At 40.3% G+C, this 72,089-nt stretch overlaps 1 protein-coding gene across 4 annotated transcripts; it reads right to left on the reverse strand.

Annotated features, from left to right (window-relative positions):
• Positions 1 to 6,600: 6,600 nt before the first annotated feature.
• Positions 6,601 to 54,426, reverse strand: CYSLTR2 (cysteinyl leukotriene receptor 2). Of its 4 annotated transcripts, XM_033176890.1 has the most exons (5): positions 54,108 to 54,426; positions 21,048 to 21,114; positions 18,505 to 18,577; positions 15,416 to 15,516; positions 6,601 to 9,706 (listed from the first exon to the last, which is right to left on the reverse strand). In XM_033176890.1, the coding sequence occupies exon 5, from the start codon at positions 9,703 to 9,705 to the stop codon at positions 8,725 to 8,727; it is 981 nt and encodes a 326-aa protein (XP_033032781.1). In that variant the 5' UTR covers position 9,706; positions 15,416 to 15,516; positions 18,505 to 18,577; positions 21,048 to 21,114; positions 54,108 to 54,426; the 3' UTR covers positions 6,601 to 8,724. The 4 variants fall into 4 exon arrangements, with proteins under 4 accessions (XP_033032781.1, XP_033032779.1, XP_033032780.1 ...); XM_033176888.1 differs by lacking the exon at positions 15,416 to 15,516 and having other exon boundaries at positions 54,108 to 54,421; XM_033176889.1 differs by lacking the exons at positions 15,416 to 15,516; positions 21,048 to 21,114 and having other exon boundaries at positions 54,108 to 54,421.
• Positions 54,427 to 72,089: the final 17,663 nt, after the last annotated feature.

The following is a 72,089-nucleotide window of genomic DNA, read 5'->3' on the forward strand; positions in this document are numbered from 1 at the left end:
AAGATATCATCTTATCCCAGTCAGAATTGCTATTATTAAAAAAGCAAAAAATAACAAATGTTGGCAAGGATGTGGAAAAAAGAAAACTCTTATACACTGTTGGTGGGAATTTAAATTAGAACAATGTCTATGGAAAACAGTATGAAGGTTCTGCAAAGAATTAAAATAGAATTATCATTCAATCTAACAATCCCACTACTAGGTATCTACCAAAAGGAAAATAAATCAGTATATAAAAAAGATATCCACATTCATATGTTTACGACAGTGCTATTTACCATAGCAAAAATATGGAATCAACCTGTGTCTACCAATGGATGATTGGATAAAGAAGATGTGGTATATGTATACAATGGAATACTATTCAGTCATAAAAAGAATGAAATCATGTCTTTTGCAGCAACATGGATGGAACTAGATATCACTATCTTAAGTGAAACAAGGTAGACACAGGAAGTCAAATACTGCTTGTTCTCAGTCATAAGTGGGTGCTAAAAATGGACAGAAGAGAGTAGAGATAGACAATGGAGACTCAGAAGGGTGAGAGGGTGGAGTGGGATGGATTATTGGAAATTACTTAATAAGTACAGTGCATGTTATTTGGGTGATGGATAACCTAAAAGCTCTGACTTGACCACTATGCAATCTATGTATGCAACAAAATTGCACATGTACCCCATATAGTTATATAAATTAATAATAATAATAATATTGGTTTAGTGAAAACAGCCAAATCTTCTGAGTTACCAGGAAAATGCCCATATATTTCACTTTAAGGTTCTTACTTAGGTAAACACCTGATGTTCACAGACTATAAAATGATTAACAGGGGAATATCTTGTAATGATGACTAGCTTTGTCTAATATTTCAGTTTTTATAAGTAATCTAGGTAAACTCTTGAAAACTAAGTAAATTAAATAAATGTAAATGAGATAAATGCTTGTAATGACCTTTTCATGTAGTTTAAAATCTTAATGTTATGCTAAATTAAATAGTAGATACTCATTAAATGTTTGGGTCATTTCCAATTAAGAAAAACTTATAAAGAAAGGTATTTCTAAAAAATTATAAAATGTTTCTCATCTATAAAATACTGACATTAGGTTACTAAGAATAAAAATTATAATATATATAATTCTACACATAAAATGTACCCCCAAAATATAATATGTTTTTAAGAACAAAGGTTATAAGGCATAAAAATGTGCACTTTATTGAGAAAAATAGTAATTTTATCTAATTTGCAGATAATTTATGAAGCAAGATAAAAAGGAAGCAGTCACTAGGGGAGAGATATGGGAAGAAAGTTACGGATATGAAGATGTAATTTTGGTAAGGAAGGTAAAAAATAAGAGAATAATTTTGTATGAGAAAGGATCTTGTATGGTAAATTTTTGTTCTAAAACAAAATGACTGGTTATTTAAGAAAGAGAAAGGATTAGACAAAGCAGAAAGTCCAAGCATGTTATAATGGTCTGTGTAAGTCATAATAAAGTTTGTGACAAGAGAATTTATAAAAGGAATTTTGTATGTGATTAAGTTGGCTCTAATTTAAAAAATAACAGTTTTCTAAAGATTGAGCTTTAATATTAAAAATACATTAATACAAAACTAACAATTTTGACCTCATATGTTAGAACAAGGTTTTCTTAAAGTATTGATTTGCTCTTTGTAAAATTACATGAGGTTTTGATTTTTAATCCTGAAATTTGTTTCTTTTTGAAAATTCTCAAACTTGTATCTCAGAAGTTTTAACTTTTATTGTACCTCACTGCACATGATTTGCAGGTCATATATAATTGCCTCCTATTTTTGTACCCCCTTGAGAAGGTATGTCTTTTTGCTTGGCTGGAATAACCCTCTCTTTTAACTTTTTCATCAACTCCTGTAACATTTTTTTCTCCCATTCTACCTCTGCTGCTGTGGCCTGATGCTAAAATGTTTATCTTGAAGGTCTAGAAAAACAAGATTTTCCTCCAGTATAACTTGATTTTGGGCTTTTGACTTTTTTTGATATGTCTAAATTGTTCCATATAACAAGGGAACTTCCCATGCAGTTACTAAGAGCATGTATTCCCTTGCTCAAGGTACTAGTTTGCTTGTTTACATTCTTCTAAAATATAGTGGTTACTCATTACCCTGGACACACTCTTCCTGTGTCTGATTAAATTCAAGTTCTCTTTTCATCAGATTTGGACTTTCAGGTTTTCTAAATGGGCTTCCCATAAGAAGAAGCAATCACACTGCAGGAGGTTTTTCTTTACCTTTTTGGGAACTGGCCTAAAAACAAAGATTTTATATTCTATCAAGATAATTCCTACTTTGTTTTTATTAGGTTTTTGGTTACATAAGAAAACACAGCTTTAAAAGGATTAAGGTTTTTACATCCATGAAACTTTATGTATGACTTTTGAAGCCTTTTGATTATTACTCTGGTTAAAAGAATAACTTATTTTACAATGCCTCGTGATTCTGTTTTGATTAAATGTTTTAAATCTTTTGACTTCTGAGTCAGGTTCCCCAGGATGAAAATCATAAATTAAATCTTTTTTGGATGAAATGATTAGAATTATTTGGTAAATTGTATGAGAGGCATTATCAAATGATGATACTAGATTTTCTTTCAATTATAAGTGTGTTATAGATATAAATGTTCCAGCAATTATATAAATTCATAAAAGTCTGTTTTCAGTCATAAGTTTGGTTATCATGTTAAATCTTTTCTAAAGTTATATTTGTATGAATATGTTATTAATGTGATAAGCTCTAGTCCAAAATTGGTTTTTTTGTGTGAAAAAAAGACTTTAATAAAGATGGGTACAAAAAGAGAAAATAGTACAATTTAAAATTTAGGCCGGGCGCGGTGGCTCAAGCCTGTAATCCCAGCACTTTGGGAGGCCGAGACGGGCGGATCACGAGGTCAGGAGATCGAGACCATCCTGGCTAACATGGTGAAACCCCGTCTCTACTAAAAAAAAATACAAAAACTAGCCGGGTGAGGTGGCGGGCACCTGTAGTCCCAGCTACTCGGGAGGCTGAGGCAGAAGAATGGTGTAAACCCGGGAGGCGGAGCTTGCAGTGAGCTGAGATCTGGCCACTGCACTCCAGTCCGGGTGACAGAGTGAGACTCCGCCTCAAAAAAAAAAAATTCAAATGTATGTTCCAGTTTTGTTAATTGGTTATCATATTTTTTTCTGTCTGTACCTCACTTTAATGCTATTAAGTATACACTGCGATGCATAATCTGTAGTGTCCTTGTAATAGTTCTTTTGAGGTGTTGTGTTAGGTACAGGAAAAGGCAATGCCAGAAAAAAACAAGGATCATACTAATTAGAAAAATAGATGCAACCCAAAGTGTTTTCCAATAAATAGGCAAGTATGCATGTTGGGCCTGATGTTCATTTCTTACAAATGCAACTGAAAGATTAGTGACCTTCTCAGGAAAGAGGTTTTCTAGCTATGTGGGACAACTGATGTTGGTCCTGTAAATGTAACTAGACAGTTGATTTATGAACAAAAGCAGAAATTTGTGGGATTGTGGGATCATGTAGCAAATGTAAGAAGCCATGTTTGCTCATTTCTGCTTGCTAGCATAATTTCACAAAGCCCATGGCCCTGTGACAACATGCAGGTCTCTGGATGGATGCTTTGAAGACAAAACAGCTTACAGCACACAACCTCCCATGTCTCCTGCCTGAGTCACTACCTGTCCCATTAAGCTAATGCACCTGTCCCATTAAGCTAATGGGGAAATTCAGTCTTGGTTGTTACAATGGCTCTCCAATTTGAGAGTAATATGATGGTTTGTTTTTCCCTAACTTGAAGGTTATGCAAAGATTCTGAGGCCATACATGAGCCAGTTCATTAGGGAGACTCCTCTGATAGGCAACCACTGGTACACACTGGTCCACTGACCTAAGCTGCAGGTTCTCCCTGCTGTCACCCCACACTTGGGATGTAGGGGTCTTCAGGGGTTGGGGATGGAGGTTCTTGGGCTTAGAATTCAGCACATCATGCAGTTACCCCTTCTGAGGCTTTTCATACTCCTCAGATAAATTAGCATCTGTGTCCAAGCTATTTATTTAATCTCTCTGTGGATTCTTATGCCATTGCTATACTTTAAGGAAACTTATTAGAGCTTTAAAATACATATTAACATTCTAACAAGTCTTTTTCTCATTATATTTCTCTTGGTGGCTTTTATTAGCCCCAAGCAGCTGCCTTCATCTGCTTGGGGATGAGATGTCTTCAGAGTAAGGATCTTCTTCCATCAACACGTCCCTAGAGTTACCCCTGTGCCCACTCCCCACTCTCATTTTCCCCGATTGGGTCTCTATTTTCAAATTCTTTTCCAAACAGAAAAATAAATTATCTATAGAAAGCCATGTCCTCTCCTAACCCATCTTTGGCCAGTTTGACATAATCTCTACTTCAAAATAAACTGAAAGTCAGCTTAATCAAATCCAAAATAAAGAATTTAACACAGCTACAAAACATAATGGCATTTGCTTCTTAGGTCCCCATTGAGAAAGCACAGTTTCAGTCTCACAATTCCACCAAAGTTTACACGACAAAAATCCTTTCTCCCAGTTGAACAATGTATGTATTTGCTTGAGGAAATACCCACTCTCTTAAACAAAAAGAGCTGTGTCCAAAATCCCAGGACACTTTTGGCTTTTGCTATGGTAAATAAAGACTTCCATTTTGTTTCCTCTCCAAGGACATATCTCAACAAATAGGAGGCTTCATTCTGGCTGGAAAAAAGAAAAGTAAGTCATTACATCTCTACCTGTCTCTCTCACACACACACCTTAGACTAATAATTCACAACCCTTCCCTTATTGCTCATCCTAAGGACCTTGTTTGCTCTGTTACTCCCAGGTTTATTTGGGCCATTTTGCCCTTGGAAAATTGTTAAGGTTTCTCATTGATAATTGAACATCCCTATGACTTCACAATCGAAATTCAAAATTTAACTTTTGCCCTTCTTCCTAGAGCCCACATTTACCCTCACCCTCCAAAGCTGCCCGGCTGCCTGCTCAGGTATAGGCCACAACCGGCATGGATGCCTGGCTGGTTGGCAGCTCTATTTCCACCTCATTTGCAGTACATATGTGGCCACTGCAAGCCCCATTTCACCCCTTTCCCAGCTGAGATTTCAGTGGGTTTCACCCCAACTACTTTAGGTGTGTACTGTCCTTATCCTCATTCAGAGTAATCCATTCTTCATTAGTTTGTTTTAGAAACAAATAAGGAAGTAGCCTCAGGCTGCTTGCAGTCAGCTTATTTCCATGAGGGGATTCACCCACGTGGCAGAGCCAACATCTGGGGAGGAAGGCCCACAGATGCCCTGGTTGAACAGGGCCTGAAGTCCAACTTCCCTTAGTATATTTCAGTTATATGAGATAATCAAATCCCTTTATTATGTAAGCCACTTGGGGTTGGGTTTTCTGTTACTTGCAACTGAAAATATCCCAAGTAACATATCAGATCTCCTCTAATCCCAGAAAGTGACTTTCCTCACCCCAAGAGAGGACTTGTCTCCCATGGCAGGACTAGATGGGTTTCTCCCAAGAATCCAAATCCAACTCTAGTCCTTTCCTGCTTTCCTTTTTTCTGCCAATGTTCAGTTTCCATTTCTGATGGCCTTTCCTGGCTTTTTTGTTTTTAAAAAACAACTCAGAATTAGTTTGAATTTTAAAATTTAATTTTTTTTTTTTTTGAGGCGGAGTCTCGCTCTGTCGCCCAGGCTGGAGTGCAGTGGCCAGATCTCAGCTCACTGCAAGCTCCGCCTCCCGGGTTTACGCCATTCTCCTGCCTCAGCCTCCCGAGTAGCTGGGACTACAGGCGCCCGCCACGTCGCCCGGCTAGTTTTTGTATTTTTAGTAGAGACGGGGTTTCACCGTGTTAGCCAGGATGGTCTCGATCTCCTGACCTCGTGATCCGCCCGTCTCGGCCTCCCAAAGTGCTGGGATTACAGGCTTGAGCCACGATTTTAACTTAATTTGTATTTTACTTCAGAAATACATATTCACAAGTTAGGCAATTACACAGTTTTCAAAATGAGAAGTCCCCACCGTATCCTCCCACCCCCAACTTCTCCACAGAGGTACTCCCTGCCCATTCTTTCTTCTGCTTCTACCTGTATTTACCTCCTATTGCTAAATAATATGGTTGTACAGCTATTCATCATTTTCCAGCTTTAGTTATTATGCATTTTCTGTGATGGAATATGGCAACTTAGGTTTCTTATGCCTCTCCCACACATGTGCACATCTTGTCCCTTCATTTCCTGAAAAACAGGTTATATCACAGTATTTCACTCCAGCAGTGCCCCCTTATCTGTGGGAGTTGCATTCCAAGACCCCCAATAGATTCCTAAAATCACGAATAGTACCAAATCCGATTGCTGTCAATTAGAACACATTTCTGTTCATTTCTTCCACCCATAAATGTAATACCTTTTCATCTTAACTAAGCATTTATTACACACCGTGGGGTGTAATAAAGAATTTTTGCAACTTGAGGTACAACAGCAAAACTAGCACAAATTTCTTTTGCCTTCTTCACAGTTTTACAGATGGATTTGTTTTTATTGTAGATCTTAGCAACTTCAGCATGTGTTTTTTTTTTCCTTATTAAGTCAAGAACTTTCACCGTTTCTGTTAGAGGAAGCACTTTGCAGCTTCTCTTTGGTGTATCTTATTTGCCAGCGTCACTACTCTTATGCTTTGGGGACGTTATTAAGTAAAATAAGAGTGACTTTGACACAAGCACTGCTATACCACAACAGTTGGTCTGATCAACTGGATGATGACTAAGTGACTCATGGGTGGGTAGCATATACATTGTGGATCCACTGGACAAATCTCACACCATCCCACTTTGCCATGCCCAGAACATGGGTGGAGTGGGATAGCGTGAGATTTCAACATGCTATTCAAAACAGTACATGTTTTAAAACTTAAGAATTATTTCTGGAATTTTCCATTTAATATTTTCAGACTGGTTGGCTGTAACTGAACTGCAGAAAGCCAAACCACAGATAATGGGGAACTACTATATTCACATTATCCTCTATGTAAATATTATTCACAGCTGAGCCATGTAGTGTACTATGGTTATATTTCCTCTCTAATACAAAAGTTTCTTTTCCTCTAGCATTTAAAAACTGTATTGTGTTTTCAGTTGCTTATTTTTCTATGTATTTGTCACTAGTTTATCTCAATCTCTGCAAGAGAAATCTAAATCCCTCTCAATGTGCATGAATCAATTAATTTCTTTTTTTTTCTGGGAGATATCTCTCCTAGAGTCCTTTAAGAGTCCTGCTCCAACATGAATGAGTTGCTTTCTAAGCCTGCTATACACCAACATCCTCGGAATTCCCTTCACTTTCACCTGTGTTGGACTCCTTATTTCCTACTTACTGTGTTTTTCTCTATCTTGGTTTAATCTCTTATTTTGGAGGACCTGTTATACTCAAAAGGTCTCTATCTACTCTTACATTTATTTGTTGGTGCCTTTTGTGTTAGGGCCTTTCCCTCTAATGTATTGTGTTCATTGACTGTTGTTCATAACTAAAAATGAGGCTCTGACAGGTTGACCAAATGCTGTGAGTGGAAGGGCTTCATTGTCAGATGAGTAATAGGGCAGATACCCAGTTTTTGTGTTGAAGGATCCCCAACTGTTTGTGTCTGTCAGCCATTTTTTCAGATAATGCAGTTTCCCCATAGGAGGATCCTCCAGGGTCCTGTCTTGATAGGGTTTGAGTCCATCATCATTCTGGTAGCTAAATAAGGAAAGGGTACTGGGATTTGTGTTTAGTATGAAGACTGACTTAGTCCCTCCCTACCTTCAGAATGCCATATCACCTCCACCCTTTACTGTACTATGAGTCAACAACTCTAAAGAGAAACCGTTGGTTTTCTTGTGAGAGTGAGGAGGGGGAGGAAACTGGTAGGAGAGGAGAGCTTTTATTCAGACTTTCAACCAATCTTCCTGGAAATTTACAAGGATAGCAGTGGGGAGAGCACCCAGCCTACACTTCTGCACAGAGATTTTTAAAACTCTTACTAGCTGTGTAAACTTAAAAAAGCTACTTATCGCCAGTTCTCTTTTGCTCCAATCCTTCTCCCCTCTTTTCTCTCATTGTCCTTACTTGGGACTTGAAGTTGCTTTGTTATAGGACAGCCTTCCTCTTCTTTCCCTGAATCTTAGGATGTGCTTCTTGTCTGCTCTGGGGCTTCCAGTAGCATCATTAGTTGGCTATATCTCAGGGGACTGAAGAGGGCAGGGGAGCTGGGGAAGCTGGGGAAGTTGTGGCTGTTTTGAAGAATTTAGAAAGCCTGATGGGCCAGATATCTGGTTCAATATCTGGAGAAAAGTAGGATCCAATGTGCTTTGCATTTTTTCCCAGTCTGATATTTCAGCCCACAGGACTCTAGTAGGGATTTTTCCTCCTGTATCCCTCATTAAGACTCAACAACTGAAAATACACTGAATAAAATTTTTGAAGTCGTTCTTATTAACAAAAGTCATGGTCAACTAAATATTAAGAATCAACATTTGTTGGGAATGATGTAAATACAAAGTCATTTGGAGACTATGCATGAATGAAGATGGACACAATGATACAAGAACAGGTGTCATCTAAGAACTCCTTATACTTTTGTTTCCTTTCTCAATCACACACTAACAGGGAAACCATGCTTTGTCTTTGCCTTCTATGGATGGCCTTTTCGGAGTGCAGACCTTAGTCTGTCCTTAAAATTCTCCCCAGCAAAGTAATAGAGCAGAGGATTGAAGCACGTATTGGCTGCCGCCAAGGCCAGTGTGATAACCACAGCTTTATGCAGCCTGTCTTCACATATACCCACTTTCCATGTTACCAAGTGGAGGGTCCTCAGTGTGTGATAGGGCAGGAAACACAAGAAGAAGATGATCAAGGTGATGATGATGGTGGTCAGTGCCTTCCTGTGAGAAACCCGCAGCCCCGATTCTGGGACCTCCACTTTTAACAGAGCCCGAATGATCAGCAGATAACAAATGCTGAGTGTGAAAAACGGCAGCAGGAAGCCCACCACCAAGGCAATATAGTTCATGGTCTGCAGCTTAGTAATTTTGTAGAGATTGAGCTCTAAGCATGATATGACACTGCCCTTCTGCTCAGAGCCATTGTTGAGGAGCATTACTGAGGAAGCCATGGTAAGGATCCATATGATCCCACATAGGATCCAGGCACTCCTGATGCTGGTGACATGCAGAAGCCGAAAGGGGTGAACAGTTGCCAGGAAACGCACAACACTCAGCACGGTCAGGAAATAAATACTGCTGTACATGTTGACATACAAGGAATAAGACATAATCCTGCAGGTCAGGTCTCCAAATATCCAATTGGAGCCTCTAAGGTAATAGTCAGCCCTGAAGGGAAGCGTGCTTATGAACAGGAGATCTGAAATGGCCAGATTTAGCATGAAAACGTTCACAGATGTGGACTTCTTATAAGGCTGCAGGAAAACATATATGGACAAGCCATTTCCCAAGACTCCCCAGACAAATATTATCAGATATACAACTGGGAAAAATTCTCTCTTGAAGTTTTCAATTGTGCAGTTCCTGCTGTTGTTGTTATTGCTGAAGGTGCCATTTGGTTCCATTTCTGATACGGAGATGGATGCATGCAAGGACATAAATTTTCTCTCCATGCTGGGTTAAAAAGAAACAGACACAAAAAGTTACTTTGTGAATTTCCCTTTTTCCTTCTTGCTTACCGATTACATCTCTCTAGGTTTTAATGAAACAGGGAGCAATACTATCTTTTCTTTGAAAGTTGAGTTTTAAAACGCTGGTTAAGTCTTTAATATACGCTGCATTACATTTCATAATAAATTTAAATTTCCTGATTTTTGAATGTAGAATAGCCATTAATTTGTTTGGTCGAAGTTGACACTTCAAACTTAGGGAACTTGTGACCTAGGGCCCATGTTGACGTGAATACCTCCCTGTGATATTGCAGCCTAAAACTACTGAATAGCAGATTTCTCATCAGAAACTGTGGAGGACAGAAGGAAATGGCACATTTCTCAAATGCTGAAAGAAAAGACCTGCCAACCTAGCATTCTACTTCCAGCAAAAATATCCTTCAAGTACAAAGAGAAAATCAAGACTTTTTCACACAGAAAACTGAGACTTTGTTGCCAGCAGACCTATCTTAAAAGAATGACCAGGCTGGGCACGGTAGCTCACGTCTGTAATTCCAGCACTTTGGGAGGCTAAGGCTGGTGGATCACTTGAGGTCAGGAGTTCAAGACCGGTCTGGCCAACATGGTGAAACTCCATCTCTACTAAAAATACAAAAATTAGCTGGGCCTATTGGCAGGCGCCTGTAATCCCAGCTACCTGGGAGGCTGAGGCAGGAGAATCGCTTGAATCTGGGAGGCAGAAGTTGCAATGAGCTGAGATCATGCCATTGCACTCCAGCTTGGGCAACAAGAGTGAAATTCCATCTAAAAACAACAACAACAACAGCAACAAATAATGACTAAAGGAAGTTATCTAAGCAGAAAGGAATTCATAAAAGAAGGAACTTTAGAATATTAGAAAATAACAAAGAACATGGTAAGCCAAAATATGTGTAAATACAATAGGCTGTCCTTCTCTTTTAGAGTCTAAGTTACATTTAATGTTTTGAAATAAAAACATTAATGCTGCCTGATGTGGTTTTAAATGGATGTAGAGGAATTATTAAGATAATTATATTATAAATGAGGGAAGGTAAAGAGACGTAAGAGGAAATAAGTTTTCTATACTTCACTTGAATTGGTAGAATGATGATGCTAATAGACTATCATAAGATATATATATACATATATATCTTATCTTTTTATATATATACCTTCATATATATATAGAGAGAGGGAAAATACCTAGAGCATCCACTAAAATGATATACAAAGGGATACACTCAAAAACATTACAGATAAATAAAAATGGAATTCTAAAAAGCATTCAGATAACCAACAACAAGGCAGGAAAAAGAAAAGAGACAATAAAAACAGAAAACAAAAAATAAAATGGCAGACATCCCTAATTCATCAATAATTACATTTAATATAAGTAGTCTAAATATACCAATTAAAAGATAGAGGAATGGAATATATTTTTTAAATGACCCAATTATGTACTGCCTACAACAAATACTTCCAATAGCAATATTGGCTGCTTGAAAGTAAAAGGATGGAAAAATGCTTGCTATTCAAATCAAAGGAAATAAGGGATGGCTCTTTTAGTATCAAATAAAATGGACTTCAAAGCAAAGGACATTGCCAGAGACAGTGAGGGACACTATATAATAATAAGAGGGTTTAACCACTAAGAAGACATACCAATTCTAAATGGGTATGCACCGAACAACAGAGTGGCAAAACTGAAGCAAAACTGATAAAACTGAAAGGAGAGATATTTGGTGACTTCAAGGACCTCTCTCAGCAATTGATGAAGCAAATAGACAAAAACTCAACAAAGGTATAGAAAAACTAAAAACGCCATCAATGAACAGGATCAAATCGACATGCATAAAACACTTCACCCGACAAGAGCAAAATACTTAAGCTTTTAAGTGTTCACAAAACGTATACCAAGATAAACCACATCCTGGGACATAAAACAAGCCTCGATAGATTTCAAATAACTGAAATAATATAGAATGTGTTTTCTTTTTTTTTGAGGCGGTGTCTCGCTCTGTCGCCTGGACTGGAGTGCAGTGGCCGGATCTCAGCTCACTGCAAGCCTCGCCTCCCGGGTTTACGCCATTCTCCTGCCTCAGCCTCCCGAGTAGCTGGGACTACAGGCGCCCGCCACCTCGCCCGGCTCATTTTTGTATTTTTAGTAGAGACGGGGTTTCACTGTGTTAGCCAGGATGGTCTCGATCTCCTGACCTCGTGATCCGCCCGTCTCGGCCTCCCAAAGTGCTGGGATTACAGGCTTGAGCCACCGCGCCCGGCCTAGAATGTGTTTTCTAACCACAAGGGAATCAAACTAGAAATCAGCAGCAGAAAGATAACAGGAAACCCTCAAAACACTTGAAAACTAAACAACATACTTCTAAATAATCCATGGGTCAAAGAGGAAGTCTCAAGGGAAACAAAAAATATATTGAACTGAATAAAAGTGAAAATATAAATTTGTGAGATCTAGCAAATGCAGTATTAGGACAAAACTGTGTAACACTAAATGCATACATTACAAAAAGGAAAAGTCACGAAATAAGAATATAAGCTCCATCCTCAAGAAAAAAAAAAGCAAGCAAAAGGAAGGAAATAGTAAAGAGCAGAAATCAAGAAATTGAAAACAAAAAAATAGGGAAAAAATGAAATGAAAAACTGGTTATTTGAAAACAATCAATACAATTGATTACAGGTGCATGCCACCATGTCCAGCTATTTTTTCTTTTTTGTAGAGATGCTGTCTCTCCGTGTTGCACAGGCTGGTCTTGAACTCCTGAGCTCAAGTGATCCTACCACCTTGGCCTTCAAAGTGTGAGATTACAGACATGAGCCACCATGCCTGGCCAGGTAACTTTCTTAGAGTAGCAGAACAGATGAAGACAATAATGAACTAAAAATTGCATATATTAAATAAAATATTACATGTCCTGATACAATTGACAAATCTTTAGCAAGAGGTACAAAAAAAATAGAACAGACATAAATTTCCATTGTCAGGAATAAAAGAGGAGATAACACTATCGATAGATACCTGAGGCATCAAAAGAATAATGAGAAAAACTTTGAATAACCCTACAAGCATAAATTTCACAACTTAGAGGAACTAGACTAATTCCTCATAAAATGAAAAATAACTCACTCAACATTAAATAGATAATTTGAATATTCCCATAACTATTAAGGAAATTAAATTCTTAATTGAAAAACTCTCAGAATATAAACCTCCGGATCCAGATGGCTTCACTGGAGAATTCTACCAACCATTAAAATAAGAATTAACATCAATTCCATGCAGTGTCTTCCAGAAAATAGAAGAGAAAGGTGTTTCTCAATTTATTTTATTGAAGCTAAGTATTACCCTGATACCAAAATGAGGCAAAGATAATACAGAACAAAAGACTATGGATTAATATCCCCTGTGAATATAGGTGCAAAATATCCTTAGCAAAATATCATCAAATACAATTTAGCAATATATGAAAAAGAATTATACACCATGACCAAGTAATCATATCAATTAATATTTTAAAAAGTGCATAACAAAATTCAATATCCATTCACAATCAAAACTCTCAGAAATATGGGAGTAAAGAGGAACTTCCTCAACCTGATAAAGAGCATATACAAAAAACCTATAGATAACATACTTCATAGTAAAAGACTGAGTGTCTCCCCCATAAGATCTGGAGCAATGCAAGGATGTCCATTCTCACTGATCTTATTCAACATAGTGCTATAAGTTCTAACCAGCGAAATGAGGCAAAAACACAAAAAGGAAATAAAATATTATTTAGATTAGAAAGGAAGAAATAAAATACTTCCTATTTGTAGATGACATAATTACATAGAAAATCCCAAGAGACCTACAAACAGACACATACATGCTCACACACAAAGAAAACAAAAATCTCATAGAGCTAATAAGTGAATTTTGCAAAGTGGCAGAATACACAATAAACATAGAAAATTGATTATATTTTATATACTAGTAACACACATATGAGCACACTGAAGTTAACAATGCAATACTATTTATATTCATTCAAAATTAAAATGAAAGACAGATGTAAATCTCACAAGACATGTATAGAACTTGCATGCTGAAAACTACAAATTACTGGTGAAAGAAATTAAAGTTGTAAAGAAACATGCCATGTCATAGATTAGAAGGCAATGGAATAAAGATATCAATTCTCCCCAGATTTATACACAAAATTATGCAATTCCCAGTAAAATCTTTGTAAGTTTTCTTTGTAGATATAGATAGGATTATTCTAAATCTTAAATGAAAAGGCAGAGGAACTAGAATAGCTAAAACATCGTGAAAAAGAAAATTGAAGTGGGAAGAATCAATCCATCTAATTTCAAGACTTATTTTATAGCTAAAGTAATTAAGATTGTATGGTATTGGCTGAAGGACAAACACATAGATCAACAGAAAAGAATACAAACCCAGAAACAAACCCACATAACTATGCTCAACTAATTGTTTACAAAAGTGCAAAAACAATACAGTGGAGGAAAGACAGGCTTTTCAGAGGCACTGGGGCAATTGGAGAGCCATAGGCAAAAAAACAAATCTTGAACCAAATCTCACACCTTATACAAAAATTAACTAAAATGCAGCATGTACTTCATGTAGAATGTAAATTTTTAAAAATTATTATTATGCTTTAAGTTCTAGGGTACATGTGCACAACGTGCAGGTTTGTTACATATGTATACATGTGCCATGTTTGTGTGTGCACCCATTAACTCATCATTTACATTAGGTATATCTCCTAATGCTATCCCTCCCCTCTCCCCCCACCCCATGACAGGCCCTGATGTGTGATGTTCCCCATCCTGTGTCCAAGTGTTCTCATTGTTCAATTCCCACTTATGAGTGAGAACATGTGGTGTTTGGTTTTCTGTTCTTGCAATACTTTGCTGAGAATGATGGTTTCCAGCTGCATCCATGTCCCTACAAAGGACATGAACTCGTTCTTTTTGATGGCTGCATAGTATTCCATGGTGTATATGTGCCACATTGTCTTAATCTAGTCTGTCATTGATGGACATTTGGGTTGGTTCCAAGTCTTTGCTATTGTGAATAGTGTCGCAATAAACATACGTGTGCATGTGTCTTTATAGTAGCATGATTTATAATCCTTTGGATATATACCCAGTAATGGGATGGCTGGGTCAAATGGTATTTCTAGTTCTAGATCCTTGAGGAATTGCCACACTGTCTTCCACAATGGTTAAACTAGTTTACAGTCCCACCAACAGTGTAAAAGCGTTCCTATTTCTCCACATCCTCTCCAGCACCTGTTGTTTCCTGACTTTTTAATGATTGCCATTCTAACTAGTGTGAGATGGTACCTCATTGTGGTTTTGATTTGCCACCTTGCAGTTCAATCTCAGACTGTTGTGCTAGCAGTGAGTGAGGCTCAGTGGGCATGGGACCCTCTGAGCCAGGCGGGTCAGAGGGATATAATCTCCTGGTGCGCCATTTGCTAAGGCCATTGGAAAAGCGCAGTATTAGGGTGGGAGTGTCCCGATTTTCCAGGTACCGTCTGTCACGGCCTCCCTTTGCTAGAAAAGAGAATTAACTGACCCCTTGTGCTTCCCAGGTGAGGCGATGCCCCGCCCTGCTCCGTGGGCTGCACCCACTGTCTGACAAGCCCCAGTGAGATGAACCTGGTACCTCAGTTGGAAATGCAGAAATCGCCCATCTTCTTCATTGCTCACACTGGGAGCTGCAGACTGGAGCTGTTCCTATTCAGCCATCTTAGAACCTAGTTTTCCCTAGAATGTAAAATTATAAAATTTTTAGGAAAAAAAATTTTGGGATCTAGGACTGGCAAAGAGTTCTTAGACTTGACACCAAAAACATGATCCATGAAAGAAAAAGCTGATAAATTGGAGCTCATCAAGATGATAAATTTTTGCTCCACAAAATACTCTGCTAAGAGGTTGAAAATACAAGCTACAGACTGGGACAGAATATTTGCAAATCACTTATCAAAACAGGATTATTTAGAATATATAAAGAACTCTTGAAAATCAACAGTAAAACAAGCAAATAAATAAAAAACTCCAATTAGAAAATGGGCAAAAGATAGAAACAAACATTTCAGGAGATATACAGGTAGCATATAAGCACATAAAAAATTGTTCAACCTTATTGGCCATTAGGGAAATGCAAATTAAAACCACAATGAGATATTACTACATACTTATTAGAATGGCTAAATAAAAAATAGTGACTACACCAAATACAGAGAAACTGGATCACTCAGACATTGCTGGTGAGAGTGTAAAATGATATGGTCATTCTAGGAAACAATTTGGCTGTTTCCTAAAAAGCTAAACATGCAATTACCATGCATTCCAGTAATTATACTCCTGGGCATTTATCTCAGGGAAATGAAAACTTACGGTAACATAAGTCAGTGATTACTGCAGTTTTATTTGTGATAGCCCCAAACTGGAAATAACTCAGATGGCCTTCAATAGTTAAACAGTGGTACATGCATACCATGGAGTTCTACTCAGCAGCGAAAGGAGTGAACCATTAATACATTTGGTAACTTGAATAAATCTCTAGGGAGCTATGCCATATGAAAATAAAAACTAATCATACAGTGTGATCCCATTTATATAACATCCTTGAACTGACAAAATTACAGAAATGGAGAACACAGATTTGGAATTGCCAGGAATTAAGAAGGCAGTGGGGGTGGGAGGGAAGTAGAGGTAGCTAAAAAGTGAAGTTTGAGGCACCCTTATGGTGACAGAAATGTTCTACATCATAACTGTATTAATGTCAATATTTGGGCTGTGCAGGAGTTTGAGATGAGCCTAGGCAATGTAGTGAGACCCTATCTCTATGAGAGAGAGAGAGAGAAAGAAAAGAAAGAAAAGAAAGAAGAAAGAAAAAGAAAGAAAGAAGAAAGAGGAAGAAAAGAAAAAGAAAAAGAAGAAAGAAAGAAGAAAAGAGAAAGAAGAAAGAAAGAAAGAAAGAAAGAAAGAAAGAAAGAAAAAGAAAAGAAAGGAAAGAAAGGAAAGAAAATGAAAAAGATTAGCTAGCTGTGGTGGTGCATGCCTGCAGTCCCAGCTCCTCAGGAGGCTGAGATGAGAGGATCACTTGAGTCCAGGATATCAAGGCTAAGTGAACTGTGATCACACAGTTGCACTCCGACCTGGTTGATGGAGTGAGACTCACACACACACACACACACACACACACACACCACACACACACAAGCCGAGTTCTGATATATCATAGTCTTGCAAGATGTTACCATTGGAGGAAAGGATACAAGAGATTTTTCTATTTTTTTTTACATCTGCATGGGAATTTTTAATTATCTCAAAATGGAGGAAAAAAAGGTGTGGCTTGAACAGAATACCCTGCAATTTTGATTGCAAAATTCCATCTATAGACTGCTCAGTGGTGCTTGTGTTTAGGAAAACACTTAGGTTTCCACTTAGGGAAGCTCTCCTTCCTCTCCATTTCCTGACAACCTACCCACACTGTCTCTGTACACCTGGAGAGGTGATTCCTCAGGAAGATGAGAGAAGGCTTTCAAAAGCCTTGTTGCTATTAGTAATAAAGCCAACTTGTTCCATTACAGGAGTGTTTTTGGTGGTCTTGGGCTCTGAAGGACTGACAAAAATGGAGTGTCATGAGATTCTTCTGAAGTCCTTGCTGCCTTAAGCAAGTACCCTTGACTCAGTAATGATGCATACATGTGGGACCCTGTTCATGGCTAGGCTCTGATATTTTGTTGAGAACTGTCAGCAACGTGTTTATTTTGTTTTCCTAGGAATAGATCCTCAGAGTCTTTCTATTCTGTAAAACTTGTTGCAAATCTAGTCAGTCGGAAATATTGTTTTCTAGCTTCTAACATCTGTTCTATGATTTGTCTATTGTCCTGAGTGTTGTTCGTTTATACAAGGAAAAGTCCATAAGGCAAGGATAAGCCAAGTCCCCATAAGTCTGTCCTCTGGCTCCAGGGACTGAGAATTCAGGACTCATATGCTTTGGACAAACTTTGGCCTTTGGATAAACTTTGTGTCAGGTCACCATTTCAAAACTTGTAAGGACTTCCTCTGTCTTATCTTTGTGAGCTTGAGAACTACTTTTTTTCCGTTTCTCAGCCCTCATTGTAGGCAATTGACCTTTGCCCAAATTCTGGAGACTCAAGATCGGAGAATCAAAGTCAGACAAGTTCACCTCTGATGGGCTCCACTCAATCTAAAACTGCACTTCTTCCAGATACCTGTTTCTTTCAGATTTCTGCACTGTAACACAAACATGCATGTTTATCTCTACAGCGGGCACAGTTTCACCAAGGACAATCTGGAATTGCAATGGCCACGCTGAGGAACTTTTAATATAAACATGATGGTTTACTTTAGAGGCACTTTAGAAAAGTGAAGAAATCTTCAAGAGAAGATTGTTCTGTTTGACTAACAGTGATTCTTTTGTTCAAAGTTGGTGACAGCCCCTTCTTTTATTTCCATATTTTAGGAATTAATAAGTGCTGGTTAATTGATAAAATCGCCAAGGGCTTAAACCAATTTTAATGTCACTCTTTTTTTATTTCAAAATCTATTCTTTTACATATAAACCTTCCTCCCTCTCTTTTCAGAGGGAACATAATTAGCCTTTTTTTTTTGGTGTTGATTTCATATTCATCTGCAGCAAGTTCCCTTTTCTTTCTTTTTTTCCCTCTATTTCCCCTCCTCTCTTTCTCTTTTCCTCTCTCTTCAGAAATTAATCTTTACCTTATCAAATGAGCCATTCACTTTTTGTGTGCACATTCGAGGGACATCTAGTTCAGATAAATAGGCAAAATGTCTGAAAAAAAGGGAAAAAATGTTATTAAACTGCATTTCTTTCTGTGGACACTAACAGTATATTTACATAGTAGCCTTTATTATAATTATGAGAAAAGAAGAAAAGGCATTATATATAAGTTAAAAGATTACATGTTTGGCATGATTTAGAGTCTTCAAAAAATTACTTTAATACAAAAACTAGTGTCAGTCCAACATTCTGGTTTCTACAAGGCCAGAATTAAATTTTTTTTATTAAACTGAATTTTCTACACTGGTTGTATGAGTTCAACAAGATTCCACTATTTCTATAACTTGTCTAAATTTAGAATTTTAGTTTAATATATATAAAATTGTATTAAACAAAAGTGAATGATAATAATAAATGCCTTTATAATTTTTATAAAATTCTTACAATGCTACAAATCATAAGATTTCATTTGTTAACTAAAATTGCAATTTGCTGATCCTTAACAAACTTTAAGGACTTAGACAAATGGTTAATTGATAATAATCCTTTAGATGCCTAGACAATTTCTAAATAAGAAACATAAAAACGCTGGTCATTAAATACAATTATGTTTATTTCTTAAAATGACAATAGATTAACAAAATATGCAAATTCCTTTGAATGATATCATATATTTACATATTGAAATTGTTTAAATTGTATGCAATAAATGCTAGTAGACCAAAAAAAACTAAGTAAGTTATGTTTTCTCTCCTTTTTCTTTTGTGCCTAAAGAAAAGGAAGGTTGATTACTTTGGTTAAAAATGATAATTAATGTAAATGCTTAATACAGAGAAACACAAAATGTATACTGGATAATAAATATCCTGCTGATTTTCTGTTTATTAGGAAATTTGAAACGATTTATTCAGAGGGTAAATTTTATTTTGACATACATATTATTTTATCTAATAGATTTAATTTTAAAACTATGGTTAAAATGTAAACTTTTTTTTTTTTTTTTTTTGAGACGGAGTCTGGCTCTGTCGCCCAGGCTGGAGTGCGGTGGCCAGATCTCAGCTCACTGCAAGCTCCGCCTCCCAGGTTCACGCCATTCTCCTGCCTCCGCCTCCCAAGTAGCTGGGACCACAGGCGCCCACCTCGTCGCCCGGCTAGTTTTTTGTATTCTTTAGTAGAGACGGGGTTTCACCGTATTAGCCAGGATGGTCTCGATCTCCTGACCTTGTGATCTGCCCGTCTCAGCCTCCCAAAGTGCTGGGATTACAGGCTTGAGCCACCGCACCCGGCCTAAAATGTAAAATTTAAAACGTATTATCTATTTGTATATTTACATATCTGTGTATGCCTAAATGTATACATGTAAAGGTATATTAATAAATTCTCTTCTGTAGAATGTTACATGAATGATATACAAAAAGGGTAAAATTAGAATTGGAGTTTTTTTAATATACAAAAATTAAATTATGCTATGCCCATGTTAGTAAATATTTCTTTTTGTTAATAAAATATTCTGTTAACTTTCAGTGCTTTTTGACACTTTTAAATCATTTTTAAAAAGACTCCTTGCTTTAATAAAATGTTGTTTCTAATGACTATTGTTAATTGCTATGTGTTTTTACAATGTCTTCTGTAATTATTTATGGACCCTAGATAGTTATGACTTATATCTTGTCTCCCGGAACAACTATTCTTGATTCCTTCCAAAATTCAGGCCCCAAATTCAGAATAATCAGGCTATTAATAATGTCCTTTGTGCCTAAACTATCTTTGGTTTTACTGTAATGGCCATTAGGTAACACAAGATTTGTTTTGTCATTCTATGAAAGGAAAGACAATGGGAATAATCAGATTTTCAAATATCCTTTGAATTTAAATTAATTTAAAATTATTATGAGAGCTCTTTTATTTATCAAACTTACTAATAAAAAGCTGATAAAAATATTTTTATTTTTTCTAAGTTAATTATATTTAAGTAAAATATGCTAATATAAATATCTTTTAAGGATTGTACCCTTTTTTTGAGTTAAAAAAAGAATGCTGTTTAAGCACAAAGATTACTGTAATAACTGTGTAACAAAATATCTTTTCCCAAGATTCTCAATTAGCAACCCCACTTTACTTTTTTGTCATGAGAAGTCTGAAAAAACACTAGGGGCTTTGACTCAATGACATGGGACTCATCAAAAATCTATTATTTATTTCAGTCTTTCATTAGCTCCAGTAGTCACAGCATAGTTGTCTTGTCTAAGAGTTTTAGCAGCTGCAGCAAAGCTTGTGGAAGCTGGAGTGACTTAGTCAAACTAGTTCTAGGGTCTACACTAAACCTAATAATTCCCCTGTTTTATTGATAGATATAACTCAAGATTTTTCAGCTAGTCACTTAATCTCTGAGGAAATTGTTGGTTTCCCTTCAAATATCACCGTTCATCACTGTAACACTCTAAACCCAGTGACCCTCTCTCCTTCATCTGTAGAAAAAGAAGCTGATGATTGATTACCTCTGTTGAGGAACTCGCCATACCTTGCATGGACCTTCTATAGACTCCCTTGGATATCCATAATTTAACTTTGCTTGTTGTTGGTTCAGACTGAAAAAACAAACAAACGAACAAAAAGTAAAAATTGACTAGTAGGATATGCTGTCACTGACTTTGTGATAGCAAGTCTAGGTAAAGCTAGACTTAAATAAGTTCAGATGGCAAAGTAAATTGCCCTCATTCAGACCTGCAAGCTGACAAAAGAAAAAAGAATACTTATACACTGATATTGGCATTTGATTTGGGATTAGTCTTGAATTCAAAATGCACTGAAAAAGAAGAGGTCTCTAATAACAAGTTCTGAAATTGAGGCAGTAATTTATAACCTACCAACCAAAAAAAAAAAAAAGCCCAGGAGCAGATGGATTCACAGCCGAATTCTACCAGAGGTACAAAGAGGAGCTGGTACCATTCCTTCTGAACCTATTCCAAACAATAGAAAAAGAGGGACTCCTCTCTAACCCATTTTATGAGGCCAGCATCATCCTGATGCCAAAACCTGACAGAGACATAACAAAAGACAAAAAGAAATTTTCAGGTCAATTTCCCTGATGAGCATCAGTGTAAAAATCCTCAATAAAATACTGGCAAACAGAATCCAGGAGCACATCAAAAAGCTTATACACTACAATCCAGTTGGCTTCATCCCTGGGATGCAAGGCTGGTTCAGCATACACAAATCAATAAACGTAATCCACCACAGAAACAGAACCAATGACAAAAACCCCATGATTATCTCAATAGATGCAGAAAAGGCCTTTGATATAATTCAACACCCCTTTATGCTAAAAACTCTCAATAAACTAGATATTGATGAAACACAATTTCAAAATAATAAGAGCTCTTTATGACAAACCCACAGCCAATATCATACTGAATAGGCAAAAGCTGGAAGCATTCCCTTTGAAAATACACACAAGACAAGGATGCCCTCTCTCACCACTCCTATTCAGCATAGCATTGGAAGTTCTGGCCAGGGCAATCAGGCAAGAGAAAGAAATAAAGCATATTTGAATAGGAAGAGAGGAAGTCAAATTGTCTCTGTTTGCAGATGACATGATTGTATATTTACAAAACCCCATAATCTCAGCCCAAAACCTCCTTCAGCAAACAACTTCAGCAAAGTCTCAGGATACAAAATCAATGTGCAAAAATTACAAGCATTTCTATACACCAATAATAGACAAGAAGAGAGCTAAATCATGAGTGAACTCCCATTCACAATTGCTACAAAGAGAATAAAATACCTAGGAATACAACTTACAAGGGATGTGAAGGACCTCTTCAAGGAGAACTACAAACCACTGCTCAAGGAAATAAGAGAGGACACAAACAAATGGAAAAACATTCAATGTTCATGGATAGGAAGAATCAATATCATGAAAATGGCCATACTGCCTAAAGTAATTTATATATTCAATGCTATCCCCATCTAGCTACCATTGAGTTTCTTCACAGAATTAGACAAAAAACTACTTTAAATTTCATATGGAACCAAAAAAGAGGCTGTATAGCCAAGACAATCCTAAGCAAAAAGAACAAAGCTGGAGGCATCATGCTACCTGACTTCAAACTATACTACAAGGCTACAGTAACCAAAACAGTGTGGTCCTGGTACCAAAACAGATATATAGACCAATGGAACAGAACCAAGGCTGCAGAAATAACACCACACATCTGCAACCATCTGATCTTTGACAACCTGACAAAAACAAGCAATGGGGAAAGGATTCCCTATTTAATAAATGGTGCTGGGGAAACTGGCTAGGCATATACAGAAAACTGAACCTGGACTCCTTCCTTACACATTATGCAAAAATTAACTCAAGATAGATTAAAGACTTAAACATAAAATGTAAAACAGTAAAAACCCTAGAAGAAAACCTAGGCAATACCATTCAGGACACAGGCATGGACAACAACTTCATGACTGAAACACAAAAGCAATGGCAACAAGAGCCAAAATGACACATGGGATCTAATTAAACTAAAGAGCTTCTGCGCAGCAAAAGAAACTACCATCAGCGTGAACAGGCAACCTACAGAATGGGAGAAAATTTTTGCAATTTATCCATTAGACAAAGGGCTAATATCCAGAATCTACAAGGAACTTAAACAAATTTATGAGAATAAGCAAACAACCCCATCAAAAGTGGGCAAAGGATATGAACAGACACTTCTCAAAAGAAAACATTTATGTGGCCAACAAACATATGAAGAAAAGCTCATCATCACTGGTCATTAGAAAAATGTAAATCAAAACCACAGTAAGGTACCATCTCAAGCCAGTTAGAATGGCAATCATTAAAAAGTCAGGAAACAACAGATGCTGAAGAGGACGTGGAGAAATAGGAATGCTTTTACACTGTTGGTAGGAATGTAAATTAGTTCAGCCATTGTGGAAGGCAGTGTGGTGATTCCTCAAGTATTTAGAACCAGAAATACCTTTTGACCCAGCAATCCCATCACTGGGTATATACCCAAGGGATTATAAATCATTGCACTATAAAGACACATTCACAAGTATGTTTATTGCAGCACTACTCAAAATAGCAAAGACTTGGACCCAACCCAAATGTCCATCAATGATAGACTGGATAAAGAAAATGTGACACATATACACCATGGAATACTATGCAGCCATAAGAAAGGATGAGTTCATGTACTTTGCAGGGACATGGATGAAGCTGGAAACCATCATTCTCAGCAAACTGACACAGGAACAGAAAAGTAAATACCATAAGTTCTCACTTACAAGTGGGAGTTGAACAATGAGAACACATGGACACAGGGAGGGGAGTATCACATACCAGGGCCTATTGGCAGGTCGGCAGCTAGAGGACAGATAGCATTACAAGAAATATCTAATGTAGATGACGGTTTGTTGGGTGCAGCAAACCACCATGGCCCTTGCATACCTATGTAACAAACCTGCACATTCTGCACATGTATCCCATAACTTAAAGTATAACAAAAAAAAAAAAAGAAGAAGAAGAAGAGGTCTTCTGACACTACAAGGACACCTATAAAATAGACGAAGTCTCAGATACTTGGGAAGCTGAGGCAGGAGGATTGCATGAACTCAGGCAGTTGAGGCTACAGTGAGCCATGATTGCACCACTGCACTCCAGAAAAATACATCTGCTGAGGTCCTTACAAGCCTATCAACAAACTCTAATCCTCGAGGAGTGAGAACAAAGATTGGGCCTATCCTGGCTAAAAACAGTTACTTCAGAGACACTCTAGCCTGCTTAGCAGGACTTGTTTGACTTCACTGAAGGAATTTTCCCATCTCTAGTGACACTCCCCCGACCACGACCAAATAAAGAAAACGGCAAATTCCTGTTGTAATTAACGATTTTTAAATTGCCAATATTAATACATTTTCTGCTTCACCAGGACAGTCCTTCTTATGTGGACATAAGGCTTACGGTCACCTGCCACACACTAACTTTCCTGTGTATTCAGGAAAATTGTTAGAGAATTTCAGTTGTTTAAAACTACCACCCCTCCAGTGGATGTTGTTTCCCTAAAAAGAATGCAAAGAAATCTCCCAAAAACTCAAGCACAGTCTACTTGAGATAACTCTTCAGACAGAGGGCTGCATTCTTGTGTTGCATACTATGTGTTTTGGTCAGGGTTCTTCAGACAGACAGAACCAATAGGATACTATAGAATTATAGATGATAGACAGATGATAGATAATTGATAGATATCGATAGATAATAGATGATTGACAGATAGATGACAGATTATAAATAACTGATAGATGATAGATGAAGATATTGGATAGATGATGGGTAATTGATAGATGATAATCGATAGATAATAGATGATTGATAGATGATTGACAGATGATAATTGGTAGATAAATAATAAGTAGATAGATAGATAGATAGATGAGAGGAGATTTATTAGGGGAATTGACTCACACAATTATGGAGGCTGAGAAGTCCCACAACAGGCAATCTGCAAGCTAGAGACCCTGGAATGCTAACAGCGTGCCTCAGTTGGCCTCAGAACCAGGTGTAATTCTCAGGCTGAGTTTGAAGGCCTGAGAACCCGGGGACCCACTGGTGAAAGTCCTGGAGTCCTAAGGCCAGAGAGCCTGGAGTTCTAATGTCCAAGGGCAGAAGGAGAAGAATGTCCCAGCTCCAGGAGAAAGAGAGCAAATCCCTTTCTCTTATTTTTTGCTCTATTCTGGCCCCAAGCCAATTAGACAGTGCCCACCGATTGAGAGCAGAGGTTCCCCACACAGTCCACTGATTTACACAATAATCTCCTCTGGAAACACCCTCACAGACATATGCAGAAGTCATGCGTTACAAGTTTCAGGTATTCCTTAATCCAGTCAAGTTGACACTTAAAAATGACACTATACAAGCAACAACAACTACAGCTGGAAAGTATCACCTAAAACTTGTCTCTGAGCCTGAAAAAAAGTCATAAATTATACTCCTTCTTCTCTGGAAGCCTAGGTTTAAATTTAAATTTGTAAGGCAGAGTTGTCATGGATTATCACGTAGCCTTAAATCTCTTCTTAGCTAGCTAAAGAGAAATTTGTGCTAACCACTTCTTGCTGCACATGTATAAATACAATGGAGCAGCCCATGACTGTGGGAGGAAAGCCTATTGGACATCTAGAAAAGAACACACAAATTTGGGGGGACATATTTTCATTGCTTGGGTACGATAATTTGGGTCCCTGTTTTCAGAGTCTGTTAGAAGAACTAAAAACCACATTTGCTTCTGCAAAGTCCTACTTCCTGGAATATTATCCTCAAATTACCTAACACGAGCACAAATCTTATAGTATATATAATTCCTGACTAACAACCTTTCCTGAGACACTGCAGTTTCCAATGGTGTGCATTTTCTCTAGATACAAGAAGTCCATGAACCCAATTTTGTTAACGACAGCCATGTCCCTCATGGCCTTTGACTAGAAGACCTTGACCCTGAGAATCCATATAATGATCTAAAGAACAAAGGAGGTATGATAAAGCAGTAGTTAATTTAACGTATCCCAAAAGGTGATTTGCCAACATATTTCTGATGCAGCAAAGAATATTTTTCAATTCTTCTTTAGACATCTATGTGAAGATAATACTCAAAAAACATGGTTGGCATACAAATGAGGTCAAAAAAAAAAAAAGAAAAGAGTTATTAATCCTTCAAGTTAGCACTTCCCACAGTATCTTCCACTAAACACGAATCCATGAGATGCTCTGTAAAGAAAAGACTTTCTTGGTCAAATTAGCCTGAGAAACATGGCAAACTCTAATATGCCCCTCTTGGAGATTCACAGTACATTTTGAAGTTTCTATGAGGTCCTACAGAAAACAAACAAACAAAAAAAGTCTGATTTACACAGAATTTTGCTGTCTCCTTTTTTTAACCTTGAAAACGTATTTTGCATGCTAACACAGTCTAACATCTCATAGAACTAATGTTCTGCACAATCAGACTTGGGAGAATGCTGATGTTGTTATGTAATTTATCTTGAAGATGTTGTCATTTATCTAGAATATGATGTTAACAGAAGAGAAAGGGAACCATCACCTAATAGGCTAGATCAACCAGCAAGGGAGTAAAGGAGCATGGGGTTCAAGAGTTTGCAGTCAGGGAGTTCTAAGAAATTGCAATGGGGTAAATCAGCATTTCTGAGCATACCTTACTTCATTTGGAAAATGGAGGTTGTACTAGTTTCCTAGGGCTATCTTAACAATGTATCACAAACAGGGTAGCTTAAAACAACAGAAATTTATTTTCTCTCACACAATTCTGGAGGCCAGAAGTCTGTAATCAAGGTGTAAGCAGGGGATATGGTTTGGATCTGTGTTCACCCAGATCTTATGTTCAATTGTAATCTCCAGTGTTGGAGGTGGGGCCTGGTGGGAGGTGATTGGATCATGGGAACAATTTCACATGATTGGTTTAGCACCATCCCCTTGGTGCTGTTCTCGTGATAGTGAGTGAGTTCTCATGAGTGAGTTCTCATGAATGTTTAAAAGTGTATAGCACCTCCCCCTTCTCTCTTCCTCCTGCTCCTGCCATGTAAGACAACTGCTCCTGCTTCACCTTATGCCACGAGTTAAAGTTCCCCGAGGCCTCCCCAGAAGTAGAAGCTGCCATGCTTCTTGTATAGCCTATGGAACCATGAGCCCATTAAAACCTCTTTTCTTTAGAAATTACCCAGTCTCAGGTATTTCTTTATAGCAGTGTGACAGTGGACTAATACAGCAGGGCTGTGCTTCCTTCGAAGGCTCTGGGGAAGAATCCATCCTTGTCTCTTCTAGTTTCGGGTGGTTACCAGCAATCCTTGGCATTTCTTGCCTTACAGACATGTGACTCCAATCTCTTGACTCTGTCATTATTGGCATTTTCCTTGTGTCTCTTCACGTCATCTTTTCTCTGCGTTTCTGTGTCTTTTCCTTTTCTTATAAGGACACCAGTCATATTGGGCTTAGGGTCCACCATATTCAGTATGACTTCATCTTAACATTACATCTGCAAAGACCTTATTTCCAAATAAGGCCACTTTCACAGGTACCTGAGGTTAGGACTTGGACATATTGTTTGGGAGTACATAATTCAACCACAACAAGGATATATAAAATCTATTTCTTAGAGTTGTTGTATTATATGAGAGATAGAGAGACAGTGTGTGCTTCTCAGGGTACTTGGCACTAAGTGCTCCCTCATTGTTCCACCTTTGTGAATGAATGTAGGGATGATCTAACTTCAACATCTGTCATCTCATTAGCTACCAAGGATGAATTGATGACGTAAACTCTCACATGCACATAAGGTATACAAAGTAAACTCCTCTTGATGCTTGCTAGAAAGACATCAAGAGGAGTTTACTTTTTATACCTTATGTGAACATGAGAGTTGATGCCATCTCTCTATAGAAACACAGATTACTCCGATTATTCTGACATGCTCATAATGAGAATCTCTCAAGATTACTCCACTCCTTTACTCAAAGCCTGTTTCTTCCATGGAACCCTCTGATAACTCATCTGCTCAGCGAAGTTTCTCTGGAAGAGGGACTATGGACCTGTCATCCCAACATTTTGGGAGGCCAAGGTGGGAGGATCACTTGAGGTCCAGAGTTCAAGATCAGCCTGGTCAATATAGTGGGACCCCCCCATCTTTACAAAAAGTAGTTTTAAAAAATTAGCCAGGCATGGTGGTGTGCACCTGTCATCCTGGCTACTCAGGAGGCTGAGGCAAGAGGATTGCTTGAGCCCAGGAGTTTGAGGTTGCAGTGAGTTATGATCATGCCACTGTACTCCAGTCTGGATGACAGGGTGAGACTCTCTGTCTGTAAAATAAATTTTTTAAAAAAGTGACTATGGATTGTGAACTGGAAGAATGCAATAAAAGGAAAGTTGGATGCCCCATTATAATCCCCATTCTAAATTTACCAAACAGAATTCTGGGTTAAAAATTAGTTTCTTGTCTGGCAAAGATTTCATGATGAAGATGCCAAAAGCAATTATGACAAAAGCAAAAATTGATAAATGGGATGTAATTAAACTTAAAAGCTTCTGCACAGCAAAAGAAACTATCAGCAGAGTAACAGACAACCTATAGAATAGGAGAAAATTTTTGCAAACTATCCATCTGACAAAGGTGTAATATCCAGCATTTATAAAGAACTTAAACCAACCTATAAGAAAGAAAACTCCATTAAAAAGTAGACAAAGGACATGAACAGAAACTTTTAAAAAGAAGACATATTATTCATGTGGCCAATAAGCATATGAAAAAAGCTCAATATCACTGATCATTAGATAAATGCAAATCAAAAACACAATGAGATAACATTTCACACCAGTCAGAATGGCTATTATCAAAAAGTTAAAGAAAAACAGATGCTGGTGAGGTTGCAGATAAAAGAAAATGCTTATACACTATTTGTGGGAGTGTACATCAGTTCAGACATTGTGGAAAGTTGTCTGAGGATTCTTCAAAGAGCTAAAAACAGAACTACCATTTGACCGAGCAATTCCACTACTGGGTATATACCTAAAGGAATATAAATCATTCTATCACAAAGACACATGCATGCATATGTTCATTGCAGCACTATTCACAATAGCAAAGACATGGAATCAACCTACATGCCCATCAATGGTAGACTGGATAAAGAAAATGTGGTACATATACACCATGGAATACTATACAACCATAAAAAAGAATGAGATCATGTCCTTTGCAGGAACATGGATGGAGCTGGAGGCCATCATCCTTAGCAAACTTACGTAGGAAGAGAAAACCAAATACCACAAGTTCTAACTTATAAGTGGGAGCTAAATTATGAGAACAGTTGGACACAAAGAGAAGAACAACAGACACTGAGATCTCCTTGAGATCTGGATGGGGGAGAAGGGAGAGAATCAGAAAAAATAGTTATTGGGTACTAAGCTTAGTACTTGAGTGACAAAATAATCCATACAAGAAATCCCTGTGACACGAATATACCTATATAACAAACCTGCACATGTACCCCTGAATCTACAATAAAAGTTAAAAAAAAATTAGTTCCCTATTAGTTCTGTGGGTGTAGTTCCCTATGAGTTCTATGGGTATAAGTTGATTTCTTGAGAACTGATATAATGCAATTTCTCATGTGCAGAGCTAAGCATCCAATCCCATTTCTGGGTTGACTGCTGGGGCCTTAGTTCTGATTACATGGATAATGGCTCTCTCGTTTTGATGTATCTCAACAGCAAGTCTGAGGTTCCTAGCTTAGATTGTAAGGTGAATGGTGAGGCCATTAGCTGGAATGGGGACCACATACTTTAGAACTCAGGAGACAGGTCAGGGTGACAGATATAAGTCAGGGAAATAGTCACATAGAGGCTGGAACTCTGTGATCCTGACTCAGGAAAGTGAACACAACAAAACTAGAAGCTTGGAGATAGTGTCTTAACTCAATCTTACAGTGAATTATACTTTCTGTCAGTTGGCAGGGCCAGGACAGCAGGACTAAATGCACAATCAGAAGGTACTCCGTTGGAATACTAGAGGTGGTACAGGCAGCTTGCACAAGCCAGGTCAATAAAGAAAATGTGGAGCTGGATTAACGTCATAATTATGTGTCAGCTCTGGATGGGCAGGGCACTAGAACCAGAGTTAACACACAGAGTCTAGGGGACAAGGAGACAAGGCATGAGAACTAAGACTGATATGGAATCAGTCAGAGGAGCTTTTACATAAAGATTTCATTACCAATGGCCTTTTATTGAAAAGGACATTCTTGTCCATCCACATGGCCATATAGAACCTACTTTAGTCTTAAAGAACCTGACTTTAGAGCCAAGATTCTGTTAGAATCTTAGGGAAAGCTTACAGTTTAAGAAGTTAGAGAAGGGACTGAAAAAGTAGAAATAGATTTGAAAGCTTTGATTTAACTCTTTGATCATGAAGACCACCACTTGTTCTATCTCCAGATCAAAAGGGCTGTGAATTGCAGCGAAAAGGGCAGCTTGAGAGAGGCAGGACCAAGCCCTGGACTTCTCCCTTGCTGGAATATAGCAGGCCCTCAGGGACACTGTAAGATACAGATGCTGGGGTAAGTTCCTTATCAAAGGCAGGGCATGAAATCCAGCAGGCATGACCACAGACAAGAGGTCACCGAAAACAACAGTAATTGGTTGTCTACCAAGGATTTGAGGGGAGCAGGTAGACCAAAAACAAACCCCAGCAATAAGGACTTCTTAAGCAACTGGGGAGGAAGGCAGACCTCACTGGGGAAGTCCGTTTGTAAGCAGCAAGGCCCTTATTACCAGGCCACAGTGCAAGAAGAGAACTTCAGACTTAGGAGGAGGCATGGCTAGTGCAGGTGGACCCTGAGTCCTGAGTTCTGAGTTAGACAAAGCCTTGAGCGCAGAGACTCAGACCAAGAATGCCAAAACAAGGGTCCACTTCCCCTAATGAACTGGGAGCAACATCTCAGGAACAAAGAGAAGTTTAATGTTAGAACTGAGGCACAAGATCAAGGTCAGAGCAACACCAAGGGCAACACTGAGTTCTAGAATTGTTTCAGTTCCTCTGCTTGAGGTTGGGGTTGGTTCTAGGCCCCACAGTAGGCTGGATGGGAATGGGAAATAAGAGTGATAGATGGTTGTCAAACGGCCGCAGTTGTAGGGAGAGTATAATCACAGAAGCCAGAGGCGTTGATATTAAGAGCATCTTATTCCCCAGAAAGCTAAAGGAAAAAAAAAAATACACAAACATCCTTCCTAGAAACCTCATGTAGCTAAAGGCTACCAGCAAAAAGCAGGGCCAGCCCACATTCAAAATTCCTTTTAGCTCAACACTTTCTCTTGAGAAACCTTTAAACTATTTTGATTGTACTTTCCTGCCAATATAAAATACATTTGACTACACCACACTGCAACATTTCACTAGACTGAAGAAAAAAAAAAGAAAAAAGAAAAGAAAAGAAAATTGTCTGCTAGATGTGACTGTAAAAATTAGCCAGACCAATGAAGTATGTGACAGGAAACTGAGAAATATATGAAGAGGTAAATTCAAGGGAAACGGGGAAATAATTTGGCAGCATAATTTCCACGGCCTTAATGGGAGAGGAGTGAGCATGTGCACAGCTTACTGTACTGAAAGGGGATTCAGAACAAAGACAGAATTAAGACTTCATCTCCTGCAGCTTTGCTGGTAATTAAACAACAAAGAAGAGACAGGGAGCAGCAGCAGCAGATGGAGATTCCATATTTGAGTTAGGAAGAAAACCAAACATGCTGCGTGACCAGTTAAAGTCTGATGAGGGTGAATAGCTTACGTCGATGCTTAGAATGTTGTCACAGTGATAGCAAAGCTGCAACTGTTCCGGATCTCACAGATGTTATTTTTATTTATACTTAGGAAAATGTATCTTTTGATACATTCTTATGGGATCATTAGATATTGGCACAGACTCCTCCCCCACTAACCACTCTCCGTCAACACTGACTATGAGCAGATGGATTTGCCCATCTTTGGTTCCCAGATTTGAATCTGTGTCCTGCCCGTGGAGTCTGAAGACGCATTGACACAAACAAACCCAGAATAGCCACAAGCAGTGTACAATTAGACAACGAGCTGCCCTGACCTTGTGGCAAATTGCTACAGTGCAAATAACCTGGAGAACAGAGGTTGGTACACTTTGCATCATCTTAACAAGGAAATAATGATAGGTTTCTGTGTAGAGCAGCCCTGAGACAGAGGGGGAAAACTGGTAGACCTGCCATGCGGAAGCCTCCCTCGTTGCTACTCAGTGACCTTCTGAGTATACTGTTTGCCCACTGCCTCTGCCATCTGTAACTCCCACATTGGAAACCCTTCTGGTAAACTGGCATCAAGGTTCTTGACTTTCTGATTGCTACCCTCAAGGCTCCTCACTTCAAGCTACCTGTCTTGGTCAAACCTGCCCAAGGGCTCTGGGGAAAGGCATTTCCTTTATCAGCCCACCCCACCTCAAGCCACAGATGCTCCTTCATCCAACAAGGGGCAGCAACAGCGAGTTGTACTCTGTTACTCTGTGCCGGGCACTCTGCCATGCTCCTTATGTTACTAATGCAATTAGTCCTCAAACAATCCTTGCTACTCTTACTTGATAACAGCTCTAAGTACTCTGATTTGGTCATTTTATAGATGAGAAGACCAAAGTGCACAGGCATGGAATAACTTGTGTGCCCAAATTCCCTTGCAAGTTAGTGTAGGATGTGGCTTGAATCCAGTTGTCTGCTCAATCAAAACACTGTCCTGCTTCTCTGAGCCACATATATTCAGCCCTGTGTATATGACAGTGAAGAAAACATAATCTCAGACCAAAAGGAACCTCCGGGGTGATGACTGGGTCAAACAAGTCAACAGGACAAAGCTCTATGAGGAAGAAGGGCCCACAGATAGAAACCTCGAGAGTTCTATGAGAATGCAGGGGAGGGACCACACCAGCCTTGGGGAATGGGGGGGAGATTTTTTAAGGTTCTGAGGGAGACGAATTGACTAAGGAGAGAGGGACAGGGACTTTGGGCAGTGGAAAACAATGTACAAAGGCCCCAAGTTGAGAGCACATGGCAAGTTGGGGAAGTGTAAGTAATATAGTAGAGACTAGGTGAAGCATGCAAGGAGGATGGGTGGGCAGAGAGTGGTTCCAGAGGGCCTTTTCCATACCAAGGAATTGGGGTTTCATCCTGAGGGCAGTGAGAGCCTCTGAAAGCTGGAGAGCAGACCTGCATTTTAGAAAGGTGACACTGGCAGCAGATGAGGACAGTTTGGGAGGCAAGCCCGAGTACAGAGAGGTGAGTAGGGGTGCTCTTGTGATTGTGCAGGACAGAGAGGCTGCACAGACCTGGATGGCACTGAGAGCTATAAAGGCGTGAGAAACCGACCAGACTGTGGGTGGACTAAATATAGAAGGTCAGGGAAAAGGGAAGTCAAGTTTCATCTCAGGTATTAGGGGAAGGAAGTGGTGCCTTTCATGAATAAAAGGAACCTATGGAGAAAATGCTGATTGGGCTAAAGAAATGGGGTGTTTAATTTGGGGCATTTTGGATTTGAGGCATTCAAGAAATAGGCAAATGGAGCTGTCCTGTTGCTCTATATAGCTGGGGAGGAGGAACTAGGTGAACCTGAACCTGATAAATGTAAGGCTGTCAGCACTTGATGGTAACTGAAGCCAGAGGAGTGGAGAGGCTCACACAGAGGGGTGTGAGAACAAAGGAGGATAGAACCTTGGGGAACACCAACAATTAAGGGACAGGCAGAGAGAAGAGGCTGGAACAATGATTGAGAAAGACTGGCCAAATGATACAAGGAGAGTCAAGAACACAATGCCAAGAAGGCTGAGAAAAAGACTCCTTTAAGAAGAAGTGAGTGTTCAATGGGAATAAAAAGTAACAGGTGGTCCCAGTGTGGTGACTCATGCCTGTAATCCCAGCACTCTGGGAGGCCGAGGTGGGCAGATCACTTGAGGCCAGGAGTTCAAGACCAGCCTTGCCAACATGGCAAAACCTCATCTCTACTAAAACTACAAAAATTACCCTCTCTGTACTTGGGCTTGCCTCTACCAAACTGTCCTCATCTGCTGCCAGTGTCACCTCTCTAGAACACAGATTTGCTCTCCACATTTCAGAGGCTCTCACTGCCCTCAGGATGAAACCCCAATTCCTTGGTATGGAGAAATGTGGTGGTGCTTGCCTATAAATCCCACATACTCAGGAGGCTGAGGCACAAGAATGACTTGAACCCTGAAGGCAGAGGTTGCAGCAGTGAGCTGAGATTGCGCCACTGCCCTCCAGCCTGGGTGATGGAGTGAGACCTTGTCTCAAAAAAAAAAAAAAGTACCAGGTGATTCAGTAACAGGAAAGTTATCAGTGATCAGAGGGGTTGCGTAGAAAGCTGAAGGCAGGAAGCTAATTAAAAAAAAACAAAAAGCAGCAGTTGAGACAGTGACCTCAGGAAGGAGAGAGGATGCCTTTGAGTTCTACAGTTACTGCAAAAGGTTTGTTGCTGGACAAAGACTTTCAGTCAGGGAGGGAGGATGTGCACTTCTCCTCCCTGGGTCACCGTGACTCTTACTCGCGGTGCATCTTTCTCATGTAACTTCAGTTTCTTCCTCTGTTCATCTCTCCTCCTCTCTGAACATCATACACCTGAGCCATAGTATGGTAGAATGTACAGTCTACTAGAAATCCAGGAGACCAGGCTTGACTCTCAAACTTCCTACTCTGTAGCTGTGTAACTTTTGCTCTCTGAGCACCAAATGCTAGTGATTCCTCCTACCAAACTCTGTGACCAACTGAAATTCTGTACCATTTCTTCTTGTTGTTTTGCACCTAGACACCCTGAACCAGAGGACTCTGGTGTTGTTTCTTTGTGATTATCTTCTTCCTAATCTACAGCAATATGCCTTCCCTGCCCCATGCCCTCCACCTCAGAGGAGCCCCTCCTCAGAATTTTACATGACTAAGATTAAGATCATTTGTTCCTGCTCAGCAGCCAGTTCTACTGGTCTTTTCTCAAACTCCTTTTTCAGTCACTCTGTAGACTTCAATTCTCACATCTTGGAAACCTCCACTCATCTGACTTCTGTAGCCCTGAGGCCTCATGGTTTTCCATTTTCTGACTGCTCGCCCTTCTGACCTCTGGTCATTTCATCTTTACCCTATTGTGGACACCCACTGGAGCCCCATCTTTGTCCTCGGCTCACCTCTGTCTGTATTCCCTCAAAGGATTTACCCACCATGGAAACTTTGTACTGTTTCTTTGCCTCTGCCTCCCAGATATGCCTTTTGACAGCCCATATTTTTGTTTTATAGTTTGCAAAGAATTTTCTTTTCAGATATCTCATTTGCTCCACTGGCTATCCTTGAGACAAGCTAAACTGGCATTTTTATCTCTATTTTACAAGTAAAGAAAAAAATCTGGGACTAGGAGAACTCAAATGGCTTTTCCTAAATTCTAACTTGAGCTGTAGTTCCAACATTTTTAGTTGCCTACAGGATAGTCTTATTTGGAGATTCTGCCTCTACCTCAAACTCTATCTGAATTTATCTGTCTCCTCAAACTGATCTCACTCAGTTGGTAACCACTATTGGGACGTTTTCTTTAATTCTTCTCTCTTTTATACTTCACAATCAATTGGCTGAGTTATCTCCACTGTTTTTATATCATATTTCTTATACTTTATCCCTACTCTATACGTACAATATCACCATCCTAACCTCAGACTTTGTTAGCTGATGCCCAGAAACCATAGCATCATCTGTTTGTAGAGATTTAACTAGTAAAATCCGTGCACCATTGCTAGATGTTACCAATTAAAATGCAACTTTCATTTCACTCAGAGAGTGTAATTGCCTATCAGACCAAATGGAAATCCCTCAACCACAAATATAAGACTTTCCACTACTTGATCCCAATCATATCTGCATTCTCATATATGAGAGTCAGCACCAACAAAGAGGAGCTGTACAATAAGGGAACAGATGGCAGAAAGAGCACAGAGGCCTGGGTTCTGATCGGCCTTTTCTGACTAGGTAACCTTGGATAGACAAATTACTTAACTTCTTTGAGGGAAGCTTATCTATAAAATGAGGATAGGGTGACTGGCAAGATGGCTGAAGAGGGAGAGCTCTAGTCTGCAGGTCCCAGTGAGACCAATGCAAAAAGTGGGTGACTTCTGCATTTCCAACTGAGGTACCCAGCTCATCTCACTGGGACTGGTTAGACAGTGGGCACAGCTCATGGAGGGCAAGCAGAAGCAGAGTGGGGCATCACCTCACCTGGGAAGTGCAAGGGGTTGGGGAACTCCCTCCCCTAGCCAAGGGAAGCCTTGAGGGACTGTGCCATGGGGGTGATGCTATCTAGCCCAGATACTATGCTTTTTCCATGGTTTTTGCCACCTGCAGACCAGGAGAATCCCTCCGGTGCCTATACCACCAGGGCCCTGGGTTTCAAGCACAAAACTTGGCTGCCGTTTGGGCAGACACTGGGCTAGCTGCAGGAGTTTTTTTCTGTACCTTGGTGGCGCCTGGAAAACCAGTGAGACAGAACCATTCACTCCTCTGGAAAGGGGGCTGAAGCCAGGGAGCCAAGTGGTCTTTCTCAGCAGATGCCACCCCCACAGAGCCCAGCAAGCTAAGATCCACTGGCTTGAGTTCTTGCTGCCAGCACAGCAGCAGTCTGAAGTCGACCTGAAATGCCTGAGCTTGGTGGGGGAAGGGTATCTGCCATTACTGAGGCTTGGGTAGGTGGTTTTCCCCTCACAGTGTAAACAAAGCTGCCAGGAAGTTCGAACTGGGCAGAGCCCACCGCAGCATAGCAAAGTTGCTGCAGCCAGACTGTTTCTCTAGATTCCTCATCACTGGGCAGGGTGTCTCTGAAAGAAAGGCAGAAGCCCCAGTCAGGGACTCATAGATAAAGCTTCCATCTCCCTGGGACAGAGCACCTGGGGGAAGGGGTGGCTGTGGGCACAGCTTTAGCAGACTTAAACATTCCTGAATGCCAGCTCTGAAGAGAGCAGTGGATCTTTCAAGACAGCACTCAAGCTCTGCTAAGGGACAGACTGCCTCCTCATGTGGGCCCCTGAACCTTGTGGGTCCCTGAACCCCATGCTTCCTGACTGGGAGACACCTCCCAGCAGGGGTCAACAGACACCTCATACAGGAGAGCTCTGGCTGGCATCTGGCAGGTGCCCCTCTGAGACAAGGCTTCCAGAGGAAGGAGCAGGCAGCAATCTTTGCTGTTCTGCAGCCTCTGCTGGTGATATTCAGGCAAACAGGTCTGGAGTCAACCTCCAGCAAACTCCAGCAGACATGCAGAAGCGGGACCTGACTGTTAGAAGGAAAACTAACAAACAGAAAGTAATAACATCAACATCAACAAAAAGGACACCCACACAAAAATCCCATCCAAAGGTTATCAGCATCAAAGATCAAAGGTACATAAATCCATGAAGATAAGGAAAAACCAGTGCAAAAATGTCAAAAATTCCAAAAACCAGAATGACTCTTCCCTCCAAAGGATCACAGCTCCTCACCAACAAGGGAACAAAACTGGATAGTGAATGGGTTTGACAAACTGACAGAAGTAGGCTTCAGAAGGCGGGTAATAATAAACTCCTCCTAGCTAAAGGATCATGTTCTAGCCCAATGCAAGGAAGCTAAGAACCTTGATAAAAGGTTACAGGGACTGCTAACTAGAATAACCAGTTTAGAGAAGAACATAAATAACCTGATGGAGTTGAAGAATACAGCATGAGAACTTTATGAAGCATATACAAGTATCAATAGCCAAATCGATCAAATGGAAAAAAGGATAACAGAGATTGAAGATCAACTTAATGAAATAAAGCATGAAGACAAGATTAAAGAAAAGAGAATGAAAAGGAACAAACAAAGCCTCCAAATATGGGACTATACGAAAAGACCAAACCTACATCTGATTGGTGTACCTGAAAGTGACAGGGAGAATAGATATAAGTTGGAAAACACACTTCCAGATATTATCCAAGAGAACTTCCCTAACCTAGCAAGACAGGCCAACATTCAAATTCAGGAAATACAGAGAACACCACTAAGATACTCCTCAATAAGGGCAACCCCAAGACACATAATCGTCAGATTCACCAAGGTTGAAATAAAGGAAAAAATGTTAAGGGCAGTTATCGAGAAGGGTCGGGTTACCCACAAAGGGAAACCCATCAGACTAACAGCGGATCTCTCTGCAGAATCTCTACAAGCCAGAAGAGAGTGGGGGCCAATATTCAACATTCTTAAAGAAAAGAATTTTCAACCCAGAATTTCATAGCCAGCCAAACTAAGCTTCATAAGTGAAGGAGAAATAAAATCCTTTACAGACAAGTAAATGGTGAGGGATTTTGTCACCACCAGGCCTGCCTTACAAGAGCTCCAAAGGAAGCACTAAGTATGGAAAAGAAAAACCAGTACCAGCCACTGCAAAAACATACCAAAATGTAAAGACCATCGACACTGTAAAGAAACTGCATCAACTAATGTGCAAAATAACCAGCTGGCATCATAATAATAGGATCAAATTCACACATAACAATATTAACCTCAAATGTAAATGGGCTAAATGCCCCAATTAAAAAACAAAGACTAGCAAATTGGATAAAGAGTCAAGACTCATTGGTGTACTGTATTCAGGTAACCAATTCCACACGCAAAGACACACATAGGCTCAAAATAAAGGGATGAAGGAATATTTACCAAGCAAATGGAAAGCAAAAAAAAAAAAAAAAAAAAAAAGCAGGGGTTGCAATCCTAGTGTCTGATAAAACAGACTTTAAACTAACAAAGATCAAAAAAGGAAAGAAGGGAATCACATAATGATAAAGCGATCAATGCAACAAGAAAAGCTAACTATCCTAAATATATATGCACCCAATACAGGAGCACCCGGATTCATAAAGCAAGTTCTTAGAGGCCTACAAAGAGACTTAGATTCCCACACAATAATAGTGGGACACTTTAACACGCCACTGTCAATATTTGACAGATCAATGAGACGGAAAATTAACAAGGATATTCAGGACTTGAACTCAATATGGTTCTGGACCAAGTGGACCTAATAGACATCTACAGAACTCTCCACCCCAAATCAACAGAATAGACATTCTTCTCAGCACCACATTGCATTTATTCTAAAATTGACCACATAATTGGAAGTAAAACACTCCTCAGCAAATGCAAAAGAACAGAAAACGTAACAAATTGTCTCTCAGGCCACAGGGCAATCTAACTAGAACTCAGGATTAAGAAACTCACTCAAGGCCAGGTGCGGTGGCTCACACCTGTAATCCCAGCACTTTGGGAGGCTGAGGTGGGCAGATCACAAGGTCAGAAGATCGAGACCATCCTGGCTAACACAGTGAAACCCCGCCTGTACTAAAAACACAAAAAATTAGCCAGGTGTGGTGGCAGGCGCCTGTAGTCCCAACTACTTGGGAGGCTGAGGCAGGAGAATGGCATGAACCCAGGAGACAGAGCTTGCAGTGAGCCTCAATTGTGCCACTGCACTCCAGCCTGAGTGACAGAGCAAGACTCTGTCCAAACAAACAAACAAACAAAAAAAACTCAAAACCACACAACTACATGTAAACTGAACAACCTGCTCCTGAATGACTATTGGGTAAATAATGAAATTAAGGCAGAAATAAATAAATTCTTTGAAACCAATGAGAACAAAGACACAATGTACCAGAACCTCTGGGACACAGCTAAAGCAGTGTTTAGAAGGAAATTTATAGCACTAAATGCCCACAGGAGAAAGCAGGAAAGACCTAAAATCGAAATCCTAACATCACATTTATAAAAACTAGAGAAGCAAGAGCAAACAAATTCAAAAGCTAGCAGAAGACAATAAATAACTAAGATCAGAGCAGAATTGAAAGAGACATGAAAAACCCTTCAAAAAATCAATGAATTAAAAAACTTTTTTTTGTGAAAAGATTAACAAAATAGATTGATTGCTAGGCAAACAAATAAAGAAGAAAAAAGAGAAGAATCAAATAGACACAATAAAAAATGATAAAGAGGATGTGACCACTCATCCCACAGAAATACAAACTACAATCAGAGAATATTATAAAAACCTCTATGCAAATAAACTAGAAAATCTAGAAGAAATGGATAAATTCCTGGACACATACACCCTTCCAAGACTAAACCAGGAAGAAGTGGAATCTCTGAATAGATGAATAACAAGTTCTGAAATTGAGGCAGTATAATTAATAGACTACCAATAAAAAAAAAAAAAGCCCAGGACTAGATGGATTCACAGCCGAATACTACCAGAGGTACAAAGAGGAGCTGGTACCATTCCTTCTGAAACGATTTCAAAGGATAGAAAAAGAGGGACTCCTCCCTAACTCATTTTATGAGTCCAGCAACATCTTGATACTAAAACCTGGCAGAGAGACACAACAAAATAAGAAAATTTCAGGCCGATATCCCTGATGAACATCGATGTGAGAATCCTCAATAAAACACTGGCAAACCAACTTCAGCAGCACATTAAAAAGCTTATCTACCACGATCAAGTTGGCTTCACCCCTGGAATACAAGGCTGGTTCAATTTATGCAAATCAATAAACATAATTCATCACATAAACAGAACCAATGACAAAAACCACATGAATATCTCAATAGATGTGGAAAAGTCCTTTGATAAAATTCAACATCCTTTCATGCTAAAAACGCTCAATAAACTAGATGTTGAAGGAATATATCTCAAAATAATAAGAGTTATTTATGACAGACTCACAGCCAATACCATACTGAACGGGCAAAAGCTGGAAGCATTCCCTTTGAAAATACACACAAGACAAGGATGCCCTCTCTCACCACTCCTATTCAACATAATATCTGAAGTTCTGACCAGGGCAATCAGGCAAGAGAAAGAAATAAAGTGTATTCAAACAGGAAGAGAAGAAATCAAATTGTTTCTGTTTGCAGATGACATGATTGTATATTTACAAAACCCCATAATCTCAGCCAAAAACTCCTTAAGCTGATAAGCAACTTCAGCAAAGTCTTAGGAAACAAATCAATGTGCAAAAGTCACAAGCATTCCTATACCCAAATAATAGACAAAGAGCTAAATCATGAGTGAATTCCCATTCACAATTGCTACAAAGAGAATAAGATACCTAGGAATACAACTTACAAGGGATGTGAAGGACCTTCTCAAGAAGAACTACAAACCACTGCTCAAGGAAATAAGAAAGGACACAAACAAATGGAAGAACATTTCATGCTCATGGATAGGAAGAATTAATATCATGAAAATGGCCATTCTGCCTAAAGTAATTTATACATTCAACGCTATTCCCATCAAGTCCCATTGACTTTCTTCAAATAATTAGAAAAAACTACTTTAAATTTCAGATGGAGCCATAAAAGAGCCCATGTAGCCAAGAGAATTCTAAACAAAAAGAACGAAGCTGGAGACATCACACTACCTGACTTCAAACTATACTACAAGGCTACAGTAAGCAAAAGAGCATGGTACTGGTACCAAGACAGATGTATAGACCAATGGAACAGAACATAGGCCTCAGAAATAACACCACACATCTAAAACCATCTGATCTTTGACAAAGCTGACAAAAACAATCAATGGGGAAAGGATTTCCTATTTAATAAATGGTATTGGGAAAAATGGCTAGCCATATGCAGAAAACTGAAACTGAACCCCTTCCTTACACCTTACACAAAAATTAACTCAAGATAGATTAAAAACTTAAACATCAGACCTAAAACCATAAAAACCCTAAAAGAAAACCTAGGCAATATCATTCAGGACATAGGCATGGGCAGAGACTTCATGACTAAAACACCAAAAGCAATGGCAACAAAAGCCAAAATTGACAAATGGGATCTAATTAAACTAAAGAACTTCTGCACAGAAAAAGAAACTATCATCAGAGTGAGCAGGCAACCTACAGAATGGGAGAACATTTTTGCAATTTATTCATCTGACAAAGGGCTAATATCCAGAATCTACAAGGAACTTAAACAAATTTACAAGAAAAAAAAAAAAAACCCATCAAAAAGTGGGCAAAGGATATGAACAGACACTTCTCAGAAGAAGACATTTATGCGGCCAACAAACATATGAAGAAAAGCTCATCATCACCAGTCATTAGAGAAATGCAAATCAAAACCACAATGAGATACCATCTCATGCCAGTTAGAATGCCGATTGTTAAATAGTCAGGAAACAACAGATGCTGGAGAGGATGTGGAGAAATAGGAATGCTTTCACACTATTGGTGGGATTGTATATTAGTTCAACCATTGTGGAAGACAATGGTTTATTATTATATAATATCCTTCTGTGTCTCTTTTTACAGCTTAACCTGAAGTCTGTTTTGTCTGATATAAGCATAGCTCCTCACTTTTGATTTCCATTTGCATGGAATATCTTTTTTTGTCTCTTCACTTTCAGTCTATGTATGTCTTTACAGTTTAGGTGATTTTCTTATAGGCAGCATATAGTTGGGTCTTGTGTTTTTAAAATCTGTTAGGCTAGTCTCTATCTTTTATATGGGGAATTTAATCCACTTACATTCAAGATTATTATTTCTTGGGAGGTGAGGAATTCTATCATTTTATTGATTCTTTTCTGGTTGTTTTGTGTATCTTTTGTTCGTTACTTCTTCTCTTATTGTTTATCCTTGAAATTGAATGGTTTTCTGTGGTGATAAGTCTTGATTCCTTTCTGATTCTCCTTTGTGTATCAGCTCTACTAGTAAGTTTTATAGTTTCGCATGTTTTCATGAAAATATTTATCATCTTTTCACTTCCAGATATGACCCCCTTGAGCATTTCTTTTAAGGCTGGTCTACTGGTGATACATTGTCTTAAGTTTTGCTTGTCTGGGAAAGATTTTATTACTTCTTCATTTCTGAAGGATAGCTTTGCTTGGTATAATACTCTTCACGGACAGGTTTTTTGTCTTTTTGTATGTTGAATTTATCATCCCAAGTCTCTCTTGGCCTCTAAGGTTTCTGCTGAGAAATCCACCCTTAGGCCAATGAAGATTCCCTTATATGTGACTTGATGCTTTTCTCTTGCTGCTCTTAAAATTTTTTCTTTGACTATTTACAGTTTAAGTATAATGTGACTTGGGGAGAATCTTTTTGGGTTGAATCTATTTGGAATTCTTTTAGCTTCCTGGACCTGAATGCCCATCTCTCTCTCAAGACTTGGGAAGTTCTCTGCCATTATTTTATTAAATATGTTTTCCCACCCTTTTCTCTTCTCCTTGCCTTCTAAAACACCCATAATATGAGCATTTCTTTCCTGAATGGTGTCCCATAAATCCTGTAAGCTTTTTTCATTCTCTTTTATGCCTTCTTTTTTTCCTTTTTTGTCTGCCTGTGTTATTTCAAAAGACCTGTCTTCGTGTTTAGAAATTTTTTCTTCTTGGCCAGTCTGTTGTTGAAGCTCTCTATTGTATTTTTATTTCATTCATTGAATTCCTCATGGCTAGGATTTCTTTTTGGTTCTTTTTTATGATAACTATCTTTTTTGTTGAACTTCTCATTCAATTATGAATCATTTTCCTGATTTCATTGAATTGTCTATCTGTATTCTCTTGTATCTCACTGAGTCACCTTTAGATTATTATTTTGAATTCCTTTATTTGGATTTCATGTATTTCCTTGTGATTTGGGTCTGTTACTAGAATTATTATTTTCCTTATGAGGTGTCATGTTGCCATGCTTTTAAATATTTGATGTGTTCCTATGTTGATTTCTACACATCTGGTGGAAAAGTTGTCTCTTTCAATTTTATGGAGTAGGTTTCACAGGACAAAGCTTATTCATATAAACATATCCTGGAGTATCAGCTCAGTGAGGTAAGTAGACCTTGGTTCTAGGTAGACACTTTAGTATAGTCTTCATGTGGTTTCTTTGGCTATCATCCACATTAGCAGCATTTGCAAGTCTCTCAGTGGCCTAGGCTATAAGAACTTGCAGTGATAGCCAGATGTGGGCTTCCTGGGCTGTTTCTCAGGTAAAGGGCTTGTGTTTACACATGACGGGCCAATGAACTATGGGTTAAGTTTGCTGGGGTTAAGGCCATGGGACTGTTACCTTGGCTGGGAATATGTGAATGCAGTTCACATGTAGTAAAGGGTACAAAATTACCACTTGATGGAAGGAATAAGTTCTAGTGTTCCATACCACTGTAAGATGGCTCTAATTAAAAATAATGTATTAAATAGTTTCAACTAGTTTGAAGGAGGATATTAAACAATCCCAACAAAAGGAAATGATAAATATTTGAGATGATGGGTATGCTAATTACCCTGATATGATCAGTATACATTATATGTATAGAAACATCAATATATACCCCATGAATATGCAGTTACTATTTGTCAATTTAACAAATAAGTTAAAATAAATAGAAATGTTCACAGGAGACAGTTGGTGTAAGGTAGCAGGCCACATCTGCCACTAACTGGCTGTGAGATCTTGCAGAAGTGACCTATCTTCTCTGAGCCTCAGTTATGCCATCTATAAGTGGCATAATGAATGTGAGTTGTCTCATACAGGGTGAGTGCTCAGTGATGTTAACTACTATTATTAAACCTCAGAACTGGGACCTAGAACAAGTATTAAGGAGGCAAAATTTTCCCAGGGCACTAGTAAATATGTAAAAGCAAGGCTGAGAATGATTTAGTGATAAAAAGTGGTGAGAAGCATGATAAGTGTTGCTCTCAGCTGCAGGGAAGCAGTAGTAGAGCGGCAACCTCAGGATTTAAATCCTGATTCGTTCATGGACTACCTCTATGATCATGGGAAAATGACTTTATCTCCCTGGGCATCAGCTCCTTATCAGTAAAACGGGATAATGCAGCCAGGCAAAGTGGCTCACGCCTGTAGTTCTAGCACTTTGGGAGGCTGAGGCTGGAAGATCGCTTGAGCCCAGGAGTTCAAGACCAGCCTGGGCAATAGAGCAAGACACTGTCTCAATAAAAAAGAAAAAGAAAAAAAAAAGATTAATTTAAATCAATAAATAAAAGAAAGGGGATAATGCCAATAATAGTTCTTACTTCATAGGATTGTAAGGATGAAGTGAGATAATACACGAACGGCACTTAGGTCAGGGCCTGGACCAGAGACAGTGCCATATAAAGTGTTAGCTGTTGTTATTGCAAAGGCTGACAGAATAAGCTCTCTGAAGTTGTGCAGAGAAGATTCTACAACACATTTGTTCCTCAAAATCCCAGAGGCCCCAGAGTGCTGAATTAACATGGCCCTCCAGAACAGGGAAGAATCATTGAGAGTCTATTCTTGAGCTCCAAGCTGACAACTCAGAGTTTATTTGTAACAGGCTCCAAATGTCATGTCAGAAATGCCAAGCTTTCTAGACCTTTCTGGCCTTCCAGGAATGGTCTTGTGCTTTCAGAATTTTTTTTTTTTTCAAAACGGTAAGGTGAATTAAGTTCTTGGAGATCGAAACAAAACACAGATAAAAGGAACTGAAATTGTGACATATTTTGAATGTGAAACGGAGCTGGTCTCTGAGCCTCCAGAGGAAGTGGGTTGGATGCGAATCAGTCTCACAGGGCCCTGTTTTCATGGACTCAGTGTCTTGGAAAATTTTGCTGCACTGATTTTTCCTCCACCCTGTCATCCACAAAGTGCTTCAAGGAGCCCCCAAAGTATGAGTCACTTCATTGGCCACCAGGCTAGTGACCCTTTGCTTTCTGAATGCCATTTATTTCCACAGGCCACTTAACTGTGAAGTCAGCACCTTGGGCCATTGGTGAAGAGTTTGCTGGCAGATTTGCTGCAAACTGGTACAGTTAATAAGGATTTATGGCTCTGGAGTTCCCCTGGGGAGGAAATTCTCCAATTCACTTTCTCTCTATTGCAGAGGTTCTCTTCAACAGCCCTGGGACAGGGAAGGACTTTTCAGCCAGAGTCCAGGGGCCTGATAATTCACCCTGCAGGGAGACTAAAGTTTCCCCTCTGGGGCCTGTGCAGCTTTAATTGCCTCATTTTTACCCTCCTCTTAGCAGTTCCTTTAGTTAAGATGCCACATCTGGAAGCCTCAAAGCTCACAGGGTCTTCTCCCCTTGAATCCCAACTAAACAGAGCCTGACTTGCCCTGAAGCTCAGCAGACAGAAAATTTGGTGAGTTGCTCATAGGATTCTGCAGATTCCTAAGAGCAGCTTGAAGCCCCTGAGGAGCAGTCTCTGAAACTGTTCTGCTCTCCACTGGGGGAAGATCTGGGTCAACCCTTGTGGCAAGAGTGGGTTGGCTTTAATATGCAATTGCCACAACAGGGAAGGGTCCCCATGGGGAAGCTAATGCATTGAGCAGTTACTCCCTTGTAGTCACCTTATCGAATTGGCTTCTTATATAAGCAAACGTTCCAGCCTCCCTTCTCCATCTCTCCTCAGATTCTCAGGAATCCACCAGGATTTGTGTGTGGGTGAGGAGGATATCAGGGATGTTGGGAAATGTTGGCTATCAGTTCATCTTTCCAACCTGTCTCCTGACTAAATCCCAGAATGCACAGAGAAAGTTTAGAAACCCCCCAAATAACTTCTGAATTTTAAAATATTGGTTTCTTATTTTAATTCTAAAGTCCAGATATGCTGTGTTGTATGATATTTAGTTTTCTACTTAGAACGTTTTTTATTGAAATCATATTAGTTGGGTTGGCAACTTTTCAGTACTCCCTCCCAGTTACTGATCCACCCTTCAGCTTGTGTCTGCCTCTTACTCTTTCTAGAATGTTCTTTGGCTCTTGAGATCTTATAGGAGCCACCTTCCTTGTCTGAACTCTCCCTGGGGCTGCTGGTCTTGTTGAAGCACTGACTCTTGGGCCTAGCTTGGAGTGGGTGGACGTGCAGTGTGAACTGGCTGTGGCCTTCTTCCACTGAAAGGAGAACTTTGCCCAGACCACCAAATGTGTGGTAATAATATCATCTGCCACAAATGCACACAGACAGATGGAGGAAGAGACATCTGAAAAAGCTGTGTACTGTCAGAGTGCCATTAGGACAAAGATTTGCATGGCTGAAAAATGACAGCTTGGAAAGTGTCTGTGTGGCCAAAATGTCAGATCCTATAAGTTTCAGCATTGTCTTGACAGGATAGCAATAGATGCTTTTTTCTCCATCTTTTGCTGACAAGTTTTTTCCCTCTGTCATTTTGATTGGTCAATTTGTACATTATCCAGTGAAGTTTCTCTCTCTCTCTCTCTCTCTCTCTCTCTCTCTCTCTCTCCCCCCCCTTCCTTCCTTCTTTCCTTCCTTCTTTCCTTCCTTCTCTCTCTCTTTCTTTCTTTTTATTTATTTTTTGACAAGATCTCACTCTATTACCCAGGCTAGAGTGCAGTGGTGCGATCATGGCTCACTGCAGCCTCGACCTCCCAGGCTCAACGATCCTCCCATCTCAGCCTCCCAAGTAACTGGGACTACACGTGCATGCCACCATGCCTAGCTAACTTTTTGTACTTGAGACAGGGCTTTGCCATGTTGCCCAGGCTGGTCTCAAACTCCTGGGCTCCACCCACCTGGCTGCCTGGGTGTCCCAAAGTGCTGAGATTACAGGTATGAACCACTGTAACCAGCCTCACTGAAGTTTCTTTCTTGAGAATTTCCCTGTGCAGAAAAGGTGCCTATTGATTATGAACACATTCCCTTAAAATGGGAGTTCTTGTACAATTTCATTCTTTCTTGTTTTATTTTGAAGAGATAATGCTCCCAGAGAAGAACTTATCCCCAGGGATGTAGCAGGGATTGAAACCTAGCAGAAGTTTGGCATCCAAGCATGCCAGGGGACACCTCTGCCCTCAAGAACAAGATGCATGGCATTACCTCAGACCGCCTTCTTCCCATCTCTGTCTTTACTAACTCTCCTTGTTTCCTTCTTTAATAGACTCCAAAAACTAGCTTCTCTGGCACATTCATCCTACCACTAACATTCAGCCACCAAATAAACAAACAAATAAAAATTCAACTCAACAAAAACAACATATATGAAGAACTCTGAGCTCCTTAGAGATACGGCTTCATTTTGTTTAAAAACATTATTTTGACTAAATGTTGCCCTCTCTCTGGCTCTCAAAACTTTCCTCAGCTCTCCTTGGTTAATATAACACATGAGTCTGATGCTGATTATGAATTTAATTTTGTGTAAAAATCTCAACATATATTTTTCATTTTCTAATGCACGTCATCCTTGTATTTAGAAAGGCTGGAGGTATCTGTTATTAACCAAATGCCTGATCTAAGGAAGACCACAGAATCACAGAATTGTTTTCTGAGTCTCTGATTTCCAGATCTTCTGATTTCCAAGACAGAAGAACAGCAAGTGTTATCGTAGAGACATTGTCCTGCTTATTCCAATAAATCCCTACAAATTGGTCAATGTTTAGGGTCCTCCCTGTCCATAATCAAGGTGACTAAATGACATGACTCAGGGGCTCCACACAAGCCCATTTATTCAAATTAAAACTCCTACTTGTTCTCATTTCTCCTAGACAGCATTTCACATTCCACTATTAAATTCACTTCTTAGAGAAAAGAAATTATTTACAAAGGTAGTTTGTTAAACATCATGTGTATTTCCTAAAATGATAAAGAGATATTGGGATATCATGGAAAACCTCTGGAATAAATCCCAACTGAACCCAAATCCTAGCTCTTCCTTGTGCAAACTGTGTGATCATCAGCAAGTACTCAACCTCTAGGAGTTATTGAGAGGACCCCAGGAGGCAGCACAGGTGACAGCCAGGGATGCAGTTGCGCTGTGCCTGGCACCATGCATTGTCATTACTGTTGCCACCCCACCTGCTGCCAGTGGCATGAGGGCAGTGGGTATCTGGAACCTAAAGAAGAGAGGGCCAGAAGCAAAAGTAAACCATGGGCTTTCCTCCTCCCCTGCTTGTCCTGCTGCCCAGTGTCTCCTCTGTGGCAGACCTGGCCTGTTTACCCAGTAGCCTCCACCAAGTCCCTCCTTTCATCTCAGGGGTCAGCTCAAGACTGGCTTAGTGCAGGCTGTCATCCTTCACCTGGACAGTGGGCACAGCCTCCTCAATGCCTCCCTATCTCCACTCTGGCTGTTCTCAATTCATTCTTCACACAGTGGCCAGAGGGACCTTTCCAAAATGCATGTCTGACCACATTACTCTTCCACTTAAAACTCATTATCATCTCAGAATCAAGTTCATCTCCAGGCTTTTCATAGTATCGATCTTGTTATCCAGTGTATTCTCTCCCCCCAATCCCCTCGGTAAAGAATATTCAGTCTCATGAAGCTTATTTCAAGGCCCAGAACACAGCAAGCTCTCTCTCGCCCATTTCTTCTGAGCTCCAGCTCATTTCCTGGCTATTGCTTACCCAATCTCAGGTTTCTTTCTAAACATCGTTTCCTTCAGAAGACGCCTTCTCTGACGCCTCCACGTCTTGGCTGTTCGCCGACCCTTGGGCTTCCCATCCAGCATTTACCCCAGGGGCAGCAGTTGTCTCCTGTCTATCCCTGCCCACCAGACTGTTTGCCCATGGAAGGCAAGCAAGTGTCTACTGCTGTACCCCAGGCCTCAGTACAGCATGAGGCACATGCATGTGCTCAGATCAATAAATGAGCTAATGAAGCTGTTATCCAACGCCCTCATTTTATGCCTTACAATTAATATCTTCTGGGGGCAGGGAGGAAAGAACTCACATGGCCTTTTACAATGAAATGATGTTAATGTGTTTTTCCTTGAAATTTTCCTTTTCCTGAAATTCAAATCTAAAGTCTGGGAACAGGAATATAGATAGGGTCAATGGTCAATGGCATGGCATGGGAGCAGAAGGCAGCCACAGAGGGTACCCAAAAGGTGCTCTGTTCTAAACACTGTAGGAAGCAGCACCCTTTATATCTTGGAGGGTAGCAAACTGTCTGTCTGACTCTGTGCCAACAAGTTCCCGATAGGGATTTGTGCCTCTTACAACTAACAAAGGGAGTCAGCTTCATGTCTCTCAGTGAATTTACAAGAGAACAGAGTTATTTTTAAGTTAAGACTCAAAATAAAAAGAAACCAACTTACTTAAAAGAATCTGGGATACAATGTTATTCAGGTGATGATTACCCTAAAAGCCTTGACTTGACCACTACACAATCTATGCACGTAATAAAATTGCATGTGTAATCCATAAATTTATACAAATTTAAAATACTTTAAAAATAATAATTTGACAAAAGAGAAAAAAGAATCTAGGATGCCTTCAAATACTCTTTAGATGATTGTTTTTCTGTACTAGAGGTACAAACAAGGTAAGATGCTGTTTCTACAGCCTCATGGGAGGACACTTATATGGGAAATTATCTTTTTTATAATAAGAAAATTCTTGTTTATGTAATGTACAATATAGGTAATAATGGTGGACTAAATTATTTTAAATTATCCCAGCTTAATATTTAAACTTCCAGAGTAAACTGGCTCCCTTCCCCTCTGTTCCTCTCTCCTTTTCCATCTCTTTCCCTCCTCTTCCATCTCTTTCCCTCCTCTCCTCTCTCCTCTACTCCCTTCCTTTCTCTCCTTCCTTCTTGTTCTTCCTATAGTCAGCTTCCTGTACTTTTTTGAAACCTCTCCCTTAAGGATTTCACACTAAAGTGGCAAAAAAACTCTGCCTCTGGTCCCAGCTCTTCCTAAGGACCCTTCCAACTTTGGAATTTCTTGACTCCAACTCACTGCTTAGACCCTTATCCTGGGCCTCTTAAATAATAACTAGATTTCTTTGTCAAAAGACTCTGACTATACTGCCACAAAGTCATCAATCCATTGGAAGAGGTTTTCCTTTAAATTCTGTCAAGATTATATTTTCTCCATGGGTCAATTAATATAAAGAGGTTAATAAAGTTCCACAGAGATAAACATTAGCTGTAACTAAAGTCTGCATTCACTGGTGAATCAATTTATTTACACAATGCCTTATTCTCAATGGAGTTTATGTGCTAGGTTCTATGCAAGCACTCCAATGTCCGAGTCTTAGTCCAATAGAACATACTGTACATAAGTAACTGCAGTACAAAGGAGGCAGTGGCCAATACCCTGATAAATAAAGAAAGACAGTGCTAGGGGTTTCTGACATGGATTTCAAAAAACTCTCTAGCAAAGCTAAGCACCTACAGCAAAATACTTGCCTTTCTTTGTATTATCCAGTTTGGCTGCCGCATTAGCCAGAGTTCATTAGGTAATTGCACAATCCCTTGTGAGGCTTTTATCTTAAAGCCTTACCCTTGGGGAACTAGAGTGCCTCAGATATCTGGTGCATAGAGCAAAACTATAGAAAAGTAGAAAGGATCCTTGATTCTGGAGTACACAGGAAATCCTCATGATGCCCAAAGTAACCATCATGTATTCATGTACACAGCAATGAGTACACTGAAGAAATATATCATCTTTCCTCCAAAACGGAGGCTGCTCATGTGATCCCAGGTGGATGGGAGGCAGAGTGATATAATGAATGAAACCATGTGCTTTTGGGTTAAAAGGGTCCTGGGTTTAAGTTTCAACTCTGCCTTTTAGCCTCTTATTACTGCAGCCCTCTGAGCTTCAAACTCTCCTCTAGAGGCCAAAGGAGCACTGGAGTGAGTACTGATGAAAAAAAAATGGATGTGAAGTAATTAACTTGGTGCCCAACACACGCAAAGAATTCAGTCAGTACTAGCTGACAATCACAATAAAATTTGTGACAATAATGTACAAAACTCAGAGAATTAAATAGCAGCCTTCTTTACGGCCAAGTGAAAGAAGATGGGGCCATTTCATCCGGAGAAGAGCCAACCAGAAAGACTTGAACAATTCTATTTACTTTCCTTTATTTTTGTCACACAAGTAGTACATGTTCATGGTAAAAAAAAAAAAATTTACAATGTAATACAAGCTGAAATAAACTTAAATTATGAACTTTACCACCAACCAGACATATCTAAAACTTCACATATATGCTTTTTTTCATCTTTCTTGAAATATATACAAATATTTTTAAACAAAAATGACCACATTTATAATGCTGTTTTATATCTTGCTTTTTTCTTATTTCCATGCCATGATCACCTTTCTTTGCCAAATAACAACATCAATGTCATCATCTAACTGGTTACAGAATAACCAATTATATAAACATTATGAAATATGTTTAACCAATTTCCCACAATAGCTATTATTTAAGTTGTAAGAATGGACCATGTGCCCTGGGCTAAACCAGATTGGACCAGTTCTGGTTCCACCTGGAAAAGATCCTATGTTCTCTCGGTCTCATCTTTACCATCTTTAAAATAAGAATTACTCCAGTTCTTAAGGCTAGTATGTGGATCAAATGAACTGATGCATGTAAACGTGTTTTGTAAAGTACTATGTGAATGTTTACATTCATTAATGAAGGTACTAAACAGGTGTTCTCCACTGAGTCAAAACAAGAAGAAATTTGATTAACATGCTGTTAGTCTCGTTGGGATGATTCCTGGCCTGCAGCAGGCTAGGAGTGCAACAGCAAATGCTTCAATGTGGTTTAGGGGCTCTGGCTCTGTTTACAGTTCCCGATGGGAGAAACCAGAATGCAGCCCTGGCATAAACTCTGTCCACTTTCCTCCTGAGGACATAAGGTCCAGAGAAGATAAGTGCCATGTCTATGGGGCTCCTGAAAGCCAGAGTGAGCCACCTTCTACCTCCAAATCCAATGCCATCAATCTTCACTGTGCCCACAGTGTGTTAGTGACTGGCCAGCTATTAAATGCCCACCTTGTGTTTAATCTTGAAGATTGCAAAAGAAAGGAAGCCCGGCTGCCTTGGCAGATTCTAGCAGATATGGGCGTGATTCAGGTACATTCAGAACATACTACAGCCTCAACTTCTCTAACTTTTAACCATCGAAGCACTGGAAACAAATCCACCTCTTTAAAACATTAGTAAATCGAAACACAAGGAGATTCTCATCTCAAGAGTTTATGTGGCTGAGGTAGATGATAGAAATTTCTAGAAGTCTTATGTTTCCCCGCAAATTATTCTATAATTTGCATTATTTAAGTAGTGTTGAAAGGGAGATTTGGTTGGCTTGCCTGAAATTATATCTCCCTTTCTCCTAATACATATTATTCTCAGGTATATGTCGGAGACAGAAAAATATTTTGAATGACGTAGGTCATCTGTTTTTATGCCCACCACCTATTAGAACCACCTGAGAAGTTTCTGGAAAACAAGACAAAATACTGCAGATGACTTGCTGATCTCTAAAAGTTAAGTTTCAATTATTCTAGGGGTAATTTTCTAATCTCCTCAGAGTCAGGTGATTCTGGCTTGATGTGCAGCCAGAGTTGAGAAACACTGGTTAGGGTCCCAGTGGGGTAAGGAACAGATTATATGCTCATGATCTCACATACTCTTTCACTCTCATTGTGCCTCTGAGCAAAACCATTGAAATATATGTGCTCAGATTCAACTACTTCTACCCCTAAAACAAGACCCTGTATGAAAAAAATATCTTATATAATAAAAGGACCCAAACTATGAAAAATAGGATAACTGCTATACAGCCAAAAATGGAGGAAGTATAGTAAAGTTCCTCAATGCAATATTATGCAGCAGCTTTAATTTATGATTACAAAGAATTCAGAGCAACATGGAAAAACCGTAGACTGAAATGCAGGAAATGAATATAAATGTGTCCATAGTGCAGGGACGCAACTATGAAAACTAAAGTTATATGTGCATATACGCATTCACCAACACACACACACACACACACACATACACACACGGAAAACCCCCAAAATATCAACAGAGGCTATCTTGGTGGAGAATTTGGCTTCCTTTAACATTTTTGTCCTTTCACAGTATTTTTAAAACTACCATGTACATGATAGGAAAATAACATTTATAGTAGAACAAAACAAACTTACTTTTCAAAAACTACTCCTCTACTACATGATCATCAAGTCATGATTCTCAACAATGAATTAACAAAACAAGATTAAAATGCCCACCTGAAGGTCTCTGTCTTTCAGCTGCCCTGGCTTCTGCTGCCTCTATCTCTTCTGCCTTTCTCCTCCAAATAATTCAGATTGCTCATTTGAAAGAAAAGGGAAACAGCAAATTATATTTATGAACAGTGCCAACCAATAGCAAGAAAGTCAGGAAGGTCAAGCAAGAAAGTCAAGAAAGTAGGTCATCTGTGCTTTTTAGAAGCCAGTGTAGATGTCAGTGCAAGATCTCTTCTCAAGAAGGGGGAAGATTTCCAGTTAAGGGCTACGTCTAAAAAGAAGAAATCTAAAATTGCCCTGCCCCTCTAATGACTGGTTTTTGTCATTATCTTTCTCAAGAGATCAAGCGGATATGATGGGTTAGAGTCAGGGATTTTAAGTGGCTTTTAGTTCTCCTGAAAGGTTTCTGTTTCCATGGCAACAGAAATAGCAACACTGCCTTACACACACAGCACTTTAGACTTGTTTAAAGCACTTCCCTCACTCACTTATATTTTCAACTCACTTGCACTCAGGCAGAGACCTTATCCACTCTGCTGAAAATGTTCTGTCAGAAGTAACCAATAACCTCCTCGTTGCTCACATAAAAAATCCTTTCTCAGTCCTCACCTTCCTTCCCGTCTTGTTTGCATAGTTGACCACTGCCACTTTCCCGAAACTTCTTCCTTGTTTCTCTGACTTTACTGGTTCTTTTTCTCCCCCTCAGATTGCTCTTCTTTGCCTGTCTTTCTGATGCCTCTTCTTCCATCCCTTTTCTACATGTGAGCTTTCCCCAGAGGTCTGTGTTCTGACTTCTTCCCCGCTTCTCTTGCTTTTATCTATCTGATGCACAATCATGGCCAGATTTAATGTGACCCAGATGGACCTTTTCTCTTCCCCTCTTAGTCCTGCATCCCCCCATCTACCCTGTCTAAACAGAGGCACCACAATAATTTAGCCCATCCATAAACCTAGAAGTCACTTTTAACTTCTCTCTTTCTTCCACCACCCACTTCTGAGCCAACAAGTTCCATTTGTTCTGCCCATAAAGTATGTCCCAAATCCAACCATTGCTCACCTCCCCATCACTGTTCAAATCCTCATTTCCTGGATAGAAAGCTGCAGTAACATTAAGCAAGAAAAATACATAAAAGGGATCCAAATTGGAAATAAATAAGTAAAATTATATCTGTCTGCAAATGATAAAATTTTATATGTAGGAAAACCTGAAGATTCCATACACACACACACACACAAAACCCCAATAGAACTAATAAGCAAATTCAGCAAAGTTGCAGGATAGGAAATCAACACACAAAAATCAGTTGCATTTATATATACTAACAATAAACAACCAAAAATGGAAACTAAGGAAACTATTCCATTTAGAATAGCATCAAAATGAATAAAATACTTTGGATATATACTCAGTAGTAGGGTTACTGAATCTTGTTGAGATCTCTGCACTCTCATGTTTACCGTAGCACTATTCACAATAGCCAAAATATGGATCACCCTAAATGTTCATTAACAGAAAGATGGATGAAAAATGTATATATTCACAATTGAATACTATTTATTGATTTAAAAAGAACAAAATTTTGTCACTTGTGGCAACATGGATGAGCTTGGAAGACATTATGTTAAGTGAAGTAAGCCAGGCATAGTAAGATAAATACTGCATGTTCTCATATGTGGAAGCTAAAAAAATTGACCTTATAGAAGTAGAGAGTAGAATAGTGGTTACTAGAGGCTGGGAAGGGGAGGAGGCAGGGAGAGATAGACAGAGGTTGATTAATGGACACAAAAGTTGATCAGTGGACATCTAGATAAGAGGAATGTGTTCTAGTGTTCTACAGCACTGTAGAGTGACTGAAATAAACAACAATTTATTGTATATTTTCAAATAGCTAGAAGAGCAAATTATGAATGTTTTCAAAAATAAATGCCAAATGTTTAAGGTGGGGAATATGCTAATTACCCTAATTATACAGAAGACTTGGCAAAGCCTGCAGCTGCCCTTGTCCTCTTCCCATTCCCAGCTCCCTCCCACATATGAAGAGCTCCACACTTAGGCATGGGGAATTCTAGCCCTCATGTCCATGTCCCCTCTCCCCTCAAAACAGCTGCTCTTGGCCACCTGTAGGATGTAGGGCTACACAAACTGTATGCTCTGATGCAACTAGGGAAAAGGCCATGACCTTTGAGGACACTTGGCTGTGGAATTCTCAAGTATCTAGAGCACAATACAGACAAGGAAGTGTCCCTCAGCCCCAGAGACTCCCAGCCCCCTCGGGACAAGAAAGGGCTTGGATGAGGATCAGGGAGGACTCTAACCTGTCTCTGGTCCTCATTCAGCCCTTTCCTGTCCCAAGGGGTTGGGACCCCTCTGGTCCTCTCTGGTCTAAAGAATGGCACCAGGACAGTGTGTTCTTATGCCTAAGTCTAGGAGTACTTAGGCCTTCATGCTCCAATCCCAGATCCCTTTCAGGTTCTACTCCTCTTGGTTGCCCTCCTACTTTCTTCCCATACTCCAGTCAAACTGAACTATTTGCTTATCCCTAAAAATAAAAAGCACTATTTTGGGGCCTGAGAGGAGCCCAGAATGGTAAACAAGGAGACTGGCTGCATTGGAAAGAGATTAGCAAATGCTTTCTTGAAAATAAACAAGGCAGGCTTTGTGTGTTTTGCTTGTTTGCAGTTTGTTTGCTGGAACTGGAACAGACCTTAACAATCATGGAGTCCAATCCCTTCATAACACCCATGAAGAAACAGAGGTGCAGACTTGTTGAGCAGCTTGGTCATGGCACACAGCTAGTCAGTGTCACGCCAGGCCTGGAATCCAGAGCAGGGCCTAGAGAGTTCCCTAACCACCTCCAACTCTGCCCTACCTACCCTATTCTCCCTGTGCCTTCTTCTGCCTCATGGTCATGGGAACGACAGGCCTTGGCTCTTGCTATCCCCTCACCCAAGGCCTCCTTCAACCCTGAAAACCACTGATTCTAGCGCCCTTCCCCATCCCTTCCATGCCCTGATGCTAGCATGGTGTCAAGAGCCAAACCTCACCCTATCTGTAGCTCCCTCAAGTGCCCAAAATCTTGAAACTTGGGGGAAATGAAAAGTAGGTCTTTCTGGAAAGCTCTGAACTGCTGCTGCGTGACAATGAAGAGGAAGAGGCTCTGGAGCCATTTCCTGCATGTCCTAGAGCTCTCCAGCAATGACCATCACCAGGGCAATGTAGATCTTACCTTCACATTCCAGAACTGCAGGTGAGGGTGAGCGGTTTTCTGTGCAGCTTCTTCATGCAGCTGTGGAGAAGGGGCTGGGACCAAGGTTGCTCCTCTGAAGACAAGGTTCTTCCTGGGTCTGGGATTCTATTTCTAATATTTTATTTATCCCAATCAAAACTCACAGAATACAAATATTATATTACCATTCTCATTTTTAGGGGGCAAAAAGCTTGAAACAACATTTAATTCTACAAGCAATCACTATAGATATTCATTCTCCTCCAATAAAAGCCCAGTTGGCTGGACGTGGTGGCTCATGCCTGTAATCCCAGCACTTTGGGAGGCCAAGGCGGGCAGATCACGAGGTCAGGAGTTCAAGACCAGCCTAGCCAATATGGTGAAACCCTGTCTCTACTAAAAATACAAAAATTAGCCAGGCATGGTGGCACACACCAGTAGTCCCAGCTACTCGGGAGGCTGAGGCAGGAAAATCGCTTGAACCCAGAAGGCGGAGATTGCAGTGAGCCAAGATTGCGCCATTGTACTCCAACTTGGGCGACAGAGCGAGACTCTGTCTCACAAAAAAAAAAAAAAAAGAAAAAAGCCTAATTAATCGACTAATGTTCATCTCATTAAAATAAATACAGTGGGCTGGATGCAGTGGCTCACCCCTATAATCCTAGCACTTTGGGAGGCTGAGGCAGGAAGATCTCTTGAGTCCAGGACAGACTGAAAGCAGTCTGAGTGACACAGGGAGACCCCATCACTAAAAAAAAAAAATACAAAAATTAGCTGGGCATGGTGGCATGTGCCTATAGTCTCAGCTACTCAGGAAGCTGAAGTGGAAGGATTGCTTGAGCTGGGGATGTTGTGGCTGCAGTGAGCTCAGATCACACCACTGCACTCCAGCTTGGGTGACAGAGCAAGACTGCCTCAGAAAAAAAAAAAAAAGCTGGGCATGGTGGCTTACACCTAATCCCAGCACTTTGGTGGGCTGAGGCAGGCAGATCACGAGATCAGGAGTTCAAGACTAGCCTGGCCAAGACGGTGAAACCCCGTCTCTACTAAAAATACAAAAATTAGCTGGGCGTGGTGGCAGGCGCCTGTAATCTCAGCTATTTGGGAGGCTGAGGCAAGGAATTGCTTGAACTCGGGAGGCGGAGGTTGCAGTGAACTGAGATCATGCCACTGCACTCTAGTCTGGGCGACAGAGACTCTGTCTCAAAAAAAAAAAAAAAATTAAAATTAAATAAACAGTGAAAAAAAAAAAAACTGATCCTACACTCCCAGAGCTAACTTTTGAATATTAGGTTTTCAAGGAGCAGAATATGTTTCAAGAGTATTGGAGAGATAATGAGGGAAATGCTTTCTCCCTACCCCCTGCTTCTGAATCTGTAAACCTCAGAGAAAGGAGAAACTTATTCAATACTTTCTTTGATTTTTAGCACAGCCTGGGATCTCTAAGCACTCCATAGGCAGTAACTTTGTTGGAGAGTGCCCATTAGACACTCTTTCTTTGTACAATTTGGACAGATGATATAAAGAGATGCAATGTCATTTTAACCAGATTTGTCAGGATGGAGCATGAAATCATTCATTTAGAGTAGATAGGGAAAGGGTCGATGACTTTGAAAAGAAGATAATCCTAGGGAGCAGAGAAAGGAATAAACACATTATCCTATGTGCTGCTCTTGATGATTTAAAGGAAAACATGGAAGCGTGTTTAACATATATAGCACACGGAGAACTTCTCTGGAACTTTCAAAGGCCTGCAGAAGTAATCAAGAGATGAGAATCAACTCCAGGTTTGTAGGAGACTTTCAAGTTTGTTCTCAGTTGAACAAAGTGAGTTTAAGAGAATCAGGACCAGTTTCTTGCTGATTACAGTAATGTACCAGCCACAAGGCCTTTAGTTAGACTTTTAGAGACATAAGCTTGAGTCTAGAGGATATGTTCTTGTAAACACAAACCTGTGATTTTCAAAAGATCAGAAGCACTATTAAGTTGCTAAGGCATCATAGACAGTAGTTTGTTTTCATAGAGCAAGATTAAATACAAAGGAAGAAGTCAATGTGAATCATGTTTCTATTTAGGTAATAAGTGGAAGAACAGACTGGGCACGGAGGCTCACGCCAGTAATCCCAGCACTTTAGGAGGCCAAAGTGGACAGATCACGAGGTCAGGAGTTCAAGACCAGCCTGGCCAACATGGTAAAACCCTATCTCTACTAAAAATACAAAACTTAGCTGGGCGTGGTGGTGAGTGCCTGTAATCCCAGCTACTTGGGAGGCTGAGGCAGGAGAATCGTTTGAACCTGGGAGGTGGAAGTTGCGGCGGGCTGAGATTGCACCATTAAACTCCAGCCTGAGCAACAAGAGTGAAACTCCATCTCAAAAAAAAAAAAGAAAGAAAGAAAGGGGAAGAATGGAAACAAACCTGAAAACTCATGGAGTTTAGAAAGCAACCAACTTTATGTGTAGGAGAGCCTGTTCTGTGACAAGACAAACAGAGAAAAGAATTAGCTAGTGCAGTTAGCTAAACATTGGCACCAAAGACATGCCCATATTCAAATCATGGATTCTGTAAATGTGATCTTATGTGGCACAAATAGTGGTTAATTAAGGATCTTGAGGCAAGGAGTTTATTTTTCATTATCCAGGTGAGCCGAAAGCGCAGTTACGTGTATCCTTGTAAGAGAGATGACAAAGGAGTGTCAACAAGCTCACACAGGGGAGAAGGCCATGTAATATGATTAGAGTGATGCAGCCACAAGCCAAGGAACACCTGGAGCCATTAGAACTGGTAAAGCAATGAAAAACTCCACCTAGAGCCTTCAGAGGGAGCGTGACCCTGCTGGCATCCTGATTTCTGACTTCTGCCCTCTAGAACTCTGAGAGAATGAATTTCTGGTGCTTTAATTTCAGCCATTAAGTTTGCAGTACTTAGTTATGGTAGCCCTAGGGAACTCATCCACATCTACCTTCCCCAACCAAGGGAACCCAAAATTCAGGGAGAAAGTTATAAACTTGCCATAAAACATGCAATAGGCTTAACTAATTCATAGTGAGCTTGCATCCTTTTTAGTTTGTTTCAATTTTCAGTCTGTCATATGTAATTCTCCCTTCAAAAAGAACAATTTAGCTTTCCAAGCAGTGTCAGCTCTCTGGAGAGGTGCTGAAGCTGGAGTGAGCATTAACGTCCACTCAGAATAAACCTCTTTGAAATGTTTTGCAGAATTTGGTTTTTCTGCTGACAGGATAAACATGGAGAAGGGAGCCAAAGTTATGTTGACAGTCTTCACTCCCCTATCAGAGCCTTCCCTTTGTTTCAGCCCATCTTTCTCCAGACCCCTAAAATTTCCTCCTGCTCATGTAAGGCCTTTCCCATCCTGAGGGTGCTAATTGGTCAAGTCACGTAAGGCAAATTAGTGACTAAGAACGTAGCATTCTGGAAAAACACCACAGAATTAGAGCCTCCACAAAACTCATGGTACAGAAGAGACTCTAAACTCTCCAGCTTAGTTTCAAATCTGTAATTCCTCATCATCCCCTTCTGCTTTCTTCTAAATCCTGGCAGTGAGTCTGAGCACTGCTTGACTAGACCTTGAGGCTGGCTCCCTGGATTCTGTGGTTTCTCCAGTCTGGGCAGCCGAGTCCTTCTTCACTCCCGCCTCTGTAGCCCTAGCTCCAGGAAGCAGGTGGCCAACAAGAACTTAAGATGGAGATTTGAGAGATGATCTGGTCCTGTTTCAGCTAGGCTGGTGTAGGGTCTTGGAAACACACCATGAGCACTTCTAGTGCTTCTTGCATATTGAGTGTACAATGCTCTGGGGATGAGGAAGGAAGAAAGATACAAAGATAAGTAAGACCAGTTCTAGAACTCAAGGGATCTCTGGAGTAAACTTAATCTCTTCGCATGAAAATCAATCATAGTACCATCTCTCAAAAGACAAGCTTTTGGTGCATTCTCTGCCAGACAGTTTTCTAAGCCATTGCTTGCTCATTTGTTACTTCATTTGACATAAATTTGCGTCCTGCATTTTTCCCATTTACACTGTAACACAACGTTTTGCCACACAGGCATGAATGTTTTAATGATTTAATTATATTCCTATATTCCATTGACAGGATGCGCCGTAGTGGGGAGAATAAACTACATTTATTCTTACTTTTTCCCCTTATGCATGCAGCTTTTCCCTAATCTAGGCTCTGGGTTAGTTTCACTAACAGAATGTAAGAAGGAGTTTGCAAACAGTAAGTTTCACACAGCAGGTCAGGGAAGAAGGACTTCTCAAAAAAAATGGCAAGTGAACTATCAAAAAATCCTAAAGAAAGTTCTATTCTCCACCTACCCCGGGTTGAGACTGAGTTTGAAGCCAGAGCTTTAAGCACTAATGTAGGTGATTCAAGGACAGGGTCTTCCCTGATAATACATGTGGTGGCCAGGCTCAGGGCCAGAGCACTGAGGCACAGCTACAGGACCTGCCAGGGAGGTCTGCCAAGCACTGGGCAGAGCACATGCTAGGCAGGAACAACATCATCACCTGGCTGCCCTCTGGGCATGGCTCAGTGCAGGCACACGCTCGGCCATCTAGCAATGCGGATGGTGGCTGCAGTGGGGCTGGTGTCTTTCCTTCTTTCCCACCTGTGGACAGGAGATGACCCAGCGGGAGCAGAAGACTCAAGAGAATTTTGAAAATAGGCATGAGGAAGGTTGGGGACAAGGACAGGAGGAGAGGAGATAGGTTGGAAACAAAACATCACCCCAGATGAAGACCTCCAAGCCAGATAATTTCATCTGGTACCTTGACTGCCCAGGCTCGCGGGCCCACTGGGTGGGCCCAGTTCCCTTCCTCACCTCTCCCCTGCTCTACTGTCTATAGGGTTCAGTGAGGGCTCACCCTTAAAGCTCAGACTCCCATATCAGCCCAGCTTCTGGCTGGATTTGGCACTGGTGGGAGGTAGGAAAGTGGAAAGAAAAGGAGAAAAAAGCCAGAGCATTTCTCCCTGTATTAGTCCATTCTCACACTGCTATAAAGAACTTCCTGAGACTGGGTAATTTATAATGGAAAGGGGTTTAACTAACTTATAGTTCCATATGGTTGGGGAAGTTTCAGGAAACGTACAATCATGGTGGAAGGCGAAGGGTAAGCAGGTACTTTTTTCACGAGGCGGCAGGAGAGAGAGAAGTGAGGGAAAGAGCCCCTTATAAAAAAGAGGGAAGAGCCCCTTATAAAACCATCAGATCTCATGAAAACTCACTCACTATCACGAGAACAGCATGGGGGAACCATTCCTATGATTCAATTACCTTCACCTGGTCTCTCCCTTGACACGTGGGGATTGTGGGGATTGTAATTCAAGATGAGATTTGGGTGGGGACACAAAGCCTAACCATATCACTCCCCATCTGTTCTGCAGGTGGCATTTCTGATGGCAACTGTGTGTTCTGTGTGGCCCCAGCTTCTGCTGTGTGACTCCCAGGCTTGGGGAAAGCTGTCTCTTCCCTGTATCTCTGCAGCCCAGGCATGGTGATAGCTTCTTACTGTGTTAAACTCTGTGTTATCTCAGTCCCCTGCTTGTCTCTCAGCCCTTCTATCACCTGAGTAAACCTTCCCTGCTTTAAATATTCAGAACAAATTCCCAGGTCCCTGTGATCTGAAGGGTGGATTACTCTAGTGAGCTTCTAGCTCTATGAGGAGCACATGTTCACTATGTTCAAATGCTCCAACAGCCAGATCCTGGGCTTAATCCAGGTGCCAGTCCTGTGCTAGGCACCTCACACAGATCTCATGTAGCCATTGCAATGACCCTTTGCATTTGTTATTGTCCTATCTGAAAGCACTTAAATGATGAGAAACTTGTATTTCCAAGACGCCAAATAATTATGCACCCTTTTTACCATTAGCCAATACTCGGGATACCAACAATAGATCCCTTTGATGTGATAAATATATCTTCCTCATGTTAGGGACTTTCTGTTACTAGCAGAAACTATGGGCTCCTCTTGGCATTGATGAGCATTTACATGATGCTCACATTAATTTAACGCCACTATTGCGTTAGTTTATCTGGCTTTTCTCCATTTTACAGAGCTGAAGATAGGGGCTGCAAGTGCTTCTTAAAGCAAGCATGAGCAATCAAATACGGACAAGCTGATGGTCCGAGAAAACAACATCATGAAATGTACCATGCATTTAGTATCTAAGAGTACTTTGCGGTGGTTTTAATAGCTGGAGATTCCAGAATTCCACAGAACCCAGGAAATTGCATTATTTCTTCCAGGTCATTAAGAACCAAGGGTTATTAGTCATTCATCCACTTAGGAACTGCCCAGACCAGACAATTCACTTTGCTTCTCAGAGATGCTCTTCTGGATGACAGTCCCACGTGCAGTTAGCACTCCCCTCTGCTCTGGTGGGGAGGGGCAGAGGCTATGGAAAACAGCCCTGCCTGGAGGCCAGCCTGAGCTCCATCCTAGTGGGGTGCAATGGGTGCTTTGGAAAAACAAACAAATGGGAAACATGTGGCAGTGGAGAAGACATTGTGAAATCTGGATTTCCCACTTTCCAGGGATGTCAGTGTTTTTCAATCTCTTCTCCTGGTGCATATAAAAAGATTCTTCTGTTTTGAATGTGTTAAGTAATCAGGAGCCTAGAAGCATGAAACCCCAGGAAACATAGTAGGGTATTTTAAAGAACCAGCTTGATACAAGACTGTTGCTTTCCTCACTGTCTAACATGGTAGAAAAATAATAAATCAGCTTCTCATGTGTCAGAACCAGAACACCTTAAGTATCAGTAACCCCATCGTCTAAATTGTGACTGCCACATAGAAAGTGCTCAATAAATATTTGTTGTATGGATGAAGAAAGGAATTGAATCACCTTGCCAACTTTAAGAAATACACCTGGTTTTCCCCTTTCCTTCAGTCTTCCCTCTATCCATTTGCTAACAAACCCTAAGCAGAAGTGTGCCAGTCCCTGTCCTGGACAAGAAGTATACAACGACACCTAAGACATGGCTCCTGCACTGCAGAGGATCACCACAGGTAGAGAGAGGCAGGAGGTGAATGTTCCTGAGCACTTGCGCTGGCAGGGCATGGAGGAGGGAATGGCCAGTCCCAGGGCCCAGCCACCACCTACAAGTGCCTCTTCGTGAAGGCTGACCCTTCTGGGTGTTAGGATTACAGTAAGATTTTCCTTTCATGGTTAGCCACAGCCTGGGGCAAGGACTCACCAGTTGCTAGGAACAGTAGCTGAATTTCCATCCCACTCCTTTCTTGGTCCAGGGCACAACTAGCACTGCTGTCTTGGCTTGCCCTGGTCAGCTCTTCCCAAGGGAGAGCATATCAGAAAACGCTTCTGAGGGACAGTGGGGCAGGAACTGACTCTGGAAGAGAAGTAGGTGCCCCAGGTGAAGGGAGGGCCTTTGTGGCAGAGGGGACCATGGAAAAAATGCCAAGGCATTCTGCAGAGGGTCACGTGGGCATGAGCTACAGGCCAACCTGGGCTCTAATGTATGTCATCATTCCCAGCTCCATGTCCACACATACATGACTTGCCCTCTCTGCTGTAGACTGAATGTTTGTGTGCCCCAATAATTCATCTGTTGAAATCCTCACCCACAAAGTGGTGGTATTAGGAGGTGGGGCTTTGGGAGGTGATCAGTTCATGAGAGCAGAGCACTCGTGAAAGGGATTAGTGCTCTAATAAAAATGACTGCAGAGAACTCCCATAGGATTTCAGACTTCTAGCCTCTACATCTGTGCAAAATAAATTTCTGTTGTTTCTATTCTACCCAGTCTATGGTATTTTGTTACAGCAGCCCAATTGGACTAAGAGATGCTCTGAGCCCCTTTGCTGCCCATGAAATTGTGGTGTAGTGCACAGTGGGGTTGTTCTGAAGGCTGAGTGAGTTCCTGTGCGTGAAGTGCTTAGCACAGGACCTGCTAACACACAGCAAATTCTGCTGTTTTGGGGGAGGATAGAAAATGAATTATAAATAGAGCCTCTCCTTCCAACAAATCTATAATACTATATATATGTGTGTGTGTGTGTGTGTGTGTGTGTATGATTGTTCTCATTTTATATTTGAGGACACAGGGCTGGAACACTTAATAAACTGTTTAAAATTACTTTGATTTCAAGACTATCTGGTTCTGGAGCCTGTACTCTTATTTTTATCCTCACTCCCTTCTCACTTACTGGCACTTGGGGACTGGCGTAAGGCACTGCAATGGATATAAAGGCAATGTAAACTGCCTTAAAGAAACTCCAGAAAGGAGCCTAAAGTCTAGTACTTCAGAAAAGGCATGGACACAAAACTTAGACTCTAGATAGAATGAAAATTTCGCAGAGGAAGCTGATGAGTTTAGACTCCTATAATGTTGATTATCTTATAGGCACATGTGATGGTTAATTGTATGTGTCACTTTGTCTAGGCCCAATTGGTCAAACACCAGCGTAGATGTTGCTATGAAGATATTTTTAAGAAGAGATTAATATTTAAATCAGTAAACTTTGAGTAAAGCAGATTAGACTTTGTAATCCTTGATTAAGAGCAAAGACTGAGGTTCCCCAAAAGTAGAAAAAATTCTCAAGACTCAACATGGAAACCCTGCCTGAGTTTCAAATCTGTTGCCTGCAGAATTTCGACTCAAGACTACAACATCAACTTGTCAATCGAGGAAAATGATGAGACAAGTCTCAATCATTTTTGGAGATTTATTTGCCAAAGTTAAGGATGTGCCTGGAAGACAGGTCTATGCCTTTCCCTGAAGGTGATTTTGAGAGCTCCATATTTAAAGGGGAAAGGGCAAAGGGCGGGGATATTGAGAAGCACACAGTTTTCACATAAACAAAAGGGGAAGAGGAAAAATGGGGGGAATCTGCATTCTACATAAGATAACACAGACAAAATGGGGTAGAGGAAAAATCAGATATGCATTTGTGTCTGGCAAGCCAGGGTGACTGCACCTGTAAGCTATCAATTTGCATTGCCATGGTGAAGTTTTAACAGCTCACTAGCAATTTCCTTGTGGGCAAAATATGGGGCAGGTGAGTAGCTTTTCATCTTGTAGCCATCTTACTTGGGAACCAATAGGTGGAGGCAGGTTTGCAAGACCCAGTTCCCAGCTTTTCCCTTTGGCTAAATGAGTTTGGGGTCCCCAAATTTAATTTCCTTTCACAAACTCTTCCTGGGATTTCCAGCTTACCAGCCTGCCCTATGGTTTTTTAACTTGCCAGCTCCCACCATATGAGCAATTTATTAAATTAAACAGATCAGGCCCCAAGTGCGTGTGTGTGTGTGTGTGTGTGTGTCCTTTTGGTTTGGGTTCTCTGGAAAACACTAATACTGCATGGTTTGGGAAACATTTCAGGAAAATATTGTGGGGGAGGGGGCACAAAGGATAATTACCAAATATATAATCCAACTCTCTCACTCTGCAAGTTTCTAATTTGTGGCCTCCTCAGTCTCAGTTCCACATCGTATTAAAAAACCACATGATTATCGCAATAGATGCAGAAAAGGCCTTTGACAAAATTCAACAGCCCTTCATGCTAAAAACTCTCAATAAATTTGGTGTTGATGGAACGTATCTCAAAATAATAAGAGCTATTTATGACAAACCCACAGCCAATATCATACTGAATGGGCAAAAACTGGAAGCATTCCCTTTGAAAACTGGCACAAGACAGGGATGCCCTCTCTCACCACTCCTATTCAACATAGTGTTGGAAGTTCTGGCTAGGCCAATCAGGTAAGAGAAAGAAATAAAGTGTATTCAGTTAGGAAAAGAAGAAGTCAAATTGTCCCTATTTGCAGATGACATGATTGTACATTTAGAAAATCCCATTGTCTCAGCCTAAAATCTCCTTAAGCTGATAAGCAACTTCAGCAAAGTCTCAGGATACAAAAATCAATGTGCAAAAATCACAAGCATTCTTATACACCAGTAACAGACAAACAGAGAGCCAAATTATGAATGAACTCCCATTCACAATAGCTTCAAAGAGAATAAAATACCTAGGAATCCAACTTACAAGGGATGTAAAGGATCTCTTCAAGGAGAACTACAAACCGCTGCTCAGTGAAATAAAAGAGGACACAAACAAATGAAAGAACATACCATGCTCATGGATAGGAAGAATCAATATTGTGAAAATGACCATACTTCCCAAGGTAATTTATAGATTCAATGCCATCCCCATGAAGCTACCAATGACTTTCTTCACGGAATTGGAAAAAACTGCTTTAAAGTTCATATGGAACCAAAAAAGACCCCACATTGCCAAGACAATCCTAAGCCAAAAGAACAAAGCTGGAGGCATCACACTACTGGATTTCAAATTGTACTACAAGGCTACAGTAACCAAAACAGCATGGTACTGGTACCGAAAGAGAGATATAGACCAAGGGAACAGAACAGAGCCCTCAGAAATAATACCACACATCTACAACCATCTGATCTTTGACAAACCTGACAAAAACAAGAAATGGGGAAAGGATTCCCTATTTAATAAATGGTGCTGGGAAAATTGGCTAGCCATAAGTAGAAAACTGAAACTGGATCATTTTCTTACTCCTTATACGAAAATTAATTCAAGATGGATTAGAGACTTAAATGTTAGACCTAAAACCATAAAAACCCTAGAAGAAGCTTAGGTAATACCATTCAGGACATAGGCATGGGCAAGGACTTCATGTCTAAAACACCAAAAGCAATGGCAACAAAAGCCAAAATTGACAAATGGGATCTAATTAAACTAAAGAGCTTCTGCACAGCAAAAGAAACTACCATCAGAGTGAACAGGCAACCTACAGAATGGGAGAAAATTTTTGCAATCTACTCATCTGACAAAGGGCTAATATCCAGAATCTACAAAGAACTCAAACAAATTTACAAGAAAAAAACAACCCCATCAAAAAGTGGGCAAAGGATATGAACAGACACTTCTCAAAAGAAGACATTCATACAGCTAACAGACACATGAAAAAATGCTCATCCTCACTTGCCATCAGAGAAATGCAAATCAAAACCACAATGAGATACCATCTCACACCAGTTAGAATGGCAATCATTAAAAAATCAGGAAACAACAGGTGCTGGAGAGGATGTGGAGAAATAGGAACACTTTTACACTGTTAGTGACACTGTAAACTAGTTCAACCATTGTGGAAAACAGTGTGGCAATTCCTCAAGGATCTAGAATTAGAAGTATCATTCGACCCAGCCATCCTATTACTGTGGATATACCCAAAGGATTATAAGTCATGCTGCTATAAAGACACATGCACACGTATGTTTATTGCGGCACTATTCACAATAGCAAAGACTTGGAATCAACCCAAATGTCCATCAGTGACAGACTGGATTAAGAAAATATGGCACATATACACCATGGAATACTATGCAGCCATCAAAAAGGATGAGTTTGCGTCCTTTGTAGGGACATGGATGCAGCTGGAAACCATCATTCTCAGCAAACTATCACAAGAACAGAAAACCAAATACCGCATGTTCTCACTCATAGGTGGGAATTGAACAATGCGATATCTCACCTGGACACAGGAAGGGGAACATCACACACCAGGGCCTATTGTGGGGAAGGGGGAGAGGGGAGGGATAGCATTAGGTGATATACCTAATGTAAATGACGAGTTAATGGGTGCAGCACACCAACATGGCTCATGTATACATATGTAACAAACCTGCACGTTGTGCACATATACCCTAGAACTTAAAGTATTAAAAAAAAAACAAAAAAACAGGCCTTCCTGAGAGTCCACAATTTCAAACAAACCTTTCAAGGGATTTGATTCACTGACCCAGAGGAGGCAAAGCGAATTATTTACTATTTGACTAGTAGCAGAAGTTACCTGACATTTTTAGGCATGCTTTATGACCTCTATCCAACTAGACTATAGCTTCCCTAGGGACTCTTAGCACCTAGCCTGCCATTCTAAACGTAATGCTCAATAAATGGTCAAATTGAATTGAGTCAAACATGTCGTTCTAAGATTGCACCATTACAGTATGTCAACCTCCACAAATGGGAGCATTCTAGGCAGACCCAAGGGGATGGGAGATCATTTAGAGATAGCTCTTATCTCTTACTTCTCCTCTCCCTCCCCTCCACACACATTTCTAAATCTCATTTCTGCTCCCTGTTCTCTCTGTGCCTGGCCTTGTGCCCAAAATTTAGTCAGCAATTCTCAAGAACCAATTGGAGGTAGAGCCCTGCGCTTGATACCTGGTGGGGGAAAAACGGAACAGAACTGCTGCTTCTTCATTTCTTGGCCTCTTACTCTAGTGATCACTTTTCTCCACCCACTTCAGCCATCTGTCCCCATGGGCACAGCCTGCCTGGACTGTCTTCACCAATAAATCACAGTATCTCTAAAGTCTCTATTCCAAACATCCTGCTTCTTCTTCTTTTTTTTTTTTTTTTCAGACAGTGTCTTACTATGTTGCTCAGGCTGGTCTCAATCTCCTGAGTTCAAGCAATCCTCCTGCCTTGGCCCCTTAAAGTTCTGGGATTATAGGCGTGAGCCACTCTAGCCAGTCCTTCTCATTCCTGGCCACCATCTCCTCACCTCCTGATTCGCTCACTCAATTCCCCCACCCAGCTACACTGCAAACAAACTCACCATGTCCTCTACTCCCCTGTACACACACCACGCCAAACAAACAGCTGCTCACTCGGTTCTCTCTTCCCTTGCTTAGAGCCCGTGGTCCTTTAGCCCCTTTCCTACAATCTGCCTCTTCTCTCCCTCCACTAGGTTCACCTGGTAAAACTCCACCCCCAATTAAATGCAACTGTCTGCCTCCTTCAGCCTGCCCGGCACGTCAGGGGAGCAAACCAGATGATGTCAATCAAACAATCTTACTGCTTGTTTTTCTCTTTGAATTCATGACAATTCCTAATGGATGCTACATTTCCCTGGTAGATCCAGTCCCTTCTCTTCCAGGAAACTATTTGGCACCTTCTGCTCCCTTCTCAAACCCCTGAAAACCTTCTTTGTTTGCTTTTAGCTTGTGACCACATTTCACACTTCCCTGAAAAAATACTTACAATCAGGTGAGAACTACTTCATCTTCCCACCGCCAAACTCCAGAAACCTGTGTCCAGACCCACAAATTTTGTCCTCTCACCTGATACAGAGGAAGACCCTGATCCTCTACAAGACCAGCCCCTGTCCTAGTGCTGTCCATCCAACGAGCTCTCCCTACTCAAGATCTTGCTGCCACAGCATCAATTTCCTCCTTGCTGCCTCACTGCAATCAACATACTTCTATGCCTTAATGTGACTTATTTAAATAAATTCCTTGACTCCATGCCCCTCTGTAGCTGTCTCTCAATTTCTCTGTTCTCCTCTAGAGCAGAAAAGTCATCTATCTTTCCCCTTCTACTCCCCCACTATCCATTCTTTATACAACTCCCTCCTACCAAGCTTTGTCCTCATCAGTCCACTGAATGACTCTTATCAAGATCATCAATGACACCTGCTTTGTCAAATCCAGTGATCAATTCTCTGTCCAAATCCTGCTTGCCCTCAGCAGCACTAGACATTGACCATTGTCTCCTCTGGGAAACACATTCTTCACTAGGTTTCATGACACTACAATATCCTGGAGGTCATCCTACTTGAGTGGTTACACATTTTTTTTTCTATTTTACTTTTATATCATGGAACATTTTTAATGTAATAAAAGCATTCAGAAAAGTATAATAAATTCCCACATTCCCATGACCTAGCTTCAACTCATGACCCTTTTTTTTTCTCTAGCCCTTATCTGCTTTCCCTCCCAAATTATTTATGTCCCAAACGTATTTCATCTATAAATATTTCAGTATGTATCTCTAAATAAGGACTCTTTTATAAGAGATGTAAGCACACTATCATTATAACATCTCAAAAAATAATAATCTTTAATATCATCATCAAATACCAATGGTCACTTCCTCTTAGCCTTTTTGCTGGCTCTCTCTTCTATCTGCCTTCTAAATGTTGGAGCCTTAGACTGTGTCCTCTGTTTTTTTCTCTTTTTGTACTCTTTCTCTAGGTGACCTTATCCAATCATAGCACTTTAAATGCAACATGTATGCTGATGACTCCCACTGAGTTCCAGTTTTCTATGATTGATGGCTTAGCTCAAATTTCTAATGAAAACATCAATTTCAATATGGCAAAACAACCCCCTCCCGGATTTTTCTCCATCCACCTCTATTCCAAAACCTGCTCAGATCCCAGTTTTACTCATCATAGTAAATGGCACCATCATTTACTTTTTGCTTATGCAAAAATCTGGCAGTTATCCTTGATTCCTTGATTTCACTTCTAACTCACGTGGTAGGGACTACAGTTTGTCTCCAGTGTTCATTGCTGTCTTCTTCCACAGTACGATCATTTTATTGGGCACATGTTCACCCACAGTAAAGATTACATTTCTCGGCCGGGCGCGGTGGCTCAAGCCTGTAATCCCAGCACTTTGGGAGGCCGAGACGGGCGGATCACGAGGTCAGGAGATCGAGACCATCCTGGCTAACACGGTGAAACCCCGTCTCCACTAAAAACTACAAAAAAAACTAGCCGGGCGAGGTGGCGGCGCCTGTAGTCCCAGCTACCCGGGAGGCTGAGGCAGGAGAATGGCGTGAACCCGGGAGGCGGAGCTTGCAGTGAGCTGAGATCCGGCCACTGCACTCCAGCCCGGGCGACAGAGCGAGACTCCGTCTCAAAAAAAAAAAAAAAAAAAAAAAAAAGATTACATTT

This window comes from Trachypithecus francoisi, unplaced genomic scaffold (assembly GCF_009764315.1).
Source record: "Trachypithecus francoisi isolate TF-2019V2 unplaced genomic scaffold, Tfra_2.0 Lachesis_group18, whole genome shotgun sequence".
Taxonomy (NCBI): domain Eukaryota; kingdom Metazoa; phylum Chordata; class Mammalia; order Primates; family Cercopithecidae; genus Trachypithecus; species Trachypithecus francoisi.